The sequence below is a fragment of the Ovis aries genome, chromosome 21, assembly GCF_016772045.2.
Source record: "Ovis aries strain OAR_USU_Benz2616 breed Rambouillet chromosome 21, ARS-UI_Ramb_v3.0, whole genome shotgun sequence".
Classification (NCBI taxonomy): Eukaryota; Metazoa; Chordata; class Mammalia; order Artiodactyla; family Bovidae; genus Ovis; species Ovis aries.
The window spans coordinates 35,969,117-36,041,205 of NC_056074.1; the positions used below are offsets into that span (position 1 = coordinate 35,969,117).

A 72,089-nucleotide genomic window follows, 5' to 3' on the forward strand; every position below is an offset into this window, starting at 1 on the left:
CAATGGCTGGTCAGTGCTTACAAGGTCCCCAGTCTGTGGGAGAGAAGAGTGTTCCACTAACAGATACGTGAAGTGGGGCTAGGACTGGGCTGGGGTGCATTGCCATTAGATCCTCAGAGAAGAAATGAGGCTGGACTGTATCTTTGGTGGACCTCAGATGGTTAGACCAAGCTGGGAGGGGAATTGGGGTTCCATTTGTGAGAGGCTGTGAATTTTAAAACATCTGCCCTTCTGAAAAACACCACCTGAGTGAGTCAAAAAGCAAGAGGGTTCCAGAAAAACATCTATTTCTGCTTTATTGACTATGCCAAAGCCTTTGACTGTGTAGATCACAATAAACTGTGGACAATTCTGAAAGAGATGGGAATACCAGACCACCTGACCTACCTCTTGAGAAATCTGTATGCAGGTCAGGAAGCAACAGTTAGAACTGGACATGGAACAACAGACTGGTTCCAAATAGGAAAAGGAGTACGTCAAGGCTGTATATTGTCACCCTGCTTATTTAACTTCTATGCAGAGTACATCATGAGAAACGCTGGGCTGGAAGAAACACAAGCTGGAATCAAGATTTCCGGGAGAAATATCAATCACCCCAGATATGCAGATGACACCACCCTTATGGCAGAAAGGGAAGAGGAGCTAAAAAGCCTCTTGATGAAAGTGAAAGAGGAGAGTGAAAAAGTTGGCTTAAAGCTCAACATTCAGAAAACGAAGATCATGGCATCTGGTCCCATCACTTCATGGGAAATAGATGGAGAAACAGTAGAAACAGTGTCAGACTTTATTTTGGGGGGCTCCAAAATCACTGCAGATGGTGGCTGCAGCCATGAAATTAAAAGACGCTTACTCCTTGGAAGAAAAGTTATGACCAACCTAGACAGTATATTCAAAAGCAGAGACATTACTTTGCCGACTAAGGTCCACCTAGTCAAGGCTATGGTTTTTCCTGTGGTCATGTATGGATGTGAGAGTTGGACTGTGAGGAAGGCTGAGCACCGAAGAATTGATGGTTTTGAACTTTGGTGTTGGAGAAGACTCTTGAGAGTCCCTTGGACTGCAAGGAGATCCAACCAGTCCATTCTGAAGGAGATCAGCCCTGGGATTTCTTTGGAAGGAATGATGTTAAAGCTGAAGCTCAAGTGTTTTGGCCACCTCATGTGAAGAGTTGACTCATTGGAAAAGACTCTGATGCTGGGAGGGATTGGGGGCAGGAGGAGAAGGGGACGACAGAGGATGAGATGGCTGGATGGCATCACCGACTCGAAGGACGTGAGTCTGAGTGAACTCCAGGAGATGGTGATGGACAGGGAGTCCTGGTGTGCTGCAATTCATGGGGTCACAAAGAGTCAGACACGACTGAGCGACTGAACTGAACTGAGTGAGTCAATTTGGCCTTGTGGCTTCTGTCCAGGTGGAGCAACCAAGAGTCAGGCCAGGACCCATTGGTGCCACCTTGTGGACGAAATGATCGAGAGCAACATAACCTTCTCTTTGGCATCCCTATCACCTAATGACAGGAATGGACTGCATTCTCTGTAATGTACTGAGGATTCTGCATCTGTCCGGGAAGACAGAAGCCGAAAACATAATCATGCTTGCTGGAATCTATGAAATTACTGCCTGGGGAATTCACTTTTGGGGATATGTATGTTTCTTTGAGTGTGTATGAGACAGAAAGAGAGAGGGTAACTATTCAAGTACTTTGGGGTGGCAGGCCATAGGTTTATTAGATTCTCAAGGGTCCTTTAGAGTGAGAACTCATTCATCAGGCCCCCTGACAATTCTGACTTCCAGTTTCCCACTCTGGATACCTGAAGCCTTTGACTGCCCCCCTGGGTTCCCAGATCAGCTTTATCCTGTCCCCAAACACCCCACAGCAACTTCAGTCCTGAAAAGCCAGCTAAGTTTTACCGCTTACCACAGGCATAACCTCAGCAAGGCCCTTGCTGTCTGCACCTCAGTTTCCTCATATGTCTCATGAGCTAATCAGACCACCTGCTGTGTGAGGTTGTTGCAGGATTAAACCAGTTATTACATGAAAGTGCCTGGAACAGTCTGTGAATATAAAAGTGGGTGTTTTTCCCCTTTTCTTGCTCCCAGCAAAATTAACCTTGAACTGCTCATGGGCAGAGGAGCTGCAAGTCCACACTTCAAGCTATTCTCTGGGTTAGCTAATCTGTTTGCTCAGGTGTAACCACAGGCACTGCCTCCCCAGGGACAGGATTCTGTGTGTAAGATGGTCAATATCTATGGGAGTTAGGCTAGGAAGGGTCCTGCCAGATGGTCCTGCATCTGTTTTGCAAGCCATGGTCACTCCTTAGAGAGTCCTGACTCAGCTTCTGTTTACACGTTACCCAAATGGTATCATAAGCAAGAAATCCCTTCATCCTTCCAGAACCATAGGCAATGTTGAAGGTCTTTTGGGTAGTCCAGAAGGTGGAAGACTCAAGATGTCTGAACATAACGTGTGTAGCTGTGGACACAAGAGACAAGTGTCATCAGGTCTCAAGTGTGGAAACCAAGGCAGCAGGGCAAGTGAAGGATGGTCCGGGTATGAGGTGTCTGTACTCACAACAGACTGGACTGGGGCAAAAGACGGAGGGCACTCACAAGTCTGATGAGCCTGTGTAAAAGACAACCTGGAATTCCTGAGGGGTTGTTCCAATGGTGATGTTACCCACATAGAGCATCTACAGGGAGAAGGAAGGAGTGGGTTAGTGCAGAACTGGCTACCCTCTATTCCCACACTGATGCCTCCTTCTGGGTGTCACATATCTCTTGAGATCACATTCTAACCACCGTGCACCTCACAGCCTTTTGTCACAGAGGTGCCTGCATTTGATTTTTTTTCTGTGCTACATGGTATGCAGGATATTTAGTCTTACCAAGCATTGAAGTGGTACCTCCTGCACTGGAAGCCCAGAGTCACAACCCCTGAAACTCCAGGACCACTGGACACCCAGGGAAATCCTGGGGCCTTCATTTGAGAAGCTCCGTAGTCTCTTCAAATCCAGCCTTAGCACCCCCTTCTCCAGGAGTCCTTCTTGATCAACCTCAGCTACTCCCTCTAAACTCAGACTACATCCAATCAACACCACATGTGACCCTCTCATGACATGTATTTACTCTTTGCCTATCTCTCAGGCTGGCATGGGAATTCTTGAAGACAAAATAAGTCCTTTTTCTAATCTAAAAACAGTAACCACTGTGTTAGATTCTGATGGCCTTACACAGAATACAGGTTCTGTAACTTTTTACTGCTATGGTTCTTGCATCTGTGGAAACTGAATTCCTTTGCCTCGGGATTCACAATTGCTTTGCAGTTGGTTCTACCTTTTGATCAGTGATGGTTCACTCCTTATCTGTAACTGAGTGGCTCACTTAGTTCAGAAGGAAGAATTGCCCTCAAACTAATGACACATCTTTGACACAGAAATGGATGTTTACCTGCCACCTGGTAATTGCTGGGCCCAGTCACCACAGACCAAGAGTTGAAGATGAGAGTGCCTTCTCCTCTGGTTGGGGTCCCTGATTTCCAAGGTGTCTGCCTCCTGTAGGAACCCCAACCCCAGCATCCACCAAGCACCTCCAGATGAGCCCTGGTGCTAGGCTAAAGCACCAGGGGGCACTGTGAAGCACCTTCTTCCCAAAATACTCACATCCATGGTGTTCCTCAGGGGGTGAGTAGTTATATTTGAGCCACGAGAAGAAATCTGGTACAGTCTATAAGTACATTCCTTCAGAAAACTGTTCAGCAATTTTTTTTAAACTGAGGGTTTTTTGCATGGTCTTCACTTTTGTTAGAGGTATTCTTTCACAGAGCATTTGACAAAGAAAACAAAGAAGCTACAATTATCTGTCAGTGTTAAGGTATAACTGTCATTACGTATAACTGTCATTGTAATGGCACAGTGTGTTTTCCAGTCATTTTTATGAGTCGCCTTGTTATCAGAAGTTTATGCATATCCCATGGCAAAGACATAGGTTTGAATACAGGTTCTGTTCTGTAATGTTGGATAAGCCATGTGCCCATGTGGGGTCTGTCTCCCCCTCGGTAAAATGGTGGAATGTAATAATTCCCACCCTCCAAATATAGTGAAGTGATGGATATAAGGTGCCTGATAAATAGGAAGTCTCAACAATGACAGCCACTAGCACTGCTGTTGTGACCCCACTGTATCCTTCTCACAGAAGCTCAGGGAAGGAGGTAGAAGGGGGATTATTATACTCTTTTTCCAGGGGAGGAATTTGAAATACAGGAAGTTTGTGAGTTGGCTGTAGTCACACTTCTTGTCAGATGTAAAACCATGTATAAGTAGCTCTCCCAATCTTTCTCCATGTTGAAAGAGAAGAGAGGGTTGAAAGAAGAATCCAGGAGATAGGGAAAATATTAGGAACATTAAGAGGTTCAAGAGCAAGGAAGAGTTAAAATTGAAAAATTAAAAGTAAGGAAAAACAACAGAGTTATCTGCAGGCACAGAGACTTCCAAAGAGATGGGGAGATAAATGAGAGAGATACAGAGATGCAGACACACAAATACACACTGAAATAGAGAGAGAACAGAGAAGAGATCTAGAAAAAACTGCAGAAAAGTGCTATTCCACAGGACCACACCTACATCTGCATAGGCTGTGCACTGAACAATTGCAAGGAGTTCCATTTTCAATAGGTTACATGTCTGGGCCCCAAGAGTTGTGCAACCATGCAACTCTACGCCATGACCCTTGGGACCCACAGTCCCTATAGCAAGGTATTTATCAATAAGTAAGAGTTAAACTTTAAAACTGTCAGGGAAATATTCTTTTTCCATCTAACCCTGATGGGTGGAAGAATAATCAGATGAAAAGAAACATCCCAGAAAGGAAGATGATACCACTTAGAGTCCCTATACATGACTATGCACTCTGAGAGGGACACCAATACGATGAGCCCAAGCCACTTCATGCTTCTTTCCTGGCTCCAAGTACTCAGGGAAAATTCGGTTCTTAGCATGTAGTGAAGACCAAAAATGTCTAGTTATATATGCTCTGAATGACTAATCATTCCCTAAGCCATTGATTGATCTAATAAAAATGCAAACCTCTCGAAAATGTTTACCTCCATTAGTGTCCCTGGGGAGTAGACGTTGAAAATTCTCAGAATACAGAGAATTCTACTGTAATCTCTTCCTTGAGGCTTGGTTGGAAAACCAAAGTGAATGGCATGGACATTTAAGAGCATGGGAAACTTGCCAAATTGGAGAAAAAACTGCTAAGAACTTTATAAAAATGAATATTAGAGACCATGCTAGACTTTCATGATATCATGTGATCTTCCAGTCACTTCATGAGATGTGCATTGCTGTCCTCATTGGAGAGCTGATTGCTAGGAGGAAAAGCAGGCAAATGGCAAAGTAAAGCCTTCAAGGGCAGCCCAGGGACATACAACTGGCATTAGGTAGTGGGTCAGATGGCAGATATTAGGTGCATCTATGATGCCACCCTGAATCAAAAGTTTAGAGCAGAATGGTATTTCAATTGCATGGTTTCAGAACTGGAAGAAATATCAAATGTATCCACAAGATATTTCATATCATTCAACAAACCTACAAGGAAGACCTGTGTGCTGGGATCTGGATTAGATGCTTCAAAGTCAAAGTTGATCAAGACACAAGTGGTCTTTATCTCAGGCAAGCTAACAGTCTAGTTCTCACAAACTCATGGCTACGGAGGTGAGAGAAATGATTCAAGAATTAGGCAGCCATGCTGGACCATGGACAGTACCGGCCTTACCACTGGGAGAAGCCTTTCCTCCACTTCACCCATGCTGGAATGCAGGCCAGTTGGCCATGTTTTCAAGAGAATCAGAAGTTTGGATATTTATATACAACCTACTGATTTTAATGTTAGCCACTATTCTTTTCTTCCAGAAAAAATATAATGGGAGCCAAATCTCCACCACAGAGTATATGGCTGTGGCTATCTCCACCATAGCCTTCAGTCTATGCCTGTTTTTATTTCTGGCCTAGAGTTGGGAGTGCAGTGGGGACGGAGAGGGATTTAATTCAAGTTGATTGATATAAAGTGACTGAATGCATACTAAATATGTTATTTTTCTTTCTGTTTATAAAGGAAGATCACCAGGGACATATAAACCAACTAGTTTAATAATGTCAATTTGCTGAAGATAAATGGATATATTTCTTATGTAATCCCCCAGTAGGGTCGATGCCTTAAAGTTTTTGTCCGCCAAACCAAACATACAAAAAAATAATTTTGAAGTATCTTTTCAATCAAAGAAGACAAAACCACTCAAATCTCCTGCTCAGCCTGAGATGAATAGGGCTACCTGCAAACTGTTACTGCGGCCAAAGTAATGATGACAGTGTTTTATGACTCCTTCCAAGACTCCCAGGGTCCATTCCTGCATGAGATCTATCCAGGCCTGTCCCTTGGGTCCAACGAAAGGAGCCTGGCCTGATCACCAGGTGTGTATAGATGGGGCACTGTGTCTTAATCCTCATTTTTGCATATTGTTTAATTTAAGTTTTGATGTTAAATTACAACAGGGGGAATACAACAGCATCTAATAAATGACACACATTTATACCCTTTAACTCAGCAGTTGTTTTTTTTTTTAATTTTTATTTTTACTTTATTTTACTTTACAATACTGTATTGGTTTTGCCATACATTGACATGAATCCACCACAGGTGTACATGCATTCCCAAACATGAAACCCCCTCCCACCTCCCTCCCCATAACATCTCTCTGGGTCATCCCTGTGCACCAGCCCCAAGCATCCTGTATCCTGCATTGGACATAGGCTATCAATTTGTTTCTTACATGATAGTATGCATGTTTCAATGCCATTCTCCCAAATCATCCCACCCTCTCCCTCTCCCTCAGAGTCCAAATGTCCACTCTATACATCTGTGTCTCTTTTGCTGTCTCGCATACAGGGTCATCATTGCCATCTTTCTAAATTCCATATATATGTGTTAGTATACTGTATTGGTGTTTTTCTTTCTGGCTTACTTCACTCTGTATAATTGGCTCATTTCATCCACCTCATTAGAACTGATTCAAATGTATTCTTTTTAATGGGTGAGTAATACTCCATTGTGTATATGTACCACAGCTTTCTTATCCATTCATCTGCTGATGGACATCTAGGTTGTTTCCATGTCCTGGCTATTATAAACAGTGCTGCGATGAACATTGGGGTACATGTGTCTCTTTCAATTCTGGTTTCCTCAGTGTGTATGCCCAGCAGTGGGATTGGTGGGTCATAAGGCAGTTCTATTTGCAATTTTTAAGGAATCTCCACACTGTTCTCCATAGTGGCTGTACTAGTTTGCATTCCCACCAACATTGTAGGAGGATTCCCTTTTCTCCACACCCTCTCCAGCATTTATTGCTTGCAGATTTTTGGATCGCAGACATTCTGACTGGTGTGAAGTGGTACCTCATTGTGGTTATGATTTGCATTTCTCTCATAATGTAACACAGCAGTTTTACTTCTATGGATCTATAAAACAATACACTGATGAAAATATAAAAAGCCAACTGCACAAGCTATCTACTGCACATTGTTTTTATTTTTTTATTTATTTGTTTTTTATACTTTACAATATTTTATTGGTTATGCCACACATCAACATGAATCTGCCAAGGGTGTATACACGTCCCCCTTTTTGAACCCCCCTCCCACCTCCGTCCCCATACCATCCCTCTGGGTCATCCCAGTGCACCAGCCCCAAGCATTCTGTATCGAACCTGGACTGGCGATTCGTTTCTTATATGATATTATACATGTTTCAGTGCACATTATTTTTAAAAATAGAATATCTTTAGGCCAATTTATTCCTAACTATTTTCTCTTCATTGCAATGGTGAATGGGTTTGTTTCTTTAATTTCTGTTTCTGATTTTTCATTGTTGGTGTATAGGAATGCAAGCGATTTCTGTTTATTCATTTTACATCCTGCTGCTGCTGCTAAGTCTCTTCAGTCGTGTCCGACTCTGCACAATCCCAGGGACAGTAGCCCACCAGGCTCCCCCATTGCTGGGATTCTCCAGGCAAGAACACTGGAGTGGGTTTCCATTTCCTTCTCCAATGCATGAAAGTGAAAAGGGAAAGTGAAGTCGCTCAGTAGTGTGCGACTCTTAGCGACCCCATGGACTGCAGCCTAGCAGGCTCCTCCATTCATAGGATTTTCCAGGCAAGAGTACTGGAGTGGGTTGCCATTTCCTTCTCCCTTTACCATATTCATTGATTAGCTCTAGTAATTTTCTGGTGGTGTCTTTAAGGTTTTCTATGGAGAGGATCATGTCATCTGCAGTCAGAGTTTCACTTCTTTTCCAATCTGGATTCCTTTTCTTTCTTTTTATTCTCTGATTGCTGTGGCTAGGACTTCCAAAACTATGCTGAATAGTAGTAGTGATGTGGGCACCCAAATATTTAGCAATAAATTTACCTAAAGAAACAAGAAATAACAATAAATTTAATAAATAACATAACAATAAATTTACCTAAAGAAAACCATAAAACATTGATGAAAGAAATCAAAGATGACACAAATAAATGGAGAAACATACCATGTTTATGGACTGGAAGAATCAGTATAGTGAAAACGAGTGAAAATGAGTATACTACCCAAAGCAATCTATAGATTCAACACAATCCCTATCGAACTACCAGTGGTATTTCCCACAGAACTAGAAAAAATAATTTGACAATTTGTATGAAAATGCAAAAAAAAAAAAAATCCAAGTAGCCAAAGCTATCTTGAGAAAGAAGAATGGAACTGGAAGAATCAACCTGCCTGACTTCAGGCTCTACTACAAAGCTACAGTCATCAAGACCGTATTGTACTGTCACAAGGACAGAAATATAGATCAATGGAACAAAATAGAAAGCCCAGAGATAAATCTGAGCACCCATGGACACCTTATCTTTGACAAAGGAGGCAAGAATATACAATGGAGAAAAGACAAACTCTTCAACAAGTGGTGCTGGGAAAACTGGTCAACCATGAGTAAAAGAATGAAACTAGATCACTATCTAACACCATACACAAAAATAAACTTAAAATGGATTAAAGATCTAAATGTAAGACCAGAACAATAAAACTCTTAGAGGAAAATATAGGCAGAACACTCTCTGACATAAGTCACAGCAAGATCCTCTATAATCCATCTCCCAGAGTAATGGAAATAAAAACAAAGATAAACAAATGGGACCTAATTAAACTTAAAAGCTTTTGCACAATGAAGGAAACTATAAGCAAGATGAAAAGACAGCCTTCAGAATGGGAGAAAATAATAGCAACTTAAACAACTAACAAAGAATTAATCTCCAAAATATACAAGCAGCTCATGCAGCTCAATATCAGAAAAATGAACAACCCAATCAAAAAGTGGGCAAAAGAACTAAACAGACACTTCTCCAAAGAACTCATACAGATGGCTAATAAACACATGAAAAGATACTCAACATCACTCATTATTAGAGAAATGCAAATCAAAACCACAATGAGGTATCATCTCACTCCATTCAGAATGGCTGTCATCAAAAAGTCTACAAGCAATAAATGCTGGAGAGGGTGTGGAGAAAAGGGAACCCTTATATGCTGTTGGTGGGAATGCAAGCTGGTACCACCACTATGGAGAACAGGGTGGAGATTCCTTTAAAAACTGGAAATAGAACTGCCATACAACCCAGCAATCCCATTGCTCGGCAGAAACTCCAAGGAAACCAGAATTGAAAGAGACACATGAACCTCAGTGTTCACTGCGGCATTATTTACAATAGCTAGGATACAGAAGCCACCTAGACTTCCATTAGCAGATGAATGGATAAGGAAGTTGTAGTATATATACACAATGGAATATGACTCAACTTAAAAAAAATGGAATGCATTTGAGTCAATTCTAATGAGGTGGATGAAACTGCAGCCTATTATACAGAGCGAAGTAAGTCAGAAAGAGAAACACAAATACTATTTACTAACGCATATATACGTAATTTAGAATGATGGTAACAACCATCCTACTTGCAGGTCAGTAAAAGAGACACAGATGTAAAGAACAGACTTTTGGATTCTGTGAGAGAAGGTGAAGGTGGGATGATTTGAGAGAATAGCACTGAAGCGTGTGTATTACCATAATGTAAAAGAGATGACAAGTACAAGTCCAGTGCATAAAGCGGGGCACCCAAAGCAGTGCTCTGCAACAATCCAGAGGGATAGAGTGGAGAGGAAGGAGGGAGGGTGTTTCAGGGTAGGGGGACACATGCGTTCCTGTGACAGATTCATGTCTATGTATGGCATAAACCATCACAAAATTGTAAAGAAATTATCCTCAAATTAAAATAAATAAAATAATTTTTTAAAGCAAAATATCAGCAAGATACCAGAAGTGATCATCCACAGGGGCACGTGAAATAAGGCACAGGGCATCCCAACACGTGGGTATAATGTGGATGGAGGGAGGAGTGCAATGGGTGACTTCAAGGTACACTGTGTATTTACTTTTAAAAAGAAGAAGATCCAAAAAAATTCTTATAGTTTGTTGCTTCTACATACACATCTATGTTTATTTTCATTTTTCAAAAGTACAAGAATAAGCCATAAGCTACTGAAATATAATTTACAGATGAGGGGCAGGAAAGTGAGATTTTTCTTGTTTTATACTTTGATTTGCAACCATGCAAATGTGTTGCAGAATCAAAAAATAGGTAATTATATGTGTCAAAATTGAGAGCAAAGACTAATAAGTCTTAATTGTATAAAGTTGGTGACGAGTTGCACATAACAAAGCATTACTTAAGTGGCTTTAAAATTCAGAATTATGACTGTACATTCAGAGTGGAATATCTTCTAAGGACAAAGACAAACAAAAATACTGCCCATCCAAAACAAAAGTGAAAGAAACCCAAAAGCAGAAAAGGAAAGAAATCTGAAACTATATTCAACAACTTTTTGTTGCTGATATTGCTTCTGTTACTGTGACAGTGTCGTATGTATTTTACAGGTAAAAGCAAGTCAGTAACTAAAGCTAATATTGTTCTGAAGTAAAATTTTCAATGGTTAGAGAAGAGAGATTCACACATAAAATGAAGAAGCTTAAGTAAAACCCTGCTGTCTTAAATCTTGAACTGAAAGCATAAGTTTGTACAGCCAGTCATATTCCTTTTTTGTTTTTTTAAGGAAAATCTATATTTCCTGACTCTGACCATTGAAAAGCCTAGAAGCAATGACAACTTGATTTAATGGTGACTATCCTGAAGCCTAACACATAGCCTCTAAATGTATTTCACACCAGACAATCCATGGATTCTTAAAGACATGACTGATTTCAGGACTGGTAAAGAAATGCAGCATCATCTTGGGAATCTTCAAAGACCAGAAAGTTGAGGGACTTCAAAGACCAGTGAGGACTGGACATAAAGTGTAGGAATCCATTTGAAGAGGCCAAAATTGGGACAATTTTAGCATTGCATCCAATCCATTGAAACAAATTAAATGTATAAATGTCATAAATTCCAAATACTATGCTGTTGTTCAGTCACGTAGTTGTGTCTAACTCTTTGCAATCCCCATGGAATGCAGCATGCAAGGCCTCCCTGTCCCTCACCATCTCCAGGAGTTTGCTCAAGTTCATGTCCATTGCATTGGCGATACCACCCAGTCATGTCATCCTCTGACACCCTCTCCTCCTTCTGCCCTCCATCTTTCCCAACATCAGGGACTTTTCCTATGAGTCAATTGTTTGCCTCAGGTGACCAAAATAGTGGAGCTTCAGCTTCAGCATCAGTCCTTTCAATGACTATTCAGGGTTAATTCCTTTCAGATTGACTGGTTTGATCTCCTTGCTGACCAAGGGACTCTAAGGAGCCTTCTCCAGCACCACAGTTCAAAGGCATCAATTCTTTGGTGCTCCCCCCTCTTTACGGTCAGGCTGTCACAACTGTACATGACCACTGGGAAGGCCATCAGTTCAGTTCAGTTCAGTTCAGTTCAGTTCAGTTCAGTCGCTCAGTCATGTCCAACTCTCTGCGACCCCATGAAGGCCATAATCTTGACTATATAGACCTTTGTTGGCAGAGTGATGTCTCTGCTTTTCAACACTCTTTCTACGTTTGTCATAGCTTTCCTGTCAAGGAGCAAACGTCTTCTGATTTCATGGCTGCAGTCCACATCCACAGTGATTTTAGAGGCCAAGATGAGGAAATCTGTCACTACTTCCACCTTTTCCCCTTCTATTTGCCATGGAGTAACGGGGGTGGATCCCATGATCTTAGTGTTTTAATATCTAGTTATAAGCCCACTGAAGGTGTCCAAATGTTAATAGGCAATATCTAATTTGTCACTGTGACAGATTGCTAAGGCATCAATTCTCATCATTCTAAGCACTGAGAAAGGAAAATGATCAGCTATATTTATGCTATTTTTGTTTGTATGAGGCATAGTTAATGTACTATAAACAGTAAAAGGAAGCTTATTTTTATTGAAGAATTTCAAGAGTTAAATTAGAAGGAATGGTAGAAACAAGAACCTCTATTTTGAAATATCCTCATAAAATGATTCTAGGCAAGTGTCATCAATGAATGCTGAAACTGTAAGTGAAAGATAGAAGGGGAGGTATATAAAGTGTACCTGAGGATGGCAACACCAGAATCCACTGCATTTCAGCATCTCTCAAAGTGAGGCAGAAGGAAATTATGAGCCTCTTGTAGCGGAACCATAAGAAATATATATCTGCATATGAAATATTCCAATAAAAATTCTGAACTCAAGTATAGATCTAACTACCAGTTTCCAGGAAAAAAAAAAAAAAACCAGATAAAGGAATGGAGAAAAAATCCTCTAAACAGGTGGTCCCACAACTTTTTGGCACCCAGGGCTGGTTTCTCAGAAGAAAATTTTTCCACAAACCTGGGTGGTGGGATGTTTTCTGGATGATTCATGGTTATTTCATTTATCGTGCACTTTATTTCTATTACTATTACATTGTGATATAAAAAGAAATTGTTATACAACTGTCTACAATGCAGAATCAGTGGGAGCCCAGAACTGGATTTCCTGCAACTAGACAGTCCCATCTAGGGGTGATGGGAGAGTGACGGGGAGCAGCTGTAAATACAAATAAAGCCTCATTCACTGGCCTGCTGCTCACCTCCTGCTATGCTGCCTGGTTCCTAAAAGGCCAAAGATGGGTACTGGTCCTGGTACCAGTGTTGTGGATCCCTGCTCTAAACCCAATATTGGGACATTGTATAAGACAAACCACCCCGGTTCCTATCAGTTTTTAAACAAATAAATGGCATTAAAATTTCAAGAGAAAAATTATTTCATCTTAAAAGAGAATAACCAAGTACAAAATATGAGTACAATCTTTCAAAAAACTGTGAAAAGCCATCTGTCTTTAGAGAATCAGGGAAATTTGAACATGGACCAGATAGAAGACGTTTATTTTCCTTGGAACAAAATAGTATTTTTTGCACATAATATCATTTTCTCCCAAATATTTATTATATGTAACTTGTGAAATGGTCATCTCTTCCCTAAAATACTTCAGAAAAATGAATAAAGAGTGAAAAGGGAAATTAAATTAGGGTCTGTCTTGATTTAAAAACAGATCTGCATAGCTGCTATGGATTGAATTTTTTGTGTCCACACCCCAATTCTGATGTTGAATCCTTGACTCCCCATGTGATGGTATTAGGTGGTAGGGCCTTTGGGCAGTAATTAAGTTGATATGGGGTTTCAATGGTAGGGCCCATATGATGGGGTTAGCCTCCCCTTCTTTTTCTCTTTTATTCTCCCTCTTCCTCCCTTCCTATCCCTACCACATGTGAGAACACAGCAAGAAGAGAACTGAAGAAAGTCAAAAAGAGTGTCTTCACCAGGGAGCCAATTGTTCACCTTGATCTTGGCTTCCAGTCTCCAGTCTATGACAACCTGTGAGACTAAGAGAGTAGTTTTGTAGTTATTGACGCCAAATGGTGAAATACAGCATTCACGATACTATTCTCTCTTACTTTTGTTATGTTTGAAATCACTTCATTATAAGAAGTTTACAAAATGTCCATTCTTAAGTTTCTGTCTTTAGTGATACCCTGCAGAGCCCAAGAAAACAGATTCAGGAAGGCCCCCAGGGAGTGAGTGGTTGGAAACCCACCTGCTCTCTATCCCCCTCTTCTGTCATCTGATCACCATCCTCGACACCCAACAACCCACCCCCAAACCTATCTGCATCTCCACTCCCTTGCTAATCTGCTTGTTCATCCAGCTGGAGACTTTGATGAGACAGATCAGAGCCTGGAAGTAGAAGGAATGTGGACATTATTAGAAAGAATGATTTGGACCACCCCCTCCCTGGCTTTATCTTCTTTAGTGCCATCTGCTGGTGAAAGGCAGGGCCTGGGTAGGGAGGGAGCCACAAGTGGGGCTGCGGGGATATTTCCAAGGGAAGGGTGAAGTTCACATCCCAGTAACCAAGAAGTGGGCAGCTTGCTCATGACACGGGAGGGAAGGAAGAAGCACTAGGAAAAGAATGATGCCTACCAGAGGGCCAGACGCATCAGGGGTTTCCAGTTAACCTTGCTGGAGATCGTGTTCTTCTGGCTGGAGTTCCTCCTCCAGACATGGAATGTCTGGAGTGGAACTTGCTGCTAATGATCCACGGAGAGAGGGACAGTCTCATCCAGGGGCCTTTTGAGTCCACTATAACAGTTGGCATCATCCCAAGCTAGAAACAATATGGCAGGTCATCAGAGAGATGACCTATTCAAAATACTACAAAATTTAACCAAGAGTCTTGGCATGTCTTGTGCCCAAAGTTCTTTTCAGTTCAGTTCAGTTCAGTCACTCAATCGTGTCTGACTGCGATCCCATGAATTGCAGCATGCCAGGCCTCCCTGTCCATCACCAACTCCCGGAGTTCACTCAAACTCACATCCATTGGTCGGTGATGCCATCCAGCCATCTCATCCTCTGTCATCCCCTTCTCCTCCTGCCCCCAATCCCTCCCAGCATGAGAGTCTTTTCCAATGAGTCAGCTCTTCGCATGGGGTGGCCAAAGTATTGGAGTTTCAGCTTTAGCATCAGTCCTTCCAAAGTACACCCAGGGCTGATCTCCTTCAGAATGGACTGGTTGGATCTCCTTGCAGTCCAAGGGACTCTCAATAGTCTTCTCCTATACCACAGTTCAAAAGCATCAATTCTTCAGCGCTCAGCTTTCTTCACAGTCCAACTCTCATATGCATACAAGACTACTGGAAAAACCATAGCCTTGACTAGATGGACCTTTGTTGGCAAAGTAATTTCTCTGCTTTTGAATATGCTATCTAGAATTCTTTTAGTAGAACTGATTCATCATCCCACCTTGGGTTTCTGCTGAGAAACCTACAACCTCCCAGTTAGTAACTTCTGACTTATTATTACCTGATCTCATTCCTCAGAAACCAAGTGGTGGAAAATTCCAGCGGGCAAGGGATCTAAGGTCCTCCATCTCACAGCAGCTGTTTGCCAACTGGTCTGCCCTCTCCACCCTGTTCTGAGCCCAGGATCCATGGACATCACCAGGAAGTCACAGCTCCCTACCTATCAGATGCAGTCTCAGCATTCTCAGCAATATGTACCTCTGAGCCACTTGTCCATTGATTGACATTGAGCTTCAGTCTGGAGCAAATGCACTGGAGCAAATCCAGTTTCCTTCATCTAACAGATGGGAAACTGAACCCTGGGGTGTATGACTCACTCTAAAGCTGCAGGTGGGGTGGAGAAGTGCTGAGTCCCAGGGTTCCTGGTTCTCAGGCTGGGAGAGCTCCAGAAAGGGAAATATCATAGAAAGCTCAATTGCATCCACTGCTGAGCAGCTCTCAGAGGTCTGCTGATGACAGAGTTGAAGTATTTTCCCCTTACTCCTTAGTCTGGCTCTGATTCTATCAGCAAACCTGCCTTCTTGTAGCAGCAGGAAAGGAATACTGGTAGCTGGGTCTTCTGGGTTCCAGGCATAGTGAGGGCAACCCCCTCCTGGAATGGCCCCAGGAGACATTGGTACAAATGGTGTCTGACTCACTCCCAGCTCAGCAACCCCAGAGCTCCCTCTCCTCATCCACACAACACAGACCATTGGGAGGCTGGGTTACATGGATCTGCATTCACAGTAAGGAGTGTTTTCTGCTCAGCCTTCTGACAACTTCGATGCTGTGTCTTATTGTTTCATCAGGGAACCCCTGGCTGAGAAAGGTAGGGGGTGCTGAGACTAGCCTGGATTCAAGGGCTGTGTTCCCTCTTTGACACTCAAAAAAGACCGTGGAACTTTTAAGGCCTTGAGAGGGGGTGAAATAGTCATGTTCTTTCAGGACTTTGCTTTATGGACCAGGTTGGAGAAAAAGAACAGACACCAGGACAAGGCTAGATATCTCTGGGTCCCAGATAGTTGCAACTTGAGTTCCAGCCACCAGGCTTCACAGTCAGGTGCTGATGTTAGTTACAAATCACCTTTGGAGAAGGAATAGAGAGGAAAGAGTTTTTGCCCAGAGAGCAGTGTGGTCAGGGGACCATGGGATCACACAGGTAAAGATGAGACAAGGGTGATTGCTTGTTCTTTTGCTCTATCAGTTCCCTGGAAGTTCCACCCCTGAGGACAATCTCTCTGACAGAGATTGTCAGAGTCACTGGTGGTGCCCCTGGCACCTGATGCCCTTGGTAATAACTGTTTTTGTACACAATCCTGAGCCCAGAGCTGACTCAGCCCTGCGACAGCCCCAGTCTCCCTTCTGAGGGAGGTGAGATGGCTCATTTGTCACATTGTACAGGAGGCAGACACCTAAAACATCCCTAAGAAACAGAAATGTGAAAAGGTAAAGTGATTGTGTGAGGAGGCCTTACAAAGAGCTGAGAAAAGAAGAGAAGCCAAAGGCAAATGAGAAAGGGAAAGATATACCCAATGAAAGGCAGACTTAAATAGCAAGGAGAGATAAGAAAGTCTTCTTAAGTGAACAGTGCAAGAAATATAGGAAAACAATAGGATTGCAAAGACTGGATATCTCTTCAAGAAAACTGGAGATACCATAGGAACATTTCATACAAAGATAGGCACAATAAAGGAGAGAAAAGGCCAGACCTAACAGAAGCAGAAGAGATTAAGAGGAGGTGATAAGAATACACAGAACTATACAAAAAGTCTGAATGACCCAGATAGGCATGATGGTGGGGTCACTCATGTAAAGCCAGATTGCGGAGTATGAAGTCAAGTGGGGCTTAGGAAGCAGCACTCCAAACAAAGCTAGTGGAGGTGATAGAATTCCAGCTGAGCTGTTTAAAATCCTAAGAGATGATGCTGTGAAAGTGCTGTTTTCAATATGTCAGCAAATTTGGAAAACTCAGCAGTGGTCACAGGACTGGAAGAGGTCAATTTTCATTCCAATCCAAAAGAAAGGCAATTCCAAAGAATGTTCAAACTACCATACAATTGTGTTCATCTTACATGCTAGCAAGGTAATGCTCAAAATCCTTCAAGCTAAGCTTCAACAGTACATGAACTGAGAAATTCCAGAGGTACAAGCTGGATTTAGAAAAGGCAGAGGAACCAGAGATCAAATTGCCAACATTCATTGGATCATACAGAGAGCAGGGGATTTCCAGAAAAACATTTACATCTGCTTCACTGACTATGCTAAAGCCTTTCACTGTGTGTACCAAAACAAACTATGGGATATTCTTAAATAAATGCAAGTACGAGGTCACTGTACCTGTCTCCTGATAAATCTGTATGCAGGCCAGAAAGTGACTGTTAGAACCAGACATGGGACAGTTGAATGATTCAAATTGGGAAAGGAGCATGACAAGCACTCTGGCTATTTAACTTGTGTGTAGGATACATCATTCGAAATGCTGGGCTGGATAAATCTCAAGCTGGAATCAAGACTGCTGGGAAAAATATCAACAACCACAGATATGAAGGTGTTACCACCCTTATGGTAGGAAAGGAAAAGTAACTAAAGAGCCTCTTGATGAGGGTGAAAGAGGAGAGTGAAAAAGCTGGCTTAAAACTCAACATTCAAAAAACTAAGATCATGACATCCAGTCCCATCACTTCATGGCAGATAGATGGGAGGCAAGTGGAAACAGTGGCAGATTTTATTTTCCTGGGCTCCAAAGTCAATATGGACCTTGACTGCAGCCACAAAATTAAAAGACACTTGCTCCCTGGATGGAAGAAAAACTATGACATACCTGAACAGTGTATGAAAAAGCAGAGAATCGCTCTGCTGACAGAGGTTTGTAGTATCAAAACTATGGTTTTTCCAGTAGTCATGTATAAATGTGAGATTTGGACCATAAAGAAAGGTGAGTGCCAAAGAACTGATGCTTTCAAATTGCAGTGCTTGACAATTTGCAGTGCTTGAGAGTCCCCTTATACCACAAGGAGATCAAACCAGTCGATCTGAAAGGAGATCAACATCTGACCCCTGCTGTCCCAGCTTTGGCCTCTACCAAGGGTATCCGGGTGGAAAGAACTGATGCTTTCACTCCAAAAGTGCCTAACCATGGCAGCTCCAACCAAATGTTTTGCAGTTCTTCCACTGGAGGAAGCTCAGAAAGGCTGAAGACTCTATATATCCTGGGTCCCCCGCTGCATGAATGTCAACCTCCCCAGCAGCACTGGAGGCCAAGAAAGGGGTGTGCTGAGCCCTAGAGGACGGAAATGGATCAGGCATCCACAGAGGCTGTCACTTGCCAAGTGGGACTGGAAATGACCCAGCAGGCATGTGTGGCAGAGAGCTGGTGACTGGATTGGGGTGGGAGATGGACATAAGGGAACCAGCCCAGTATAAAGGACCTCACCCAGAACTCCCTGGAGCAGAAATCCACTGACAAAGTTCATCTGAGATGGGACAAATAGAGTTTATTTTCATTACTCCTTATAATCCCTCTGAATGAGGAGGTTGTGGAGTTGGTGGTGCCATCATAAACTCTTTCATGGACTAAACCATCCACCAGTCACTATCTTTGGGGCTCCCTCTCTCCAGCTCCAGTCATGCGTTTTTTTTAAGAAACTGACAATCATGTTTGCTACAGGAACAGGGCCATGTGACTTTGTAAAGCCAGTCATAGGACCCCATGGCTCTGCCAGGATAGTTGGTCCAGGGCTGGACTTGTGATCTGAGATGGGCCATTCAGAGCACTCCCTTGAACCTTGATAGCTCTAAGCTTCTTCCTTCATGGTTAGATGCCTTCAGGATATAAAACCCTATGGCAGGTAGCTTTGGATTCCTTCACTAGGTGTAGAAGCCTTAAGAAAGAAAGCTGTCAGACTAAGACAATCAAAGAAGAGAGAAGGGAAAGAGCGAGGAGGAGAAAGAGAACTGATGACTTCTGATTTCTTGGGTCCAGTCACTGAGATCTTTGAATCTGCTCTAGTTCCTGTGTCCTGGATCCCCAGAATTCTTCCAATAAGTTCTCCCTTTCCTGGAAGCCATTTGGAGTTAGGCTTCTCTCACTTGTGATTCAGAATTGGTCCTAGATTCTCCCCGATCATTATGTACCTCCCAGATACAAACAGAGGCATCCATTTGTTTTAGAACCATTAAGAGTAAAACCTTTTATTCTTTAGTGAGAATATGACTTGCAGAGCACCAAACACAGTTTACCAGCATCCTGGGCAGCAGTGCCCTAAGTATGAGCAAGAGTGTGTTAGAACTGGCCTGACTGATTCCTGAACAAGTCCAAGCATTTACACAGCAGGAGCCAAGCCAATCCTGTTATTTCCTCGGTCATAAACTGAGAAATACAGCCTCAAGAAGACGTCACCCAGGATCCATTTGTCTGTGTTGTCCCCATGAAAGCTGCTAAGGCATAAGCTATTGGAAATCTGAGGGAGACAGAAATATATACCAGTTAGCCTGAGCCCTTGTCTGCAACCCTCCTCAACATCCAGACCTGGCATACTTCTTGGTTTTATTTCCTTCTTTTGATAAGTATCAAGTGGTTTCCTTAGAAGCTGGGGATGTGAGAGTGCATGTAAAAAGTTAAAGGGCCAAGACATGTGGTTGCCATGAGGAAGGGTGTTGGGGAGGTGAGGATTGGGAGTTGGGATTATCAAGTGAAACTAATATATACAGGATGAATAAATAGCATAGTCCTACTATATAGCACAGGGAACTATATTCAATATCCAGCAATATACTGTAAGGGAAAAGATTAAGAAAAAAAGTATATATACTTGTTTTTGTGTAACGGAGTCACTGTGCTGTATAGGAGAACTTAATGCAACACTGAAGATCAGCTACACTAAAATAATTTTTTTTTTTTTTAATGAGCAAGAATGGTCACAGTTCCCCCTCAGTTTCTGTTTCTTTCAGTCCACTGTTCACTGCTTTCTCTGCACAGAATGCCTTTTCTTTTCCCCACTTTTCCCCGACCTGTTTTTTGTTTAAAAAAAAAAAAACTTAATTTTGTATTGAAGTATAGCTGATTAACAATATTGTGAGTTTTAGGTAGACGGTTAAGGGACTCAGTCATATATATACACATATCCATTCTCCCCCAAACTCTCTTCCCATCCAGACTGCCACATAGCATTGAGCAGAGTTCCCTGTGCTACACAGTAGGTCCTTGTTAGTTATCTATTTCAAATAGATTTATAGCAGTGCCTACAATGCATTGTTTAAGACTGCTCTCAGGCCCTCTAGGCAGCCTTCCAGGACCCACAGTCACCATCCCTGAAGACTTCAGACTGGGTCAATGACTTACCCTGGCTCTGCCATAGTCTGTGGCCCTCATCACTCCTGATCTGTTCCCAGCACACCTTTGCATAGCTACCGGGGTACCATTTGCATGGAATCCAGTATAGATTTGCCTCAACCCAAGCATCTCCTCATTCCTCCATGAGGCTTCGTTTTAGAATTACTGAAATTCCCTCTTCCTCAAAGCCTTCTTTGAGCCCATCAGCCTGCTCTGAACTCCCACAGGGAGCTGATAGGAAGCCTCCACCCTATACCAGGGCTATGCAGTCACTGTGCACCTTTTATTCACCTTAGCATCCAACCTCCCCACAGAAGGGGCTGGTACCCCAACTCAGAGAGAGAGCACTGAGGCTTAGCAAGGGGAAGTTGCAGCCAAGTATTAAGGTAATCATGCTGTTTATCACCCTAATCTGGACATTTTTGAGATGGGATGGGAGACTGCTAATCACTATGGTGGGACAGTACACTGCCAACCCCGCTTGTCACATGGTCTATTTCAGGGATTGCTAGAGCTGACTTTCCATGTTCATGCTCCTGAGGGCTCTGGTTGAACTGAAGCTCTGTGAGGACTGAGACCTTTAGTATTCCCTTCTCCTTGTGACTCCCGCCATGCCAGCATGGAGTGCTGTCTCAACATTTATTTCTGGATGATGGGTGTCCCAGACTGCCCTTTACTCAAGTGGTTGGTTTTGTGGGAGGCACTGGCCCAGCCAAAGGAGCTCAGCAGCTTCTGCAATGGTGTGAACTGGCCTGCAGAGGGACCCGTCGTCCCAGCAGCAGCCCAAGGGTTCTCGCCTGTGTGTGTGCTAAGTCACTTCAGTCGTGTCTGACTCTGTGCAGCCCTATAGACTGCAGCTTGTCAGGCTCCTCTATCCATGGGATTCTCCAGGCACGACTAATGGAGTCAATTGCCATGCCCTTCTCTAGGGGATCTCCTGATCCAGGGATCAAACCCATGTCTCTTACATCTCCTGCATTGGCAGGCAGGTTCTTCACCACTAACACCATCTGGGAGTCCCAGAATTGAGAAGCAGCTCTCAGGATTGGCCCCTCACCTTTTGGATGTAGGCTTCAGCAGGCACTGAGTAATCGATGCTGTTGATGGTGAAGATGACAGGAGGCAGGATACTGATGACAGGACATGAAACCATGTACTGTTGGGGAAAAAGGGAGAGAGATTGGCCCAGGAGATCCTTGTTGTGTGGGGGAACTGGGAGAAACCTGTGTCATGACCCTTCACCTCGGAATCATAGGGCACGGCATGGATGAACTTCTGGATGTTGGTGACCGGTCCTGCTGGGCCATGGATCAGTGATGTCCCAGTATCCACAAGAGCCTCACAGCCATGTTCACAGCCAATCACTTTCCCATTCATGGAGATGCTGAGAAACAGTGGGACAAAGTGGGGATCAAGATTACTCAGAAGTCTCCCTCACAGTTGCCCCCTCCACAGCTGACTCCCAGACAGTCCTTCAGCTCCTTCAGCTCTTGCCCTGACTCTGTTTTTCTTTGCTCTCATCATGTCACCTTCTTTGATATCCTTAAATGCAGTACTTGATAGGCGGTCCTAAGATGGCAGAGGAATAGGACAGGGAGATCACTTTCTCCCCCACAAATTCATCAAAAGAACATCTGAACGCTGAGCAAATTCCACAAAACAACTTCTGAATGCTGGCAGAGGACATCAGGCACCCAGAAAAGCAGCCCATTGTCTTCAAAAGGAGGTAGGAAAAAATATAAAAGACAAAAAGAGAGACAAAAGAGGTAGGAATGGAGCTCTGTCCTGGGAAGGAAGTCTTAAAAAAGAGAGAAGTTTTCCAGCACCAGGAAACACTCTCACTGCCGAGTCTGTGGCGAGCCTCAGAACCACAGAGGGCAACATAACTGGGAGGGAAAATAAATGAATAAATCAAACCCACAGATTATGTGCCCAACAGTAATACCCCCAGCGGAGAAGCAGCGCAGACGTCTGCATCTGCCACTAGCAAGCAGGGTCTGGGCAGGGAGGCGCAGGCGAAAAGCCCTAACCTAAGACACCATCAGGCCCACTCACAGAACAAAGGACTGAACAGAGCTTGCCGGCTGCAGACAATCCCCCTCCGGTGACAGGCAACCAGAGTTGTAAGGGGGAAATCGCGGCCCCAGAGAGGCATCATCTACCAAACCTCAAGCAGGCTTCATTGTTAACTAAGACTTCATGGGATTCTGCATGGTCAACATCCGCCTGAGAAGGTGCACCAGTTGTACAACCCAGAAAACTGAGTGGCAGGGACGGGGGAGGTGCTAACTCACAGCGACCACTCTTGCCAAACACCTGGTCACCTGAGCTGCTCGGACCTGAGAAGGGCACAAAACACAGGCCCAACCAAGTCTGCACCTCTGAGGACGACCCGAGTTCCTGAACCTGAGCAGCTTAGACCTGGGAAGTGAATGCAACTCAGGGCCTACCTCAGATAGTTCCCAGCAGAGCAACCTAGAGCCTAAGCAGTGTTGACAAGGAAAGCACACACACCGTGAGCAGGAGCAAACCCAGTGTGGCCAAGTCACTGTGAGCACATGCCAGTGTTATCTGTTGGCAGCGTCTCTCCCTCCCCACAGCACGACTGAACAAGTGAGCCTGAACAAGTGAGCCTAAGCAAGTGTCCACCACCCTCCCCCCTTGTGTCAGGGCAGAAATTAGATACTGGAGAGACCAGCAAACAGAAGAAGCTAAAACAGAAGGAACCTCCTTGGAAGTGACAGGTGCAATAGATTGAAACCCTGTAGTTAGTACCAACTACATAGGAAGGGGCCTATAGATCTTCAGAAATATAAGCCGGATCAAGGAACTATCCGAAAATGAACTGACCCCAACCTGCCCACTACAACATAAGAAATAGTCCTAGATATATTTTTACTATTTTTACTATCATTCTTTATTTTTTTAATTTTTTTTAATTTTTAAGTCCTCTATTACTCCTTTAATTTTCATATTTATAACCTACTATTACTTTGCAAAAAAAGAAAAAGAGAGAGAGTGAGACCCTATTTTTTAAAGCAAACTTCATATATATATATTTTATAATTTTTGTGACTTTATTTTATTTCTTTAATATTGTATTTTTGAAAATCCAACCTCTACTCTAGACATTTAATCTTTGCTTTTTGGTATTTGTTATCAATTTTGTACCTTTAAGAACCCAATCTTCAGTACCCATTTTTACTGGGGAGCAAGATTACTGGCTTGACTGCTCTCTCCCCCTTTGGACTCACCTTTTTCTCCACCAGGTCGCCTCTATCTCCTCCCTCCTCCTTCTCTTCTCTACCCAACTCTGTGAATCTCTTTGTGTGTTCCAGGCTGTGGAAAACACTTAGGGAACTGATTATTGGCTGTATCTGTCTCTCTCCTTTTGATTCCCCCTTTTTTCCTCCTGGCCACCTCTATCTCCTTTCTCCCGCTTCTCTTCTCTGTATAACCCCATGAGCATCTCTGAGCAGTCCAGACTGCGGAGTGCACATAAATAAGTGATTACTGGCTAGATTGCTCTCTCCTTTGATTCCACCTCATCTCATTTGGGTCACCTCTAACTCCCTCTTCCCTCTTCATTCTCCATGTAACTCTGTGAACATATCTGAGTGTGCCTCAATGTGGAGAAACTTTTCATCTTTAACCTAGATGTTTTGTCAACAGTGCTGTATAGATGGAGAAGTCTTGAGGCTACTGTAAAAATAAGACTGAAAACCAGAAGCAGAAGCCTTAAGTGCAAATCCTCAAAACACCAGAGAACTGACTCCAGGGAATATTAATCAACAGGAGCTCAACAAACGCCTCCATACCTACACTGAAACCAAGCATCAGCCAAGGGCCAACAAGTTCCAGAGAAAGACATACCATGAAAATTCTCCACCAACACAGGAACACAGCCCTGAGCTTCAATATGCAGGCTACCCAAAGTCACTCCAAACCCACTGACATCTCATAACTCATTACTAGACACTTCATTGCACTCCAGACAGAAGAAATCCAGCTCCACCCACCAGAACAAGCACACAAGCTTCCCTAACCAGGAAACCTTGAGAAACCACCTGTACAACCCCACCCACAGCAAGGAAACTCCATAATAAAGAGAACTCCACAAACTGCCAAAATACAGAAAGGCCACCTCAAACACAGCAATATAAACAAGATGAAGAGACAGAGGAATACCCAGCAGGTAAAGGAACAGGATAAATGCCCACCAAACCAACCAAAAGAGGAAGAGATAGGGAATCTACCTGATGAAGAATTCTGAATAATGATAGTAAAAATGATCCAAATCTTGAAAACAAAATGGAGTTACAGATAAATAGCCTGGAGACAAGGATTGAGAAGATGAAGAAAAGTTTCAACAAGGACCTAGAAGAAATAAAAAAAGAGTCAATATATAATGAATAATGCAACAAATGAGATCAAAACATCTGGAGGGAACCAACAGTAGAATAACAGAGGCAGAAGATAGGATAAGTGAGGTAGAAGACAGAACAGTGGAAATAAATGAAACAGAGGGGAAACAGAAAAACAAATTAAAAGAAATGAGGACAATCTCAGAGATGTCTGGGACAATGTTAAACACCACAACATTTGAATCAGAGAAGTCCCAGAAGAAGAAGACAAAAGAAAGACCATGAGAAAACACTTGAGGAGATGATAGTTGAAAACTTCCCTAAAATGGGGAAGGAAATAATCACCCACATCCGAGAAAGCCAGAGAGTCCTAAACAGGAAAAACAAAAGGCAAAACACCTCAAGACACATATTAATCAAATTAACAAAGATCAAACACAAAGAACAAATATTAAAAGCAGCAGGGGAAAACAACAAATAACACACAAGGGGATTCCCATAAGGATAACAGCTGATCTTTCAATAGAAACTCTTCAGGCCAGGAGGGAGTGGCAAGACATACTTAAAGTGATGAAAGAAAATAACCTACAGCCCAGATTACTGTACCCAGAAAGGATCTCATTCAAATATGAAGGAGAAATCAAAAGCTTTACAGACAAGCAAAAGCTGAGAGAATTCAGCACCACCAAACCAGCTCTCCAACAAATGCTAAAGGATCTTCTCTAGACCAGAAACACAGAAAGCGTGTATAAACTCGAACCCAAAACAATAAAGTAAATGGCAAGGGGATCATACTTATCAATAATTACCTTAACGTAACTCGGTTGAATGCCCCAACCAAAAGACAAAGACTGGCTGACTAGATACAAAAACAAGACCCCTATATATGTTGTCTACAAGAGACCTACCTCAAAACAAAGGACACATTCAGACTGAAAGTGAAGGGCTGGAAAAATATTTTCCATGAAAATAGAGACCAAAAGAAAGCAGGAGTAGCAATACTCATATCAGATTAAATAGACTTTAAAACAGGCTGTGAAAAGAGACAAAGAGGGACACTGCATAATGATCAAAGGATCAATCCAAGAAGAAGATATAACAATTATAAATATATATGCACCCAACATAGAAGCATCACAATATGTAAGACAAATGCTAACAAGTCTGAAAGGGGAAATTAACAATAACACAATAATAGTGGGAGACTTTAATACCCCACTCACACCTATGGATAGATCAACTAACCAGAAAATTAACAAGGAAACACAAACTGTAAATGATACAATAGACCAGTTAGAGCTAATTGGTATCTATAGAGCATTTCACCCCAAAACAATGATTTCACCTTTATCTCAAGTGCACACAGGACCATCACCAGGATAGATCGCATCCTGGGCCATAAATCTACCCTTGGTAAACTCAAAAAAACAAAAACAAAAAACAAAAAAGAAATCATTCAAAGCATCTTTTCTGACCACAAGGCAGTAAGATTAGATCTCAATTACAGGAGAAAAACTATTAAAAATTGCAACATATGGAGGCTGAACAACATGCTGATGAATAACCAACAAATCACAGAAGAAATCAAAAAGAAATAAAAATATGCATAGAAATGAATGAAAATAAAGTCACAACAACCCAAAACCTGTGAGACACTATAAAAGCCAAGCTAAGGGGAAGGTTCATAGCAGTACAGGCATACCTAAAGAAACAAGAAAACAGTCAAATAAATACCGCACACTACAACTAAAGCAACTAGAAAAGGAAAAAAATTAAGAACCCCAGGGTTAGTAGAAGGAAAGAAATCTTTAAAATACGGCAGAAATAAATGCAAAAGAAACAAAAGAGACCATAGCAAAAATCAACAAAGCCAAAAGCTGGTTCTTTGAAAGGATAAATAAAATTGACAAACCATTAGCCAGACTCATCAAGAAACAAAGGGAAAAAAATCAAATCAATAAAATTAGAAATGAAAATGGGGAGATCACATCAGACAAAACAGAAATGCAAAGGATCATAAGACAGCACTATCAGCAATTATATGCCAACAAAATAGACAACTGGAAGAAAAGGACAAATTCTTAGAAAAGTACAACTTTCCAAAACTGAACCAGGAAGAAATAGAAAATCTTAACACACCCATCACAAGCATAGAGATTGAAACTGTAATCAGAAATCTTCCAGCAAACAAAAGCCCAGGTCCAGATGGCTTCACAGCTGAATTCTACCAAAAATTTAGAGAAGAGCTAACACCTATCTTACTCAAACTCTTCCAGAAAATAACAGAAAAAGGTAAACTTCCAAACTCATACTATGAGGCAAACATCACCCTAATACCAACACCTGACAAAGATGCCACAAAAAAAGAAAACTACAGGCCAATATCACTGATGAACATAGATGCAAAAATCCTCAACAAAATTCTAGCAATCAGAATCCAATAACACATTAAAAAGATCATACACCATGACCAAGTGGGCTTTATCCCAGGGATGCAAGGATTCTTCAATATCCACAAATCGATCAATGTTATACACTGCATTAGCAAACTTAAAAGTAAAAGCCATATGATTATCTCAATAGATGCAGAGAAAGCCTTTGACAAAATTCAAGATCCTTTTATGATAAAAATAAAACCTCCAGAAAGCAGGAATAGAAGGAATATACCTCAACAAAATAAAAGCTATATGTGACAAACCCATAGCAAACATTATCCTCAGCAGTGAAAAAATGAAAGCATTTCCCCAAAAGTCAGGAACAAGACAAGGGTGCCCACTTACAACACTACTATTCAACATAGTTCTGGAAGTTTTGGCCACAGCAATCAGAGCAGATAAAGAAATAAAAGGAATCCAAATTGGAAAAGAAGAAGTAAAACTCACTGTTTGCAGATGACATGATCCTCTACATAGAAAACTCTAGAGATTCCACCAGTAAATTACTAGAGCTAATCAATGAATATAATAAAATTGCAGGATATAAAATCAACCCACATAAATCCCTTGCATTCCTTTACACTAATAATGAGAAAATAGAAAGAGAAATTAAGGAAACAATTCCATTCATCATTGCAATGAAAAGAATAAAATACTTAGGAATATATCTACCTAAAGAAACTAAAGACCTACATATAGAAAACTATAAAACACTGGTGAATGAAATTGAAGATGACACTAATAGATGGAGAAATATACAGTGTTCGTGGATCAGAAGAATCAATATAGTGAAAACGAGTATACCACCCAAAACAATCTATAGATTCAATGCAATCCCTATCAAGCTACCAACAGTATTTTTCACAGAACTAGAACAAATTATTTCAGAATTTGTATGGAAATACAAAAAACATCAAATAGCCAAAGCAATCTTGAGAAAGAAGAATGGAGCTGGAGGAATCAACCTGCCTGACTTCAGGCTCTACTACAAAGTCACAGTCATCAAGACAGTATGGTACTGCCACAAGGACAGAAATATGAATCAATGGAATGAAATAGAAAGCCCAGAGATAAATCCACACACCTATGGACACCTTATCTTTGACAAAGGAGGCAAGAATATACAATGGAGAAAAGGCAAACTCTTTAACAAGTTGTGCTGGGAAAACTGGTCAACCGCAAGTGAAAGAATGAAACTAGAACACTTTCTAACACCATACACAAAAATAAACTCAAAATGGATTAAAAACCTAAATGTACAACCAGAAACTATACAACTCCTAGAGGAGAACATAGGCAAAACACTCTTTGACATAAACCACAGCAGGATCCTCTATGACCCACCTCCCAGAATATTGGAAATAAAAGCAAAAAGAAAACAAATGGGCCTAATTAAAATTGAAAGTCTGCACAACAAAGGAAACTATAAGCAAGGTGAAAAGGCAGCCTTCAAAATGGCAGAAAATAATAACAAATGAAGCAACTGACAAACAACTAATCTCAAAGATATAAAAGCAACTCCTACAGCTCAACTCCAGAAAAATAAATGACCTAATCAAAAAACGGGCCAAAGAACCAAACAGATATTTCTCCAAAGAAGACATACAGATGGCTAACAAACACATGAAAAGATGCTCAATATCACTCATTATCAGAGAAATGCAAATCAAAACCACAATGAGGTACCATTTCATGCCAGTAAGAATGCCTGTTATCCAAAAGTTTACAAGCAATAAATGCTGGAGAGGATGTGGAGAAAAGGGAACCCTCTTACACTGTTGGTGGGAATGCAAACTAGTACAGCCACTATGGAGAACAGTGTGGAGATTCCTCAAAATCTGGAAATAGAACTGCCTTATGACCCAGCAATCCCACTGCTGGGCATACACATCGAGGAAACCAGAACTGAAAGAAACACGTATACCCCAGTGTTCATCGCAACACTGTTTATAATAGCCAGGACATGGAAGCAACCTAGCTGTCCATCAGCAGACTAATGGATAATAAAGCTTTGGTACATATACACAATGGAGTATTACTCAGCCATTAAAAAGAATACATTTGAATCAGTTCTAATGAGGTGGATGAAACTGGAGCCTATTATACAGAGTGAAGTAAGCCAGAAAGAAAAACACCAATACAGTATACTAATGCATATATATGGAATTTAGAAAGATGGTAATGATAACCTTGTATGCGAGACAGCAAAAGAGACACAGATGTATAGAAGTCTTCTGGACTCTGTGGGAGAGAGTGAGGGTGGGATGATTTGGGAGAATGGCATTGAAACATGTATAATATCATATAAGAAATGAATCGCCAGTCCAGGTTTGATGCATGATACAGGATGCTCAGGGCTGGTGCACTGGGATGACCCAGAGGGATGGTATGGGGAGGGATGTGGGAGGGGGGTTCAGGATGGGGAACACATGTACACCCGTGGCGGATGCATGTTGATGTATGGAAAAACCAATACAATAATATAAAGTATAAACAATAAATAAATAAATAAAATGTAAAAAACTAAAATAAAATGCAGTACTTGAATAGGCTCTTTCCTACCTCAGGACCATGACACAAGCTGGTCTTCCTTCCTAGAAGACCCCACTCCCCTTTGACTAGTGAATTTCTCCTTGTCTTTCAAATTCCAACTTAATTGTCATGGTTTCAGTGAAGTCTTTCCCCCAGTGTATATCAAACTCCTGTCTTGGTCATTCTCTGTAGACCCTTCCTCATGTCTAGCATATACCAAAGTGACAATTCACTATGTGTGTGAGTCATTCTCCTATGTGAGGGCAAGTTTTATTCTCATTGCCTTGCTAAAGTGCCTGACACACAGTGGATGAACAATGAATGAATGAATGTGAAAATAATAAATGAGGAACATCCAAAGAGCTATATCCAGTGTCTCAATGATAATGAGTCAAACACACAGTGAAGATGGAGGTTCCCTGGGGCAGCAGATTCTCATAGTGGGAGACAAGCTGCCCTGGGAGAGGGTGTCTCCCATTACTGCTCATTCACCCAGCTCAGACACTGAGGCCCTGGTCATATGATACCTGATAGCCCACGGATTCTCCAAAGGACAGGGCAAATTTGTCTGATGGTATCACAGAGATTCCCATCAATTACTATGTTAGTTATCAGGCCACTCCTGGATCCCACCTTCCTGATTCTGTCAATCACAGTGCCTACTCCACTGTGGGCTCAGGATGGAGGTCGGGGGATGGGTAGCTATGGTTACATGGAGCGTCTCTTTTTATGAGTGCTTTCGGGTCTCAAGACGGTAGCCAACCTCTCTACATAGCTGAGTAGCTTCTCCCTAAGGGGACCAGATTTTCCCATTTGTTCAGAACTTTCTGTTTTAAACTGACATTTATATGTACTGAGAACTTCCTCAGTCCTGGATTCAGTTCAGTTCAGTCACTCAGTCATGTCCAACTCTTTGTGACCCCATGAACTGCAGCACACCAGGTCTCTTTATCCATCACCAACTCCTGGAGCCTACCCAAACTCATGTCCATTGGGTCGGTGATGCCATCCAACCATCTCATCCTCTATCGTCCCCTTCTCCTCCTGCCCTCAATCTTTCCCAGCATCAGGGTCTTTTCAAAGGAGTCAGCCCTTTGCATCAGGTGGCCAAAGTATTGGAGTTTCAGCTTCAATATTAGTCCTTCCAATGAACACCTAGGACTGATCTCCTGGGTGGACTGAAGAGGATGGACTGGTTGGATCTCTTTGCAGTCCAAGGGACTCTCAAGAGTCTTCTCCAACACCACAGTTCAAAAGCATCAATTCTTCAGCCTTCAGCTTTCTTTATAGTCCAAATCTCACATCCATACATGACTACTGGAAAAACCATACCCTTGACTAGACGGACCTTTGTTGGCAAAGTAATGTCTTTGCTTTTTAATATGCTGTCTAGGTTGGTCATAACTCTCCTTAACCTGGACAGTTGATCATCTTATCACAACTCTGTTCAGGCTGAGGAAATTCTCCCTGATCCTCTGTTCACCACACTGTAGGGTCCTCTAACCATGCTTCCCACATCACAGGGCAGTGGGTGCAGCCCTCCCCCAGCTGCACAGACCTCTCTGGACCCTGTGAAGGACCCTGGTCAGAGCCCTGGTCAGAAGGCCTGGGATGATTATGAACCAAGGGGAATTTGTGTATCTATGTGTTTGTGTGTTTGTTTGTGTGTGTGTATATATGGCTCTGTGTGTCTGTCTGTCTGTGTGCTTGTGTGTATCTGTCTGCCTAAGTGTGTTTATATGTGTGCCTGCATGTGTGTTTATATGTGTCTGTGTGTGTGCTTATATGTGTGGCTTTATGGGTGGAGCATATCTCTGTGTGTGATCATGTGTCTGTGCATGCGTTTGTGTGCCTGCATATGTCTATGTATAGATGTGGGAGCATCATTTGGGGTGGCATTCAGAGGAAGAGGCTTACCGGTCCACAGTTATCAGCCAGCTTTTGGTTTGAGACACTGGTATCCAGTTGAGCTTTCCTTTGTGGTAGGAGTGGTCGACTCCACCTAACATCAACACACTGCCATTCTCCTTGTGGCTGTCGAGAGAATAAAAGAGGGGGACTCCTTGGAGGACTGTTATGCTGGGCAGTCTGAGGGCTGTGCTTGTCCACCCAACAAGGCCCTAATAGGGTCCCCATTTTACAGATGCAGAAATTGAGGGATTGAGAACCCAACCAAGATTAGTCACTGGCTAGAGTGGCACAGAGCAGATTAGAAGCTGAGTCACTTGGCCAGGTTCCACCCACCCAGGCTTCTTAAGAGGCCCTGTACCTCCTGCAACCTGAATACCCTCAGAGGACAGTGTGCTGAAGGGTTTGGGCTTCCCCCTTGTCCAGCCTGTAATTTTTTCAGAAAAATCAAGGCCTGAGAGTGCTAGGGGTGTGGCCTCAGGTCACCCAGGGTTGGTTTTACCTGCCTGTGACCTGTGCTGTCCATGGGGCCCCACATTTAGCAGGGCCCCCCACCTCTGTTATCTCTGTCTGGAAATTCCTAAGACTAGTTGGATAAGGTGTCCCACACTTCCATTTTGCACTGTCTCCTGAAAGTTATGTAGTTGGTCCCGGTGAAATGTTAGTGAGGAAGGAAAGACTTCCCATCACTCTCTTTCCTTCCATTGCAAACTCGCCAGCAAACTGTGTTACATTTTTCCTCCAACTTTTATCCTGACACCTTCCATTGCCCTCCCACTCCCCTCACCCCAGAGACCAAGCCACTGCCCTTGAGCCCATGAGCTAGGTTGTGTTCCAATAAAACTTCATTTACAAAAGCCAGTGGTGAAGCCCTGGGGCCATAGTTATCCTGGGCTGCACAGTCTTTCAGGATACTTCTGTAACAAGTGTTCTATAATATTCAACAACTGAAAGCATCTCACAGCTAATTTGGAAAGAGGGCTCGTCCAGCTCAGACTTACGTGCTCAAGTAGAAGGCAAAGATAGGCTCAGAAATGGCACCTTGTTGCTTCAGCTTGTCAAAGATGGGGATGGTTCCTGGGACAGCGAGGCTGGGGTAGGACAAGCCCAGGACACCATCAAAGGGTGCATTATCAAATCCGAATTGTTGCAGGCTTAGGCCAAATGGCTGGTCAGTGCTGACAAGGTTCCCGATCTGTGGGAGAGAAGAGTGTTCACACATAGAGGATTGGAAGTGGGACTGGTCTAGGGGGGTTCAGATGCCATTAGAACCTCAGAGAAGAACTGAGTCCTGGCTGTGCCCTAGGTAGACTTCAGATGGTTAAAACAAGCTGGGACAGGAATTCAGGTTCCACTGGTGTGCGGACATAAATTTTAACCAGCACCAGCTATTTCTGCAAACACCATCTGAGTCAAATAGGCCTCATGCCTTCTGTACAGGTGGGGAAACCAAGTCAGGACTGGACCCAATGGTGCCCCCTTGAGGACAAAATGAGTACCGAGCAAGGTAGTCCTCTCTTCGGCATCACTATGATCTGATGACAGAAATGGACTGAATTTATTACAATGTATTATGGATTCTGTGCTTGCCAAGGAAGGCAGGAGCCCATTTTACAATGTCACTGGCAGAGTTCTTATGAATATGCTACCTGGGAAATACACATTTAGGGGTGTGTGTGTGTGAGAGAGAGAGAGAGAGAGAGAGAGAGAGAGAGAGAGAGAAATAGAGAGACAGGGAAAATCCTCAGGCACTTTGGGGAGGGAGGCCATTGATTTTACTAGACTTTCAGTGGCCCCCTAGAGTGAAAACCCATTTATCAAGTCCCTCCCATATGTGTGGGCCCCTGCTTTTGCTGCCTGGGTATCTGAAGCCCTGGGCTGCCCCAGGGTCCCCCAATCAGTTTTATTCTCTCTCAAATAACCCCACACCTGCTTGAGTCCTGACAAACCAGCCCAGCTACCACTTCCCAGATGTATGACTGTGACAAGGCCCTTGCTCTCTACACCTCAGTTCCCTCATGTGTATCATGTAACTAATCAGAGTAACTTCTGTGTGAGGTTGTTACAGGATTAAACAAGTTATTGCTATGAAAGTACCCAGCACAGTCTGAGAATATAAAAGTGGGTGCTTTTTTCCCTGTCGCTGTTCCCAACAAAAGGAACCTTGAGCTGCTCATGGGCAAAGGAGCTGCAAGCCCACACCCCAAGCCACTCTTGGGGTTAGCCACTCTTGGAGTTTGTGTGTCAGCAGAGGCCCCATCTCCCCAGGAACAGGATTTTGCAGGTAAGGCGGCTAGTCACAAGGGGAGTTAGGGAAGGACAGGCCCTGCCAGCTGGTCCTGCATCTGTTATGTAAGCAGTGGTCACTCCATAGCCAGTTCTGACCTAACATAGGCCATCTATGGGGACCAGGAGGGGTTGGTTAGTGCAGATCTGATTCAGCTTCTGTTTCCATGTTACCCGAACAGTGTCATAGGCAAGAACTCCATTCATCATCCCAGATCCGTAGAGGATGCGGAAGGGCCTGCGCGTAAGCCGGAAGGTGGAAGATTTGTGATGGTCAAAGGTAATGTGTGTATCTGCAGACACGAGAGATGAGTGTCAGTGAGGTCATAGGGTGGAGGGGATGAGTCAAGATGGGGAAGGCGGTACTCACAACAGGCAGGACTGATGCACTTGATGGAGGGCACCCACAAGTCAGATGAGCCTGTGTCAAAGACAACCCGGAACTCCTTAGGCGGTGTTCCAATGGTGACGTTACCCACATAGGCCATCTAGAAGGACCAGGAAGAAGTGGATTAGTGCAGATATGGCTCCCTCGATTCCCAGACTGCTGCCTCCCTCTGGGTGTCACATGTCTCTTGAAATCACTTTCCAAACACCATTCAGCTCACAACCTTTGCTCACAGAGTTCTTGCATTCAATATTTTTTCCTGTGCTATGTGGTATGCAGGATTTTAACTCTATGACCAGGCATTGAAGCAGTACCTCCTGTATTCGAAGCCCAGAGTCATAATCACTGAACCCCCAAGGAAATCCAGTGACTTCATCTGAGAAGCTCTCTAGTCTCCTCTTCAAACCCAGCCTGAGTGCCTCCTTTTCCAGGAGGTCCTCCTTAATCAATCCCAGCCACTCCTTCTAAACTCAGACCATGTTTGATCAACACCACACAACTGGCCCTTTCACTAAACATATATTTACTCTTTGCATATCTCTCAGGGTAGCTTGGCCATTCTTGAATAACAGATGAGACCTTTTTCAAATCAATAATAGCTATAGTGTTAAATTCTTATGGCATCAAGTGCCTTAGGGTTTCAGTAAATTTTTGCTGCTGTGATTCTTGGCTCTCTGGAAGTTGAATTCCTCTACCTGGGGATTCAGACTTGATTTCCAGTTGGTTTTATTTCTATTAGAGATGGCTTACCACTTCACCTGTAACTGAGTGGCTCACTTAGTTCAGAAAGAACAATCTCCCTCAAACTAATGCCACATCTTTGGCACAGAAATTGATGTTTGCCTGCCACATGGTCATTGCTGGGCCCAGTCACCACAGACCAGGAGTTAAGGATGAGAATGTCTTCTCCTCTGCGAATGGGGCCCCTGTTCTCCACTGTTTTTGCCTCCTGCAGGAGCCCCACTGACCTGGCACCTCTAGATGAGCCCCACTGCTAGGCCAGAGCACAAAGGGGTGCTGTGGAGCACCAGCCTCCCAACCCACTCACATCCAGGGCATTCCTCAGGGGGTGAGTAGATAATTTGGGGTCACTAGCAGAATCATCGGACATTCTATTGGCTTGTTCCTCCAGGAAATTGTTCAGCAAGTTTTTTTCCCTCAGGATTTCTCGCATTGTCTTCGTTTTAGTTAGAGGCATTCTTTCACCAAGCATGAGGAAAAGGAAACAAAGAAGGAACAGCAGTCAACTGTCTGTGTTATAGTATAACAGTCATACCTGGCCTTTTAACAGCACTGTGTATTTTCCAAGCTTTTTTTTTTTTTTTTTTTTTTTGAGTGCCATCTATTATCAGAATGCTGTGCAAACACAGGGCAAAGACATAGGTTTGAATACAGATTCTGTTGTGTTATCTTGGGTCAGCCATATGAACATTTGGAGTCTCAGTTTCCCTATCGGTAAAAAGGTAGAAGGGATAATTTCCACCCACCCCCCCATATAGAATGCTTTGGCTGTTAAATAACATTATGGATATAATGTACCTGATATATAGGGAGTCTCAACAAAGACAGCCATTACCGTTGCTGTTGCCACCCCACTATATCTTTCTCATAGAAGCTCAGGGAGGGAGGAAGAAGGGGGATTCTCATCCTCTCTTTACAGGGAGAAATTTGAAGTGCAGTGAGTTTGTGAAGTGACTGTGATCACATTGCTTGTTTGAGGTAAAAACAGTCTAGATGTAGCCTTCCTAATCATTCTTCAGAGTTGAAGCAAAAGAGAGGGGTGAGAGAAGAATCCAGGAGAGGGGAACAAATTAGAGAAATTAAGAGGCTAGAGAAACAAGAGTCAAAATTGAAAAGAGAAAAGGAAAAAAAAACACAGAGAGATCTACATGAACAGAGACATCAAAGAGATGGAGAAATAAATAGATGAAGAGATAAATGAGAGAGAGAGAGAGAGATGCAGACGTGGACACATACACACAGAAGTAAAGAGAGAACAGAGAGGACACCTAGAATAAAATGTGGAAAATGCTACTCAACAAGACCACACGTACATTTGCATAGGATGTGCACTGAACAATTGCAAAGTGCTCCATTTTCACATAGATCATGACCACACCCCCAGAGTCGTAAAACCCTGAAGATCTACCTCAAGACCCTTGGAACCCACATTTCCCATGTCAAAGTACTTGCCAATAAGTGAGAGTTGAACTTTAAGACCGTCATGGAGTGATTATATTCCCTTCTAACCCTGACAGGTAGAAGAATATGAGGAAAATAAGAAAAAAAAACAGAAAGGAAGTTGATTCCACTTACAGTCCCTGTACTTACATGACTATGCACTCTGAGAGGGCCACCAGCCAGAGGAGCACAAGCCACTTCATGCTTCTTTCCTGGCGCCAAGTGCTCGCAGAAGATCGGGTTCTAGTCTGCAGCGGTGATCAGGCCCTTCTAGTTATATATGTTCAGAACTACCTTAAGTGTTCCCTTTAGGCCATTATTAGATTTGATAAAAATAGAAACCTCCCGATAAAATCTTTACCTCAATCAGTGTCCTTGGGGAGTGGACTTTGAAAATTCTCAGAATACAAAGAGTCTACTATAATCTCTTCCTTGAGGCTTGGCTAGAAAGCCAAACTGAAGTGCATGGATTATCTGAGAGTGTGGAAAAATTTGCCAACCTAGAGACAAAACACTGTTGTTAACGTGATTAAAGTGAACACTAGGGACCAGGCTAGACATTTGTGATCTCATGTGGTCTTCCTAGCCACTTCATGAGATGTGCATTGATGTCCTCAGTTGGGCAGGAGATTGCAAGAAGGAAAAGCCATCAAAAAGACTTTAGGGGCAGCCCAGGGACATAGGAGTCACTTTAGGTAGTGAGAGGGATGGCACAGATTAGGAGCACCTGTGATGCAAGTCTGCATCAAAGAGCTAGACTAGCTCAGTATTTCAATTGCATGGTTTCAATATTGAAATAAATGTCATGCATCCACAAGATACTTTATATAATCGAACAAGCTTATACAGAAAACCTTGTGTGCTTGTGTCTGGGTTAGATGCTAGCAAAAGTCAAAGAGGATCAAGACACAAGTGGTCCTTATCTTCAGCAAGCTAGCAGTCTAGGGCAATTCTCACAAATTCATGGCCCAGGAGGCAAGAAAATGAATACAAGGACTAGGTGGCTATGCTAAGCACTGGGCAACACAAGCCTTACCACTGAGGGCAGCCTCTCCTCCACTCCAACCATGCTGGAAAGCGGGCCAGTAGGCCAAGTTTTCAAGAGAAGTCAGAAGTCTGGATACTTGTGTACAATCTCCTGATTTTAAAGTTAGCAACATTTTTTTCTTTTTTCAGAAAAAAATAGTGAGAGTAAAATCTCCACAACAGAGTGCTGGATTCAGCCTTCAGTCTATGTAGGTTTTTATTTCTGGACTAGAGGTGAGAGTGCAGTGGGGACAGAGAGGGGTTTAATTCAAGTTGGTTGGTGTAAAGTGATTGAATCCATATTAAACATATTAGTTTTCTTTCTATTTATAAAGAAAGTCACCAGGGACATATAAACCAATGAATTTAATACTACCCATTTGCTGAAGATAAATGGATATATCTCTGACATAATATCCCAGTAGGGCCCATGCCATGAAAAATTTTTCTGCCCAACCAAACATATAAAGAAATAATTTTGGAATGTCTTATCAGTCGAAGAAGACAAAGAAAACCACTCAGAGCTTCTGTTCAGCCTGAGATGAACAGCGAAAGTCATTCAGTCATGTCCAACTCTTTGCAACCCCATGGACTATACAGTCCATGGAATTCTCCAGGCCAGAATGCTGGAGTGGGTAGCCTTCCCCTTCTCCAGGGGATCTTCCCAACCCAGGTTTCCCACACTGCAGGTGGATTCTTCACCAGCTGAGCCACAAGAGAAGCCCAAGAATACTGAAGTGGGTAGCCTATCCCTTCTCCAGAGGATCGTCCTGACCCAGGAATCAAACAGGGGTCTCCTGCATTGCAGGCAGATTCTTTACCAACTGAGCTATCAGGGAAGCCTGAGATGAACAGGGCTAACTGTTAAATTCTTACTTCAGCCAAAGTAAAGATAATAATGTTTTATGGTTGCTTGCAGGACTCCTAGGACCTATTTCAGAATGAGATCTATCCCGATCTGTCCCTTGGATACAACAATGAGAACCTGGCGTGCTCACCAGGTATGGATAGATAGGACGTTATGTCTAAACCCTCATTTTTACACATTGTCTAAATTCAATTTTGGTGGTTCAGTACCAACAGAGGGAATATCTAACAAATGACATATACATACACCATTTAACTCAGCAATTCTCCTTCTAGGAATGAATCCCAACTATACACACTGCCAAGAATATAAAAAAAAAAAACATCTGCACAAGCTGTCTACTGCACATTGTTTTTAAAAACAAAATATCAGCAAGATACCGGAAGTGACCATCCACAGGGGTGTTTGGAATAAGGCACAGAGCATCCCAACAACTGGGTAAAATGTGGATGGAATAAGGAGTGGAGTGGGTGAGATGTTCAGGGTGTACTTTGTATTTATTTTTTAAAAGAAGATCCAAAAAAGTTCTTATAGTTTGTTGCTTCTATGTACACATATATGTCTATTTTCATTTAGAAACAGTAGAATTAGCCAAAAACAAGAAAAATATAATTTATGGGTGAGGGACAGGAAAGTGAGATCTTTCTTGTTTTATACTTTGATATGCAATGGAAATGTGTTACAGAATCAAAAAATAGATAATCACATCTGTCAAACTGAGAACAAAGACTAATATATCTAATTGTATCAAGTTGATTACAAGTTGCACATAACAAACCATTACTTCAGTGGCTTTAAATTTCAGCTTTATGACTCAACATTCAGACTAGAGTGTCTTCTAAAGACAAAGACAAATAAATATACCCCCCTCATTCAAAACAAAAGCAAAAAATCTGAAACTATATTCAACAACTTATTGTTGCTGATATAGCTTCTGTTATTGTGACAGTATCATATGTATGTTACAGGTTAAAGCAAGTCAGTAATAAATGCTAACATTGTTCTAAAGTAAAGCTTACAGTGGTTAGAGAAAAGAGGTTCACACATAAAATAAAAAAGCTTAAGTAAAACCCTGCTATCTTAAAACTTCTATTGAAAGCATACGTCTGTAACAATCAAATTTTGCATTTTTTTATTTTGTAAAGACTATCTGACTTCCTAGCTCTGACCACTGAAAAGCCTAGAAGCAAAGATAACTCGATAAAAGTAGCTATCCTGAGGTCTAACTTGTAATTTCTAAATGCATTTCCCACCAGAGGATCCATGGATTCTTAAAGAGATGACTGATTTCAGAATTGGATAAAGAAATGCACAAAATAATCTTAGGAATCTTGAAGAACCAGAAAGTTGAAAGACGTCAAAGACCAGAGGGGACTGGACAGAAAGTTTAGAAATCCGCATTAAAAAAAAAAAAAGGAAATCCAGAAAAAGAGGCCAAAAGTGGGGCTATTTTAGCATAACATCCAATCAATTGGAACAAATTAAATGCATAAAAAGTCAAATATTCTACATGCTAATAGACAATATCTAATTTGTCACTGTGACAATTGCTAGAGAACCAACTCACCATTCTGAGCCCTGAGAAAGGAAAATAATCATCAATATATATGCTTTTTCTTTCTATGAGACATATTTCATGTAATTACAGTTAAAGGAATTTTCTTTCTAATTGAAAATTTTCAAGATTTAAATCCAGAAAGAGTGGTGGAAACAGGAAAGCACTGTTTTGCAACATCTTCATGAAAAAACAGATCTAGGCAAAGGGTATCAATAGATGCTAAAACAATGAATGAAAGGTAGAGAGGGAGTACATAATGCATGTATGAGGTTGGCAACATCAGGACCTAGTGCGTATGAGCATCTATCAGAGTGAGGCAACTAGAAATTATGAACCTCTTGAAGTGGTGCCATTAGAAATATCTATCTGCATATGAAATTTTCCAATAAAAAAGCTTGAACTCAAGTGTAGATCTAACTACCAGTTTTCAGGGAAATAACACATAGAAAGGAAGAGAGGGGCAATCCTCTAAACCAGCAGTCTCTAACCTTTTTAGCACCAGGGGCTGCTTTCCTTGAAGACAATTTTCCATAGACCAGGGTGGCGGGTGGGGGGGGGGGGGGGGGGGGGGGGGGGGGGGTTCGGGAGGATTCAAGGGCATTACATTTATTGTGCACTTTATTTCTATTATTATTACATTGTGATATACAATGAAATAATTATACAACAGTCCATAATACAGACTCAGTGGGAGCCCTGAGCTTGTTTTCCTGGAACTAGACTGTTCCATCTAGGGGTGATGGCAGAGTGATGGGGAGCAGCTATAAATACAGATGAAGCCTCACTCACTGGCCTGCTGCTCACCTCCTGCTGTGTGGCCTGGTTCCTAATAGACCAAGGACTGGTACTGGTCCTGGTACCAGTGTTGTGGACCCCTCTTCTAAATCCAATACTTGGGACATTCTTCAAACCAGCCTACCTCCTCCCACTTTTTGAACAAATAAATGGCATAAAAATTGGGAGAGAGACAGTTAATTTAGTTTCAAAAGAGAACAATCAAGTGCAACATATGAACACATTCTCTAAATAAACTGTGAAAAGACATCTGTTTTTTGAGAATCAGGGAAATTTGAACATGGGCTGGATATTAGATGTTAATATTTTGGAAACAAAATACATTGTGGTTATGTATATTTTGTGAAATGTAATTTCTTCCTTAAAATATTTCAGGAAAAAGTAATAAATAGTAAAAAAAAAAAAAAAAGAAAGAAAGAAAGAAATGAGAGTGTCTTAAAACAGGTCTGCATGGCTGCTATGGATTGAATTGTGTCCACCCCCCAATTCAGATGTTGAATCCTTAAATTCTGATATGATGGTTAAGGGGTAGGACCATTGGGAGGTAAGTAAGTTGATATCAGGTCCTGATGGTTGTCCCTTATGATGGGACTAGCCTTTCCCTCTTTCTATCTCTTATTCTCCCTCTTCCTCCTTCCCCCTCCCTATGACATGTGAAAACATAGCAAGAAGGGAATTGAAGCAAGTCAAGAAGGGTCCTCACCAGGAACCCAATTGTCCACCACTTTGATCTTGCACTTCTAGCTTCTGGTATGACAACTTGTGGGACTAAGAGAGTAGTTTTGTACTTATTGATGAGAGGGAATTTCAGAAAAACATCCACTTGCTTTCTTTATGATCTACTGGATGTTGGCAGCACTTTAACAGCATCATCTTTTAGGATTTTTAATAACTCACCTCCACTAGCTTTGTTCCTAGTAATGCTTCCTAAGGGCCATTTGACTTTATACTCCAGGATGTCTGGCTCTATGTGAGTGTCCCCAGCATCAAGCTCATCCAGGTCATTAAGACCTTTTTTTTATCTAGTTCTTCTATGTATTCTTGCCATCTCCTCTTAATCTCTTCTGCTTCTGTTAGATCCTTGACTTTTCTGTCCTTTATTGTGCCCAACTCTGGAAATATTACTTTGGTATCTTCAGTTTTCTTGAAGATATCTCTAGTCTTTCTCATGCTATTTTTTCCTCTATTTCTTGTTCACTTAAGGAGGCTTTCTTATTTCTCCTTGCTATTCTCTGGGACTATGCATTCAGTTGAGTATATTATATATATATTTATATATATATATATATATATATATATATATATATATATATCTTTCTCATTTGCCTTTCTCTTCTCTTCTTTTTCAGCTATTTGTAAATCTCCTCAGACAGCCACTTTCCCTTCTTGCATTTTTTCCCCTCTGGGATGGTTGGTCACCTTCCCTGTACAATGTTACCAACATCTATCCATAGTTCTTCAGGCACTCTGTATTGGATCTTCAGCTTCAGCATCAAATCAATATTGTTCTACTACTTCCCAAAACAAAACACATGCTTTCAATCACGTGACAAATAGTCAACTTTGGGAAAGATTAATACCACTGGGGTCCTGTCCTCAATACTATCTCTACTCCAGGTGGAGAGAACTTATATCCAGCTTCACCAACAGCAAGGTAGCATGCCAGTCTGAGTGTAGAGTCAAAATTCTGAATTTTAAAGCCAATTAAGTAATGTTTTGTTATGTACAGATCCCCTGAAGGAGGAAGTGGCATTCAACTCCAATATTCTTGCCTGGGAAATTCCATGAACAGAGAAGCCTGGAGGTCCATGGGGGTCACAAAAGATTCAGACACAACTGAGCGACTAAAGAACAACAACAACAAATGGCAGGCAACACTTTTCATTCACACTAGTCAGTGCATGAATTAGCACATGCTCTTCACCCTGCCATGGCAACTGGTGACACTGCAGATGGTGAAGCATTCATCAGTCTGTATTCCAGGAAGACAATGTCCCAGGTCAGAGCCCCAGACAATAGTGAGATGCTTTCTCAGTGTCTCCCTCCATGCCCCACCCTCTTGTCTTCTCTGCATTGCTTCCAAGTTCCCTAAGCCCAGGACTAAGGAGCAACTGGATTGACCATCAGACAGATCTGAATTCAAATCTTGGCTGTACTACTTAAGGCCCTATATCCTTCAGGAAGAGGCTTAGTTCCTCTCAACCTCAATTTCCTCATCTGTAAATTAATGACAATTTCACGCTTTCAAGGTGCCCATGAAAAGCACACAGGTAAATGCAGTCAGTGTCTATGGGCTTTTCAAAAGGATCAGGCTCTGTGCTTGTGAGACTGGAGTGGGCAGAGAAGGCCTGCCTGAGGAAGACACATTTGAGATGGTGCTGAATGTGGAGAAGGAACCAGCCATGCAAAAAGATGGGAGAAGAACATTCTACATGTGGGAAATAGCCATTGCAAAGGCCCAAGGTAACCAAGCTTAATAAATCGATACTTTTTCACCTCCAATCTTCCTTCCACTCTTGGAACTTGGCTACAGGTCACCCACTGAGACTTCATCAAATACTTCACTCATGAGATACCAGCAGGGAATCATCTCAACCTTCCAGAAGGGAAACCCTGGGGCTGTCACAGGGCTGAGTCAGCTCTGAGCCCGGGGTCCAGTACACAAGGTGGTTATTGCCAGGGGCACCACAAGTGACTCTTAGCTTTTCCATGTGCTTGTCCTCTCCCCTAAATCCCCAGGGAACTGATTGAACTAAGAGACAAGTAATAGCTCCTGACTCATCTTCCCTTGTGTGATGATCCCGTGGTTCCCTGATCATACTGCTCTCTGGACACAATCTGTTTCCTCTATTCCTTCTCTGAAGGTGGCTTGTGAACAACATCAGCACCTGACCCTGAAGAATGGTATCTGGAACTTAACTGACAGTCAGCTAGGACTCAGGGATGCCTAGCCGTGTCCTGTGCATCTGTCCTTTTCTCCAACCAGATGAATAAACCAAATCCTCAAAGAACATCACAATTCACTCCCTCTCAAGGCCTTCACAGTTCCAAGGGCTATTTTGAGCATCGAAAAGGAACATATCCCTTGAATTTAGGCTAGTCTCAGCCTCCAACCTCACTCCACCAGGGGTTTCTTGAGGAAATAGTAAGTTACCGCATCGAATTTGCCAGAGGGTTGAACAGAAAATGCTCCTCACTGTGAACACAGGTCTATGTGACCCAGTCTCCCAAGGATCTGTGTTGTGTGAATGAGGAGCGGGAGCTCTGGGCCTGCTGAGCTGGGAGTGAATCAGCTACCACCTGTATGACTGCTTCCTGGGGCCACTCCAGCTGGGGCTGCCTCCACTGTGTCTGGAACCCAGCAGAATCAGCTCCCAGTATTGCTTTTCTGCTGCTACTGGAAGGCAAGTCAGCTGATAGAATTGCAGCCAGACTTGAGGGACAAGGAGAAAGGACTTTGTCACCCTGGCGCTTACAGACCTCTGAGAGCTGCCCAGCATTGGATGCAATTGAGTTTCCTCAGTTCTTTGCTTTCCCAGAGGTCTCCAGCCCAAGAACCAGAGGTTTTGGGTCCCAAGTCTTCACTAAGTTACCTGCAGCCTTAGAGTGAGTCACACACCCCAGGGTTCAGTTTCCCATCTCTTGGATGAGGGAGACTGGACTTTCTCCAGAAAGCTTGTTCCAGACTGAAGCTCAATGTCAATCAGTGGACAAGTGGCTCAGAGGTGCATGTTGCCAAGGATGCTGAGGCTGCATCTGGTGGGCAGGGGGCCATGACTGCCTGGTGATGCTCATGGATCCTGAGCTCATGACTGGGAGTGGTAGACCACTTGGCACACAGCTGTGTGAGGCCTTGCCTACTGACACTTTCCGTCACTTGGATTCTGTGCAATGAGGTTCTTTGTGATGAGTTGACTCATTGGAGAAGACTTTGATGCTGGGAGGGATTGAGGGCAGGAGGAGAAGGGGACAACCGAGGATGAGATGGCTGGATGGCATCACTGACTCAGTGGATGCAACTCTGAGTGAACTCCGGGAGTTGGTGATGGACAGGGAGGCCTGGCGTGCTGCGATTCATGGGGCCGCAAAGAGTCGGACACGACTGAGCAACTGAACTGAACTGAACTGAAATCAGAAGTTGCCAACTGGAAGGCTGTAGATTCCTCTGCAGAAACCTGAGTTGGGCTGATGAATTAGCTCTCCGAAAGGAATTCTGGGAACAGGAAATGCCAGGACTCTTAGATAAATTAGGAAGTATTTTAAATGCTTTAGATGACCTGTCATTTTGCTGTCTAGCTTGGGATGATGCCCACAGTTAGAGTGGAATCAAAGGGCCCCTGGAGGGTCCCTCTCCCTATGGCTCATTAGCAGTGAGTACGGCTCTATCCCTTCATGTCCAGAGCAGGAATTCCAGCAAGAAGGAAGTGACCTTCAGTAAGGTTAACCAAAAAACAGTAGGCCTGGTCCTCTCATAGGCACCATTCTTTTCCCAGTGCTTCTTCCTTCCTGGATCCTGAGCAATCTGCCCACCTTTTGGTAACTGGGTTATGAACTCCTCTTCCTTTCCAAATGTCCCCACAGCCCCACTAGTGGTCCCCTCCCTACCCAAGCCCTCTCCCTCACTTGAAGATGGCACTAAAGAAGAGAAAATCAGGAAGCAGCTGCCCAGTTCATTCTTTTTAAAAAATGTCCCCATTCCTTCCACCTCCAGGCCATGACCTGGCTCATCAAAGTCTCCAGCTGGATGAACAAGCAAGTTAGCAGGGGGGTGCAGGTGGGGGTGAGGGTGGGGTTGTTGGCTGTGGGTGATGGTGATCAGATAACAGAAGAGCTGGATAGAGAGCACGTGGGTCTCCAACCACTCAGTCTTTTGGGGGCCTGCCTGAATCTGCTTTTCTTGGGCCCCTCAGGGTACCACTAAGACAGAGACTTTAAAATAGACATTTTGTAAACTTCTGACTACAAAATGATTTCAAACATAACAAAAATAATAAAGAATAGTGTCATGAACCCTGTATTTCATCACTCAGCATCAATAACTGCAAAACTACTCTCTTAGTCCCACAGGTTGTAGTAAACTGGAGACTAGAAGTGCAAAATCAAGGCAGTGGACAATTGGGTTCCTGGTGAAGACACTCTTGTTGACTTGCATCAGTTCTTTTCTGGCTGTGTTCTCATATGTGGTAGGAGAGGGGACAGAAGAAGAGGGAGAATAAGAGAGAAAAAGAGGGAGAGGCTAATGCCATCATGACGACCCTACTATCATAACCCCATGTCAACTTAATTACCTTGCAAAGGCCCTACCCCCTAATACCATCACATCAGGATTTAAGGGTTCAACATTAGAATTGGGGGATGGACACAATTCAATCCATAGCAACTACACAGATCTGTTTTTAAATCAAGACAGATCCTCACTTATTAAATTTCCTGAAATACATTAAGGAAGAGATTCAGTTCAGTTCAGTTCAGTTCAGTTCAGTTGCTCAGTCGTGTCTGACTCTTTGCGACCCCATGAATCGCAGAACACCAGGACTCCCTGTCCATCACCAACTCCCGGAGTTCACTCAGACTCACGTCCATTGAGTCAGTGATGCCATCCAGCCATCTCATCCTCTGTCGTCCCCTTCTCCTCCTGCCTCCAATCCCTCCCAGCGTCAGAATCCTTTCTAATGAGTCAACTCTTCTCATTAGGTGGCCAAAGTACTGGAGTTTCAGCTTTAGCATCATTCCTTCCAAAGAAACCCCAGGGCTGATCTCCTTCAGAATGGACTGGTTGGTTGCAGTCCAAGGGACTCTCAAGGGTCTTCTCCTACACCACAGTTCAAAAGCATCAATTCTTTGGCACTCAGCTTTCTTCACAGTCCAACTCTCACATCCATACATGACCACTTGAAAAACCATAGCCTTGACTAGACGGACCTTTGTTAGCAAAGTATGTCTCTGCTTTTGAATATGCTATCTAGGTTGGTCATAACTTTCCTTCCAAGGAGTAAGTGTGTTTTAATTTCATGGCTGCAGTCACCATCTGCAGTGATTTTGGAGCAGGAAGAGATTACCATTTCACAAAATGTACATAACCACAGTGTGCTTTGTTTCAAAACAATTAACATCTAATATCCAGCCCATGTTCAAATTTCCCTGATTCTCAAAAAACAGATGTCTTTTCACAGTTTATTTAGAGAATGTGTTCATATGTTGCACTTGATTGTTCTCTTTTGAAACTAAATTAACTGTCTCTCTCCCAATTTTTATACCATTTATTTGTTCAAAAAGTGGGAGGAGATAGGCTAGTTTGAAGAATGTCCCAAGTATTGGATTTAGAAGAGGGTCCACAACACTGGTACCAGGACCAGTACCAGTCCTTGGTCTATTAGGAACCAGGCCACACAGCAGGAGGTGAGCAGCAGGCCAGTGAGTGAGGCTTCATCTGTATTTATAGCTGCTTCCCATCACTCTGCCATGACCCCTAGATGAAACAGTCTAGTTCCAGGAAAACAAGCTCAGGGCTCCCACTGAGTCTGTATTATGGACAGTTGTATAATTATTTCATTGTATATCACAATGTAATAATAATAGAAATAAAGTGCACAATAAATGTAATGCCCTTGAATCATCCCGAAACCATCCCCCCCCCCCCCCCCCCCGCCACCTTGGTCTATGGAAAATTGTCTTTAAGGAAAGCAGCCCCTGGTGCTAAAAAGGTTAGAGACTGCTGGTTTAGAGGATTGCCCCTCTCTTCCTTTCTATGTGTTATTTCCCTGAAAACTGGCAGTTAGATCTACACTTGAGTTCAAGCTTTTTTATTGGAAAATTTCATATGCAGATACGTATTTCTAATGGCACCACTTCAAGAGGTTCATAATTTCTAGTTGCCTCACTCTGATAGATGCTCATACGCACTAGGTCCTGATGTTGCCAACCTCATACATGCATTATGTACTCCCTCTCTACCTTTCATTCATTGTTTTAGCATCCATTGATACCCTTTGCCTAGATCTGTTTTTTCATGAAGATGTTGCAGAACAGTGCTTTCCTGTTTCTACCACTCTTTCTGAATTTAATTACTGAAATTCTTCAATTTCAAAGGAGATTCTTTGGAGAGATTGGCCAATACCCTCCAATATTCTTGCCTGGACATGGGGAGAGGGGAGGAGAAGGTGAGATGTATAGAAAGAGTAACATGGAAACTTACATTACCATATGTAAAATAGATAGCCAATGGGAATTTGCTGTATGGCTCAAGAAACTCAAAAAGAGGCTCTGTATCAACCTAGAAGAGTGGAATGGGGAGGGATATGGGAAGGAGCTTTGAAAAAGAAGGCATATATGTACACCTATGGCTGATTCATGTTGAGGTTTGACAGAAAACAGCAAAGTTCTGTAAAGCAATTATCCTTCAGTAAAAAATAAATTAATTTTTTAAAAGGCTTCTTTAACTGCAGTTACATGAAATATGCTTCATATAAACAAAAGCAGCATAAATATTGATAATTATTTTCCTTTCTCAGTGCTCAGAATGGTGAGTTGATGCCCTAGCAATCTGTCACAGTAACCGATTAGATGTTGTCTCTTAACTTTTAAAATACCTGACTTTTTAATCCATTTAATTTGTTCCAAAATATTGGATATTATGGCAAATTTTTCTCACTTTTGGCCTCTTACTATGAAATTCTAAACTTTCTGTCCAGTCCCCTCTGGTCTTTGACACCTCTCAACTTTCTGGACCTTCAAGATTCCCAAGATTATTTGGTGCATTTCTTTACCCAATTCTGAAATCAGTCATCTCTTTAAGAATCCATGGATCCTCTGGTGGGAAATGCATTTAGAAAGCACAAGTTTGAACTCAGGATAGCTATAGTTATCAAGTTGTCATTGCTTCTAGGCTTTTCAGTGTTGAGAGCCAGATTTTCCTTAAATAAATAAAAAGGAATTAATTGGTTGGTACAAACTAATGCTTTCAACAGAAATTTTAAGATAGCAGGGTTTTACTTAAGCTCCCTTATGTGTGGACCTCTTTTCCCTAACCACTGAAAGTCTTACTTCAGAACATTAGCTTTAATTACTGAATTGCTTTAACCTGTAAAATACACACAATACTGTCACAATAACAGAAGCGATATCAGCAACAATAAGTTATTGAATATAGTTTCAGATTTCTTTCCTTTTCTGCTTTTGGGTTTCTTTTGCTTTTGTTTTGGATGGGCAGTATTTTTGTTTGTCTTTGTCCTTAGAAGATATTCCACTCTGAATGTTGAGTCATAATTCTGAATTTTAAAGCCAATTAAGTAATGTTTTGTTATGTGTAGCTAGTCACCAACTTGATGCAGTTAGACTTTTGTTCTCAATTTTAACAGATGTGATTTATCTATTTTTTGGTGCTGTAACACACTTTCATGGTTGCAAATCAAAGTATAAAACAAGAAAAATCTCACTTCCCTGCCCCTCACCCATAAATTACATTTCAGTAGTTTTTGGCTTATTCTTCTACTCTTTCTTAATGAAAATAGACATCTGTGCTTACATAAAAACAACAAAATATAATAACTATTTTGGACCCTCCTTTCTTTCTTTTTTTTTTTTACTACAAAACAAGTTATAAAAAGTTCTTTAATTATGAATTGCCCTTGTCCACACTTTTCTCTTTCAATCATTCAAATTACAAATCTAGTTGAAAAAAATCAATAAAACATGATGAATAAGCCAATGATTTTCCTCTAGTGCTAGTCTTTAGGTTAAAATAGGGACAGCAACTTTACATACCATTGGTATGAGACATTTTAGTGCTAATACTATGAAATAGGTATTATTTTTATCGAAACTTCTAGATAAATTGTACTTATTAAAATTTTTTCCCTTTCATTTTCTTTTTTTAATTTTTATTTTTTATTTTATTTTATTTTTTGCTTTACAATACTGTATTGATTTTGCCATACATTGACATGAATCCGCCACAGGTGTACATGAGTTTCCAACCCTGAACCCCCCTCCCACCACCCTCCCCATATCATCTCTCTGGGTCATCCCAGTGCACCAGCCCCAAACATCCTGTATCCTGTATCAAACCTAGACTAGCGATTCATTTCTTACATGATAGTATACATGTTTCAATGCCATTCTCCCAAATCATCCCACTCTCTCCCTCTCCCACAGAATCCAAAAGTCTGTTCTTTACATTTGTGTCTCTTTTGCTGTTTTGCATACAGGGTTATCATTATCATCTTTCTAAATTCCCTATATATGTGTTAGTATACTGTTTTGGTGTTTTTCTTTCTGGCTTACTTCACTCTTATAATCGGCTCCAGTTTCATCCACCACATTAGAACTGATTCAAATGTATTCTTTTTAATGGCTGAATAATACTCCATTGTGTATATGTATCACAGCTTTATTATCCATTCATCTGCTGATGGACATCTAGGTTGCTTCCATGCCCTGGCTATTATAAACAGTGCTGCAATGAACATTGGGGTATACGTGTTTCTTTCAATTCTGGTTTCCTCAGTGTGTATGCCCAGCAGTGGGATTGCTGGGTCATAAGGCAGTTCTATTTCCAGATTTTTAAGGAATTTCCACACTGTTCTCCATAGTGGCTGTACTAGTTTGTATTCCCACCAACAGTGTAAGAGGGTTCCCTTTTCTCCACACCCTCTCCAGCATTTATTGCTTGTAGACTTTTGGATCACGGTCATTCTGACTGGTGTGAAATGGTACCTCATTGTGGTTTTGATTTGCATTTCTCTGATAATGAGGGATGTTGAGCAGTTTTCATGTGTTTGTTAGCCATCTGAATGTCTTCTTTGGAGAAATGTCTATTTAGTTCTTTGGCCCATTTTTTGATTGGGTCATGTATTTTTCTGGAATTGAGGTACAGGAGTTGCTTGAGTATCTTTGAGATTAGTTGTTTGTCAGTTGATTCATTTGCTATTATTTTCTCCCAATCTGAAGGTTGTCTTTTCACCTTGCTTATAGTTTCCTTTGTTGTGCAGAAGCTTTTAAGTTTAATTAGATCCCATTTGTTTCTTTTTGCTTTTATTTCCAGAATTCTGGGAGGTGGATCATAGAGGATCCTGCTGTGATTTATGTCAAAGAGTGTTTTGCCTATGTTCTCCTCTAGAAGTTTTATAGTTTCTGGTCTTACGTTTAGATCTTTAATTCATTTTGGGTTTATTTTTGTGTATGGTGTTAGAAAGTGTTCTAGTTTCATTCTTTTACTCGTGGTTGACCAGTTTTCCCAGCACCACTTGTTAAAGAGATTGTCTTTAATCCATTGTATATTCTTGCCTCCTTTGTCAAAGATAAGGTGTCCATAGGTGTGTGGATTTATCTCTGGGCTTTCTATTTTGTTCCATTGATCTATATTTCTGTTTGTGCCAGTACAATACTGACTGTGGCTTTGTAGTAGAGCCTGAAGTCAGGCAGGTTGATTCCTCCAGTTCCATTCTTCTTTCTCAAGATTGCTTTGGCTATTCGAGGTTTTTTGTATTTCCATACAAATTTGGAAAGTATTTGTTCTAGCTCTGTGAAAAATACTGTTGGTAGCTTGATAAGGATTGCATTGAATCTGCAGATTGCTTTGGGTAGTATACTCATTTTCACACTATTAATTCTTCCGATCCACGAACACAGTATATTTCTCCATCTATTAGTGTCCTCTTTGATTTCTTTCATCATTGTTTTATAGTTAGTTTTATATATATAGGTCTTTAGTTTCTTTAGGTAGATATATTCCCAAGTATTTTATTCTTTTCATTGCAATGGTGAATGGAATTGTTTCCTTAATTTCTTTTTCTACTTTCTCATTATTAGTGTATAGGAATGCAAGGGATTTCTATGTGTTGATTTTATATCCCACAACTTTACTATATTCATTGATTAGCTCTAATAATTTTCTGATGTGCTCTTTAAGGTTTTCTATGTAGAGGATCATGTCATCTGCAAACAGTGAGAGTTTACTTCTTCTTTTCTAATTTGGATTCCTTTTACCTCTTTTCCTGTGGACCCACCTCTCTAAAAAAAACTAAATACACAGTGCACCCTGAAGATGTCACCCATTCCACTTCTCCCACATCCAAATAATGCCCAGGTGTCAGGATGCCCTGTGCCCTTATTCCACGCTCTCCTGTGGATGGTCACTTCAGGTAAGTTTCTAATCTTTTGCTTTAAAAACAATATGTAGTAAATAGCTTGTACAGATGGCATTTTATATTCTCACCAGAGTATCAGTTGGATAGATTCCTGGAAGCAGAATTGCTGAGTTAAAGGGCATATGTTTGTGTCATTTATTAGATGCTGTCATATTCCCACTGTTGGGATTGAACCACCAAAACTGAATCTAAACGAAGGGCAAAAATGAGAGTTAAGGCATGGTGCACCATCTTATACACACCTGGTGACCAAGCCAGGCTCCTCTTGTTGTACCCAAGGGACAGGCCTGGATAGATCTAATGCAGGAATAGGCCCTGGGAGTCCTGGAAGGAGTCATAAAATACTATCATCTTTACTTTAACTGAAGTAACAGTTTAACAGGTAGCCCTGTTCATCTCAGGCTGGGTTGGAGCTTTGAGTGGTTTCTTTGTCTTCTTTGATTGATAAGATACTTCAAAATAATTCCTTTGTAGTTTGGTTTGGCAGGCAAAATGTTTCAAGGCAATGACACTACTGGAGAATTGTATCAGAAATATATCCATTTATCTTCAGCAAATGAACCTCATTAAATGCCCTCCAACGAGGCAGTGTGAACATTGACTGGACTCCGGGGACTGTCAGTTATTTTACAAGCTTAGCCATGAGGATATATCAGTCAGTCTGGGCAGTATGGGCAATACAAGCCCTAATGAATATCAAAATATGAGACTTCAGATCCCTGGTGGTCCAGTGGTTAAGATTTTGTACTTCCACTGCAGGAGGCAGAGCTTCAAACCCTGCAAGGGGAACTAAGATCCTACATGCCATGTGGTGGGAATTAAAAAATATATATATCTCTGTCCATCACAAGTTGTCAGGAGCTCTGGTTAAAGAAATCATCTCCTGGGGATGCAAACTGATGGAGGCTTCACCGTCTGCAGTGGCACTTGTTGTGGCAGGAGGAATGGCATGTACTAATTCATGTACTAACTATTGTGAATGAAAAATGTTGCCTCACATATCAGTAAACAAAGGATGTTACAGTCATCCAGCTATCACATTATATCCGCCCCCAATGGTCCACCCAGAAGGAATTCAGAATGGCAAAGGATGCCCTCCAACAAGCCCTCAGCTACTGAAGTCACTTATTCCTCAAAATTGGGTACCTAAAAGGGACTCAGGATGAGAAAAATTGGATACTTGCCCTAGATAGCTATGGTTCATATCAAAATAATGATTTCAATAAGCCCAGATACTTGCATCTTCCCAAACATTGAAAAAAATATCTAAAATTTACTTTAGATATTTAATGTCTTTAATGAAGTTGTCTTTTGATGCTCTGATATCTGGTTTTTGTTGCAAAACCTCCGATCTACCCTGCCTCCTCCTTTACCTCTTCAGGGTGGTCCCTTAGAGCTATGAGAGGCTGCCCCCAGGCTTGAAGTTCTCAGAAAGTCTGCCAGATAAAACATAATTGTTGGCGGTCCTAAGATGGCAGAGGAATAAGACAGGGAGACCACTTTCTCCCCTACAAATTCATCAAAAGAACATTTAAACGCTAAGTAAATTCCAAAAACAACTTCTGAATGCTAGCAGAGGACATCAGGCACCCAGAAAGGCAGCCCATTGTCTTCGAAAGGAGGTAGGAAAAAACATAAAAGACAAAAAAAAAAAAAGAGAGAGAGAGAGAGAGAGACAAAAGAGGTAGGATTGGAGCTCCATCCTGGAAAGGGAGTCTTAAAAAGTGAGAAGTTTCCAAACACCAGAAAACACTCTCACTGCCGAGTCTGTGGTGAGCCTTGGAAGCAAAGAGGGCAACATAACAGGGAAGAAAAATAAATAAATAATTAAAACCCACAGATTACGAGCCCAATGGTAACTCCCCCAGTGGAGAAGCAACACAGACTGCCTGCACCCGCCACTAGCAAGCGGGGGCTGGGCAGGGAGGTGCGGGCTGCATTGCTTAGAGTAAGGATCTGGCCTGAATGCCCTGAAGGCAGTCTGAGAGAACTAACTTGGGGTAGCAAACCAGACTGTAGGATAGCTACCACTCGAAAAGCCCTGAGACACTGCCAGGCCCACACACAGAACAAAGGACTGAACAGAACTAGCCAGCTGCAGACCATCCCCCTCCAGTGACAGGCAGCCAGAGCCAGAAGAGGGGAATTGCAGCCGCAGAAAGACATTTACTATCAAACTGCAAGCAGGCTTCTTTGCTAACTAAGACTTCTTGGGGTTCTGGACAGTCAACATCTGCCTGAGAAAGTGTGCCAGTTGTGCACCCAGAAAACAGAGCAGCAGGGACAGGGAAGGCAATAAGTCGCAGCGACCATGCTCACCAAACACCTCATCACCTGAGCTGCTTGGACCTGGGAAGGGCGCAAAACACAGGCCCAACCGAGTGTGTGCCTCTGAAGACTACCCAAGTGCCTGAACCTGAGCGGCCTAGACCTGGGAGGTACATGCAGCCCAGGGTCAGCCTTGGACGGTTCTCGGCAGAGCAACCTAGAGCCTGAGCAGTGTGAGCATGGAGGGTACACACTTCATGAGCGGGGGCAGGCCCAGTGTGGCTGAGGCACTGCGAGCACACGTCAGTGTTATTTGTTTGCAGCGTCCCTCTCTCCCCACAGCATGACTGAGCAAGTGAGACTAAAAAAAGTGTCCACCACTGCCCCCTTTGTGTCAGGGAGGAAATCAGATACTGAAGAGACCAGCAAGCAGAAGAAGCTAAAAGAGAGGGAACCACTTGGAAGTGACAGGTGCAATAGATTAAAACCCTGTCATTAGTACCGACTACATAGGAAGGGGCCTATAGATCTTGAGAAATATAAGCTGGACCAAGGAACTATCCAAAAATGAACTAACCCCACAATACCCACAACACCACCAGAGAAAGTCCTAGATATATTTTTTACTATTTTTACTATCATTCGTCTTTTTTGATGTTTTTTTAATTATTAAGTCCTCTATTGCTCCTTTAATTTTCACTTTTATAATCTACTATTACTTTGCAAAAAAAACAAAAACACTTTTTTAAAGGAAAATTCATATATATTTTTTTAAAAATTTTGTGACTTTGTTTTTTTTCTTTTCTATATTTTTTTTAATTTTTAAGTCCTCTGTTACTCCTTTAATTTTCATTTTTATAACGTATTATTACTTTGCAAGAAAAAAGTGAGACCCTATTTTTTTAAAGCAAACTTCATAGATATATATTTTATAATTTTTGTGACTTTATTTTTTTCTTTAATATTGTATTTTTGAAATTCCACACTTTACTCTACATTTTTAATATTTGCTTTTGGTATTTCATATCAATTTTGTACCTTTAAGAACCCAATCTTCAGTACCCATTTCACTTGGTAGAGAGATCACTGACTTAACTGCTCTCTCCCCCTTTGGACTCTCCTTTTTCTCCTCCAGGTCGCCTCTGTCTCCTCCCTACCCCCTCTCTTCTCTACCCAACTCTGTGAACCTCTGTGTGTTCCAGACGGTGGAGAACACTTAGGGAACTGATTACTGGCTGGATCTGTCTCCCTCATTTTGATTCCCCCCTTTTGTCGTCCTGGCCACCTCTGTCTCCTTCCTCCCTCTTCTCTTCTCTGTATAACTCCGAGAACATCTCTGAGTGGTCCAGTTGTGGAGTGCACATAAGGAAGTGACTACTAGCTAGCTTGCTCTCTCCTCTATTGATTCCACCTCATCTCATTCAGGTCACCTCTAACTCCTCTTCCCTCTTCTCTTCTCCATGTAACTCTGTGAACCTCTCTGGGTGTCCCTAACTGTGGAGAATTTTTTCATCTTTAAACTAGATGTTTTGTCAATGGTGCTGGATAGAAGGAAAAGTCTTGAGACTACTGCAAAAATAAGACTGAAAACCAGAAGCAGGAGGCTTAAGTCAAAATCCTGAGAACACCAGAGAACTCCTGACTCCTGGGAACATTAATTGACAGGAGCTCATCAAACACCTCCATACCTACACTGAAACCAAGCACCAGCCAAGGGCAAACAAGTTCCAGAGCAAGACATACCATGCAAATTCTCCACCAACACGGGAACACATCCCTGAGCTCCAATATACGGGCTGCCCAGTTACTCCAAACCCATTGACATCTCATAACTCGTTACTGGATACTTCATTGCACTTCAGACAGAAGAAATCCAGCTCCACCCACCAGAACACCAACACAAGCTTCCCTAACGAGGAAACCTTGACAAGCCACCTGTACAACCCCACCCACAGTGAGGAAACTCCACAATAAAGAGAACTCCACTAACTGCCAAAATACAGAAAAGCCACCCCAAACGCAGCAATATAAACAAGATGAAGACAGAGAGGAGTAACCAGCAGGTAAAGGAACAGGATAAATGCCCACCAAACCAACCAAAAGAGGAAGAGATAAGGAATCTACCTGATAAAGAATTCCGAATAATGATAGTGAAAATGATCCAAAATCTTGAAAACAAAATGGAATCACAGATAAATAGCCTGGAGACAGGATTGAGAAGATGCAAGAAAGGTTTAACAAGGACCTAGAAGAAACAAAAAGGAGTCAATATATAATGAATAATGCAATAAATGAGATCAAAAACACTCTGGAGAAAACAAATAGAATAACAGAGAAGAAGATAGGATTAGTGAAGTAGAAGATAGAATGGTAGAAATAAATGAATCAGAGAGGAAAAAAGAAAAACGAATTAACAGAAATGAGGACAATCTCAGAGACCTCCAGGACAGTGGTAAATGCCCCAACATTCAAATCATAGGAATCCTAGAAGAAGAAGACAAAAAGAAAGACCATGAGAAAACACTTGAGGAAATAATAGTTGAAAACTTCCCTAAAATGGGGAAGGAAATAATCACCCACATCCGAGAAAGCCAGAGAGTCCCAAACAGGAAAAACAAAAGGCAAAACACCTCAAGACACATATTAATCAAATTAACAAAGATCAAACACAAAGAACAAATATTAAAAGCAGCAGGGGGAAAACAACAAATAACACACAAGGGGATTCCCATAAGGATAACAGCTGATCTTTCAATAGAAACTCTTCAGGCCAGGAGGGAATGGCAAGACATACTTAAAGTGATGAAAGAAAATAACCTACATCCCAGATTACTGTACCCAGAAAGGATCTCATTCAAATATGAAGGAGAAATCAAAAGCTTTACAGACAAGCAAAAGCTGAAAGAATTCAGCACCACCAAACCAGCTCTCCAACAAATGCTAAAGGATCTTCTCTAGATGAGAAACACAGAAAGCGTGTATAAACTCAAACCCAAAACAATAAAGTAAATGGCAACAGGATCATACTTATCAATAATTACCTTAACGTAACTTGGTTGAATGCCCCAACCAAAAGACAAAGACTGGCTGACTAGATACAAAAACAAGACTCCTATATATGTTGTCTACAAGAGACACACCTCAAAACAAGGGACACATTCAGACTGAAACTGAAGGGCTGGAAAAGAAATTCCACGCAAATAGAGACCAAAAGAAAGCAGGAGTAGCAATACTCATATCAGATTAAATAGACTTTAAAACAAAGGCTGTGAAAAGAGACAAAGAAGGACACTACACAATGATCAAAGGATCAATCCAAGAAGAAGATATAACAATTATAAATATATATGCACCCAACATAGGAGCACCACAGTATGTAAGACAAATGCTAACAAGTCTGAAAGGGGAAATTAATGATAACACAATAATAGTGGGAGACTTTAATACCCCACTCACACCTATGGATAGATCAACTAAACAGAAAGTTAATAAGGAAACACAAACTTTAAACTATACAATAGACCAGTTAGATCTAATTGATATCTATAGAGCATTTCACCCCCAAAAAATGAATTTCACCTTTTTTCTCATGCACACACAGAAACTTCTCCAAGATAGATCACATCCTGGGCCATAAATCTAGCCTTGATGAAGTAAAAAAATAATTGAAATCATTCCAAGCATCTTTTCTGACAAAATGCAGTAAGATTAGATCTCAATTACAGGAGAAAAACTATTAAAAATTCCAACATATGGAGGCTGAACAACACACTTCTGAATAACCAACAAATCACAGAAGAAATTTAAAAAATTGAAATATGCTTAGAAACGAATGAAAATGAAAACACAACAACCCAAAACCTGTGGGATACTGTAAAAGCAGTGCTAAGGGGAAAGTTCATAGCAATACAGGAATACCTCAAGAAACAAGAAAATAGTCAAATAAATAACCTAACTCTACAACTAAAGCAATAGAAAAGGAAGAACTGAAGAACCCCAGGGTTAGTAGAAGGAAAGAAATCTTAAAATTTAGGGCAGAAATAAATGCAAAAGAAACAAAAGAGACCATAGCAAAAATCAACAAAGCCAAAAGCTGGTTCTTTGAACGGATAAATAAAATTGACAAACTATTAGCCAGACTCATCAAGAAACAAAGGGAAAAAAATCAAATCAATAACATTAGAAATGAAAATGGAGAGATCACAACAGACAACACAGAAATGCAAAGGATCATAAGAGAATACTATCAGCAACTATATGCCAATAAAATGGACAACTGGAAGAAAAGGACGAATTCTTAGAAAAGTACAACTTTCCAAAACTGAACCAGGAAGAAATAGAAAATCTTAACACACCCATCACAAGCACAGAAATTGAAACTGTAATCAGAAATCTTCCAGCAAACAAAAGCCCAGGACCAGATGGCTTCACAGCTGAATTCTACCAAAAATTTAGAGAAGAGCTAACACCTATTCTACTCAAACTCTTCCAGAAAATTACAGAAAAAGGTAAACTTCCAAACTCATACTATGAGGCCACCCTCACCCTAATACCAACACCTGACAAAGATGCCACAAAAAAAGAAAACTACAGGCCAATATCACTGAAGAACATAGATGCAAAAATGCTTAACAAAATTCTAGCAATCAGAATCCAATAACACATTAAAAAGATCATACACCATGACCAAGTGGGCTTTATCCCAGGGATGCAAGGATTCTTCAATATCTGCAAATCAATCAATGTAATTCACCACATTAACAAATTGAAAAATAAAAGCCATATGATTATCTCAATAGATGCAGAGAAAGCCTCTGACAAATTCAACATCCATTTATGACAAAAACTCTCCAGAAAGCAGGAATAGAAGGAACATACCTCAACATAATCAAAGCTATATATGACAAACCCACAGCAAACATTATCCTCAATGGTGAAAAATTGAAAGCATTTCCCCTAAAGTCAGGAACAAGACAAGGGTGCCCACTTTCACCACTACTATTCAACATAGTTCTGGAAGTTTTGGCCACAGCAATCAGAGCTAAAAAGAAAAATAAGGTGTCCAAATTGGAAAAGAAGAAGCAAAACTCTCAGTGTTTGCAGATGGTTCTACATAGAAAACCCTAAAGACTCCACCAGAAAATTACTAGAGCTAATCAATGTATACAGTAAAGTTGTAGGATATAAAATCAACATGCAGAAATCCCTTGCATTCCTATACACTAATAATGAGAAAATAGAAAGAGAAATTAAGGAAACAATTCCATTCACCATTGCAATGAAAAGAATAAAATACTTAGGACTGTATCTACCTAAAGAAACTAAAGACCTATATATAGAAAACTATAAAACACTGGTGAAAGAAATCAAAGAGGACACTAATAGGTGGAGAAATATACCATGTTCATGGATCACAAGAATCAATAGTGTGAAAATGAGTATACTACCCAAAGCAATCTATAGATTCAATGCAATCCCTATCAAGCTACCAACAGTATTTTTCACAGAGCTAGAACAAATAATTTCCGAATTTGTATGGAAATACAAAAAATCCTCGAATAGCCAAAGCAATCTTGAGAAAGAAGAATGGAACTGGAGGAATCAACCTGCCTGACTTCAGGCTCTACTACAAAGCCACAGTCATCAAGACAGTATGGTACTGGCACAAACAGAAATATAGATCAATGGAACAAAATAGAAAGCCCAGAGATAAATCCACACACCTATGGACACCTTATCTTTGACAAAGGAGGCAAGAATATACAATGGATTAAAGACAATCTCTTTAACAAGTGGTGCTGGGAAAACTGGTCAACCACGAGTAAAAGAATGAAACTAGAACACTTTCTAACACCATACACAAAAATAAACTCAAAATGGATTAAAGATCTAAATGTAAGACCAGAAACTATAAAACTTCTAGAGGAGAACATAGGCAAAACACTCTGACATAAATCACAGCAGGATCCTCTATGACCCACCTCCCAGAATACTGGAGATAAAAGCAAAAAGAAACAAATGGTATCTAATTAAACTTAAAAGCTTCTGCAAAACAAAGGAAACTATAAGCAAGGTGAAAAGACAGACTTCAGATTGGGAGAAAATAATAGCAAATGAATCAACTGACAAACAACTAATCTCAAAGATACTCAAGCAACTCCTGTACCTCAATTCCAGAAAAATACATGACCCAATCAAAAAATGCTCCAAAGAACTAAATAGACATTTCCCCAAAGAAGACATTCAGATGGCTAACAAACACATGAAAAAATGCTCAACATCATTCATTATCAGAGAAATGCAAATCAAAACCACAATGAGGTACCATTTCATGCCAGTCAGAATGGCTGTGATCCAAAAGTCTACAAGCAATAAATGCTGGAGAGGGTGTGGAGAAAAGGGAGCCCTCTTACACTGTTGGTGGGAATGCAAACTAGTACAGTCACTATGGAGAACAGTGTGGAGATTCCTTAAAAATCTGGAAATAGAACTGCCTTATGACCCAGCAATCCCGCTGCTGGGCATACACACCAAGTAAACCAGAATTTAAAGAGACATGTGTACCCCAATGTTCATTGCAGCACTGTTTATAATAGCCAGGACATGGAAGCAACCTAGATATCCATCAGCAGATAAATGGATAAGAAAGCTGTGGTACATATACACAGTGGAGTACTACTCAGCCATTAAATAGAATACATCTGAATCAGTTCTAACGAGGTGGATGAAACTGGAGCCTATTATACAGAGTGAAGTAAGCCAGAAAGAAAAACACTGATACAGTATACTAATGCATATATATGGAATTTAGAAAGATGGTAATGATAACCCTGTTTGAGAGACAGCAAAAGAGACACAGATGTATAGAACAGTCTTTCGGACTCTGTGGGGGCAGGGGGATGATTTGGGAGAATGGCATTGATACATGCATAATATCATATATGAGACAAATCGCCAGTCCAGGTTCGATGCATGATACTGGATACTTGGGGCTGGTGCACTGGGACCACCTAGAGGGATGGTATGGGGAGGGAGGGTGTTCAGGATGGGGAACATGTGTATACCTGTGGCGGATACATGTTGATGTATGGCAACACCAATACAATATTGTAAAGTAATTAACCTCCAGTTAAAATAAATAAATTTATATTTTAAAAAACATAATTGTCAACTTAGGTTGTGCTTTTTTTTTCAGTCAACACTATCAAAGCATTTGCAGGGAGTAAGCCATGTCACTGCTCCCTGCATTATGTTGGTGTAAACAAGCCATAGGACCACAGTGAAATATGAGGAATTATGGAAGTATAATCCAGGGTGAGTTTAGGATGAAGACTTGAAAACTTGGACAACAGCACCAATGATACACAGGACAGTATAGAAAAGGGGAACCAAGACCAGGTCCCAGGGTTGGAGGTGGAAGACTTGCTTTTCAAGCCAACATTCAAGATCATGGGATTTATCCTGTGGGCAGTGGATATCTTTGAGTAGGTGTGTAAGATGTTAAAACTATGGAGAATGGAGGAGAAAAGTGGAAAGAGAGGATAAAACATAAGAAGGAGATAAAGGATGTTAAAAAGAAAGAGTTACATTAAGACAACCCAGAAGCTGTAGAAACAGGGTGGGGAAGTCTTTGGATACTTAGAAAAGGTCATGGCCACTAGCTTCCATTTCACTGAGAAGTGGGAGTGTGGACAGATATTTTGAAGGATTGTTTACATTGCAGGATCAAGACTTTGGTGGGAGCATAATGACCAACTTCAAGTCTCCAAGAGTTTTTCACATATATGAAATAAGCTTCATTTATACTCTACATGAAACTTCAGAGTAGAACAATGAAAAGGTTAAATGGGATATAGGCAGATTGCACTTAATTTGATAGGAGCTTCTATTATTAACTTACCCTTGTTCTTTGCTGTTTGCCAGCACCTTGCAAAGACTGTGTGATATTTGGGAATGTTAATTTCTTTCCAGTTCTCAGAGCCTAGGGAAGAAAGAATGAAAAGGTAATACTCAAGGCTAGGAGGGGGTCATAGTCAAAAGCGTTGTGGCATTCTACACTGAAGAAAGCTCCCATCTCCCTGATTATGTTTTGAAGGCAAAATTAAATGAAGTTAAAAGGGGAAGTGGGCAAAGGAGTAAGAGCCTGGATGGAAAGAAGGAAGCTCTCTCTGGGTTAAGACAGGTGGTCCACACTGAGGCTGGCTCTCCTCCTGTCATGTCTGCAGGAAGGAGCAGAACTTCTGACCAGAGACTGGTGGGTGTTATAATCTGATTGCTGAGCACGTGGTCTTTATAGGAGTTGGTGAGGCCCCCTAGAACTGTCCCTCGTTCCACCCGGGCCTTGGGAGGGGAACCTCTGTGACTTGCCCAGAGACAGAGAGCAATGGCATGTCACCATGTGACTGGGGGAGCTGGAATATGATGGTGACACCACAGTGTCTGCATAAACATCACTTCCCTTCATTTTCCTCTTGACACCACAAGAGTCTGGAAATCTCAAAAGATTCTACAGAGGAGGAAAAAGAGCGAGGTATATGTACTGTCTGGCCTGGAGGGGAGAGACTGAACTTGAGTTAAAGATAAATGCATATGACACTACTTACAAAATGCGAGTGGGCAGAGAGCACAGCATATGAAAACACAATGCTAGAGCCAGATAGCTTGGGTTCAAATCCCAGCTTGGCCATCCACTAGCTGTGTGACCTTAGACAAGTTACTTCCTCTGTCTGTGCCTCACATTCCCCACCTTTAAATAGGGGATAATAACAGAACCCAATGAGTTAATATGTGTAGGGTGTTTTGATTCATTGTAAGTGCTATATGAGTTTTATATATAAAGTTGTCAAATTTTTTTTAAAAAGCACAATGTGAGTGTTCTGAGTTAAGTTTTGTTTGGGACAAAAGGTGGTATATAGAAGACAGCCTGTCACATAGATCTGAGGAACATTGCCTAAGAGGTGTGTGGGGGGAGGTCGGTAAGCATGTGATTTGGGGGAAAGGGGCATGTGAGTCAAGCATACATTTAGAAGAGGCTTGCTGCTGGTCATGAGGAGTGGATATCTCTGTTCACGATGTTAGTGCTTTTCTAGATATGCAAAGGGACAAGATATTAGACTCATAAAGTTTTCTTATGAAGATATTTCTTTGAAGGAATGTTCTGTCAGTTTCTCCAGAGTGCAGCATGACTCATTCCTGACATCTGCCTTGTCCTCCTTGCATCATATGTTGCAAGTCAGTGACATCAGTGGGTAGTGACTCCATCCTGGTAGTGTTAGGTGGTGAGGGACAGTGTGTAGATGGCAAAGATGATCAGATATTTTGGGTTCAAGTTCATGCCTGTTCCACCTGCTGTATGTGAGGAGCTTGTTCAGTACTTGGGAGCTGCCTCAGGGTTATGTCATGATTTGAAGGACCATCTGGTTCCATCTCTGTAATCAAGGCCAGAAGGGACTAGGGACTAGGCTGAGGTTGCTATAGACAAAGGGATGTTAGTGACAAAAGAGAAACTTGAATTCAGGCAAGTCTGAGCCCTGAGTCAGCCTCTTGAAAGCTGTGGGATTGCTGTATGGGGCTGTCCAGCTGTGAAATGAAGGTGCTGCTTTGTGGGACTCCATGCCTAAGCAGGGTGAGTGGAGACTGTCTGATCTCCAGCTTCTCTGGGGGCTGCCTCAGGATTGCTGCCTGGAGAAGAGGCACGTTTGTGCCCTCTGACATCTAGCTCACCATAGGGTTTGGGGAGTTGTGTTTGACCACCTGGAGCCTTATCACAGCAGATGCCAAGGTCAGTGGAGATTAAAGTATGGGGGCTGCAGTGTAACACCAAAGTGGTCCAACCTAGAGACTGAGCCTCGCCTGTTATAATGAGCCCTTTATCAGTTACTGGCTTCCCTTGTGGCTCAGCTGGTAAAGAATCTGCCTGCAATGCACAAAACATAGGTTCGATCCCTGGGTTGGGAAGATCCCCTGGAGAAGGGAAAGGCTACCCACTCCTGCATTCTGGCCTGGAGAATTCCAAGACTGTATAGTCCGTGGCACAAAGAGTTGGACACAACAGAGCAACTTTCACTTATCAATCACACCAGTCCCTGTTCCTGCTCTTAAAAAGTGTGTGTGTGTGTGTGTGTGTGTGTGTGTTTTAGGGGAATGAGGACTTAAATGCAATGTTAAAATGTTTTCCACTGGGGTGAAAGTACTCCTTCCTCTGGCTGGTGGCTCATTCCACCTTATGAAAAATGATTTCTTAAAACAAACATGGAAACTCATGTACACCCATGGCGGATTCATGTCAATGTATGGCAAAACCAATACAGTATTGTAAAGTAAAATAAAGTAAAAATAAAAATTTTTTAAGTTAAAAATAAAATAAAAGGCAAATGTAGTTGGGAAAACAAACAAACAAACATGGTGAGTTAGAGTCCAACCTGGGCCTGGGTGCCAGGCCTAAGCTGATAGTGCCAGGTGGAGAGTTCAGAAGACCATCTCCTGGCATGGGGTGCTGCAAGGGCACTGCCTGCCTGGAAGCTGTGGTACCTCCAGATTTTCCACGGCTCTGTAAGAAGTAGCACCTTGGGAGCTGGGAGCTGGAATGGGACCTGATTTGAGATCAGTTCTTGGAGAACAAAAATTGTGGTGGCTTGAACCAGTTGCCCTTTGACCCTGTCAGCAACAACAAGCCCCTGCAGTTTGGTAGTGCCAGTGGCCCTCTGGTCACAGAAGGCCTCACTGAGAATGGAAGGGAGTCAAACAAGAAAAGAAAGAGAACAAATGCTCCTTCAGAAATCAAGCCCTGAGCCTTTGGAATGGGAGCACTGACTCCAAGACCATAGACTGCCAGAGAAATAACCCTAGGGAGTATCCAGTAGTGAGAATTCACATGAAAGAAACCACTTGAATGCAAAGACCCGGCATCCCCCAACTACCAGTCACACCCTGTTCAGGATGCCTCATCTAAACAATAAACAAAACAAAAATACAAACCCAACCATCAGCAGACAGGATTATCACCTCACTCAGCCGTGCCCATCAGAGGAAAAAATAAACAAAGACTCAGCACAAGTCTCACCCTATATGAAGCTTACACAAACCACTGTACCAACCTTAGGAAGACAGAAACAAAAAGGAAGAAAGAATTCAACCTTGAAGCCTGGGAAAGGAGACCTCAAACACAATGAGTTAAAAATAAATAATGAAAAAACAGAGAAATACTACACAAATGAAGGAACAAAGTAAAAATACAGAAGTCCAAATAAATGAAGAGAAAATAGGCAAACTACCTGAAAAAGAATTCAGAATAATGATAGTAAAGATGATCAAAAACATTGAAAACAAAATGGAGAAAATGCAAGAATCAATTAACAAAAACATAGGAGAATTAAAGAACAAATATACAAACAACACAATTACTGAAATTAAAAATACTCTAGAAAGAATCAATAGCAGAATATCTGAAGCAGAAGAATGAATTGGTGAGTTAAAATGGTGGAAATAACTTCTGAAGAGCAGAATAAAGTAAAAGAATGAAAAGAACTGAGGATAGTCTCAGAAACCTCTGGGACAATATCAAACACACCAATGTTTGAATTATAGGGGATTCACAGAATTCAGTACCACCAAACCAACTTTACAACAAATGTCAAAGGGACTTAGATAGTCAAGAAATACAAGAGAAGAAAAAAAGATCTACAAAATCAACCCCAAACAATTAAGAAAATGAAAATAGCATATATATCAATAATTATTTTAAATGCACCAACCAAAAGACACAGACTGGCTGAATAGATACAAAAACAATACCTATATATATGCTGTCTACAAGAAAGCCATTTCAAACCTCAAGACACTTATAGACTGAAAGTGAGAGGATGGAAAAATATATTCCATGCAAATGGGAAGCAAAAGAAAGCTGGAGTAGCAATCCTTATATCAGACAAAATAAACCTTAGAATAAACAAGATTATAAGAGATAAGGAAGGACACTACATAATGATCAAGGGATCAATTCAAGAGGAAGACACAACAATTGTAAATATCTATGCACCCAACATAGGAGCACCTCAATACATAAGACAAACACTAACAGGAATAAAAGGAGAAATTGGCAGTAACACAATAATAGTGGGAGACTTTAACACCCCTCTCACACCAATGGACAGATCATCAAAACAGAAAATTAATAAGGAAACACAAGTCTTAAAGGAAACATTAGATGAGATGGATCTCATTGACATCTTCAGGACATTCCATCCAAATGCAGAAGAATACACCTTTTATCAAGTGCACATGGAACATTCTTTAGGATAGACCACATCTTAGGCCACAAGTCAAACCTCAGTAAATTTAATAAAATTGAAATCATACAAGCATCTTCTCTGACCACAACATTATGAAACTAGATATCAATCACAAGAAAAAAAAACTGTAAGAAACACAAACACATGGAGAGTAAACAACATGTTTCTGAATAATCAACAGGTTATTGAAGAAATCAAAAGGGAAATCAAAAATTTCTAGAAACAAATGACAATGAAAACACAACAACTCAAAACCTATGGGATGTGGCAGAAGCAATTCTAAGAGAGAAGTTTACAGCAATACAATCCTACCTCACAAGAAAAAGAGCAAATAGACAATCTAATTTTACACCTAAAGCAACTGGAAAAGAAGAACAAAAAGAAACTCAAGATTAGTAGAAGGAAAGAAATCATAAAGATCTGAGCAGAAATAATGAAAAAGAAATGAAAGAAACAATGGTAAAGATTAATAAAACTAAAAGCTGGTTCTTTGAGAAGATAAACAAAATTGACAAGCCTTTAGCCAGACTCATCAAGAAGAAAAAGAGAGAAGAATCAAATTAACAAAATTAGAAATGAAAAAGGAGAGGTTAAAACAGACAATGCAGAAATACAAAGGACTATAAGAGACTATTATGAACAACTACCAAACAATTGCACTCATCTCACATGCTACTAAAGTAATGCTCAAAATTCTCCAAGCCAGGCTTCAACAATATGTGAACTGTGAACTTCCTGATGTTCAAGCTGGTTTTAGAAAAGGCAGAGGAACCAGAGATCAAATTGCCAACATCCACTGGATCATGGAAAAAGCAAGAAAGTTCCAGAAAAACATCTATTTCTGCTTTATTGACTATGCCAAAGCCTTTGACTGTGTAGATCACAATAAACTGTGGAAAATTCTGAGAGAGATGGGAATACCAGACCACCTGACCTGCCTCTTGAGAAATCTGTATGCAGGTCAGGAAGCAACAGTTAGAACTGAACATGGAACAACAGACTGGTTCCAAATAGGAAAGGGAGTGCATCATGGCTGTATATTGTCACCCTGCTTATTTAACATATATACAGAGTACATCAGGAGAAACGCTGGAATGGAAGAAACACAAGCTGGAATCAAGATTGCCGGGAGAAATATCAGTCACCTCAGATATGCAGATGACACCACCCTTATGGCAGAAAGTGAAGAGGAACTAAAAAGCCTCTTTATGAAAGTGAAAAAGGAGAGTGGGAAAAGTTGGCTTAAAGCTCAACATTCAGAAAACGAAGATCATGGCATCCAGTTCCATCACTTCATGGGAAATAGATGGGGAAAGAGTGGAAACAGTGTCAGACTTTATTTTGGGGGGCTCCAAAATCACTGCAGATGGTGACTGCAGCCACGAAATCAAAAGACACTTACTCCTTGGAGGAAAAGTTATGACCAACCTAGACAGTATATTCAAAAGAAGAGACATTACTTTGCCGACTAAGGTCCGTCTAGTCAAGGCTATGGTTTTTCCTGTGGTCATGTATGGATATGAGAATTGGACTGTGAAGAAGGCTGAGCGCCATTGATGCTTTTGAACTGTGGTGTAGGAGAAGACTCTTGAGAGTCCCTTGGACTGCAAGGAGATCCAACCAGTCCATTCTGAAGGAGATCAGCCCTGGGGTTTCTTTGGAAGGAATGATGCTAATGTTGAAATTCCAGTACTTTGGCCACCTCATGTGAAGAGTTGACTCATTGGAAAAGACTCTGATGCTGGGAGGGATTGGGGGCAGGAGGAGAAGGGGATGACCCAGGATGAGATGGCTGGATGGCATCACTGACTCGATGGACGTGAGTCTGAGTGAACTCCAGGACATGGTGATGGACAGGGAGGCCTGGCATGCTGCGATTCATGGGGTCACAAAGAGTCGGACATGACTGAGCAACTGAACTGAACTGAGCTGAACTGATGAACAACTAAATGGCAATAAAATGAATAACCTGGAAGAAATGGACAGATTCTTAGAAAAGTTCAATCTTCCAAGACTGAACCAGGAAGAAATAGAAATCATGAACAACCCAATTACAAGCACTGAAATTGAAGCTGTGATCAAAAATCTCCCAAAACACAAAAGCCCAGGACCAGATGCATTCACAGGAGAATTCTATCAAACATTTAGAGAAAAGCTAATGCTTATCCTTCTATAGCTCTTCAAAAAATTGCAGAGGAAGGAACACTTCCAAACTCATTCTACAAGGCCACATCACCTTGATACCAAAACCAAAGACAACACAAAAAAGAAAACTACAGGCCAATATCACTGATGAACATAGATGCAAAAATCCTCAACCCAATTACAAAATTTTAGCAAAATTTTAGCAAACAAGATTCAGCAACACCAAAATGCTCACACACCATGATCAATTTGGGTTCATTCCAGGGATGCAAGGAATCTTCATTATACTCAACTCAATCAATGTGATACACCATATTAACAAATTAAAAGATAAAAACCATATGATATCTCAATAGATGCATAAAAAGCCTTTGACAAAATTCAGCACCCATTTATGATTAAAACTCTTCAAAACATGGGCATAGAAGGAAACTACCTCAACATAGTAAAGGCCATTTTTGATAAGCCTACAGCAAACATTATTCTCAATGGTGCAAAACTGAAAGCACTCCCCCTAAGATCAGGAATAAGATAAACCTGTCCACTTTCACCACTGCTATTCAACATTGTTTTGCAAGTCCTAGATAAAGCAATCAGAGAAGGAAAAGAAATTGAAGGAATCCAGATCAGAAAAGCAGAAGTAAAGCTCTCAGTGTTTGCAGATGACATGATACTGTACATAGTAAACCCTGAAGATAGTATCAGAAAATTACTAGAGCTAATCAGTGAATTTAGCAAAGTTGCAGGATACAAAATCAGTACACAGAAATCACTTGCATTTCTATATGCTAACAATGAAAAAATCAGAAAGAGAAATTAAGGAATCAATCCCATTCACCACTGCAACAAAAAGAATTAAATATCAAGGAATAAACTTACCTAAGGAGACAGAAGAACTACACACAGAAAATTACAAGACACTGATGAAAGAAATCAAAGATGACATAAACAGATGGAGAGATATTCCATGTTCCTGAGTAGGAAGAACCAATATTGTGAAAATAACTATACTACCAAATGCAATCTACAGATTCAATGCAATCTCTATCAAATTACCAATGGCATTTTTCACAGAACTAGAATAAAAATTTCACAATTCATATAGAAATTCAAAAGACCCTGAATAGCCAAAGCAGTCTTGAGAATGAAGAATGGAGCTGAAGGAATCAACCTTCCTGACTTTAGGTTGTACTACAAAGCTACAGTCATCAAGACAATATGGTACTGGCACAGAAACATAAATATAGACCAATGGAACAAGACAGAAAGCCCAGAAATAAACCCATGCACCTATGGGTAACTTATTGTTGGCAAAGGAGGCAAGAATATACAATGGGGCAAAGACGGCCTCTTCAGTAAATGGTTCTGGGAAAACTGGACAGCTACATGTAAAGAATGCAATTAGAACACTTCCTAACACCATACACAAAGATAAATTCAAAATGGATTAAAGACCTAAATGTAAGACCAGAAACATAAAACTCTTAGAGGAAAACATAGGCAGAACACTCAATGACATAAATTAAAGCAAGATCCTCTTTGTCCAGCCTCCTAGAGTAATGGAAATAAAATAAAAGAGTGGGACCTGATTAAACTTCAAGCTTTTGCACAGCAAAGGAAACTATAAGCGAGGTGAAAAGACAACCCTCAGAATGGGATAAAATAATAGCAAAGGAAACAGCTGACAAAGGATTGATTTATAAAATACACAAGCATCTCATACAACTCAATGCCAGAAAAACAAACAATCCAATCAAAAAGTGAGAAAAAGACCTAAACATACATTTCTCCAAAGACATACAGATGGCTAACAAACACATGAAAAGATGCTCAACATCACTCATTATTAGAGAAATGCAAATCAAAACTACAATGAGGTATCACCTCACACCAGTCAGAATGGCCATCATCAAAAAGTCTACAAACAGTAAATGCTGGAGAGGGTGTGGAGAAAAGGGAATGCCCTTGCACTGTTGGTGGGAATGTAAATTGATACAGCCAATATGGAAGATGGCATGGAGATTCCTTTAAAAATGAAGAATAAAATCACTGTATGACCCAGCAATCCCACTCCCAGGCATATACCCTGAGGAAACCAAAATTGAAAAACACTCATGTATCCCATTGTTCATTAAAGTACTATTTACAATAGCTAGAACATGGAAGCAACCTAGATGTCCATCAACAGATGAATGGATAAAGAAGCTGCGGCACATATATACAATGGAATATTACTCAGCCATAAAAAGGAACGCATCTGAGTCAGTAGTGATGAGGTGGATGAACCTAGAATCTGTCATACAGAGTGAAGTGAGTCAGAAAGAGAAAGATAAATATTGTATTCTAACACATATATAATAAAGAATTTATTTACAGAGCAGCAATGGAGAAACAGACATACAAAATAGACTTATGGACCTGGGAAGAGGGGAGGAGAGTGTGAGATGTATGGAAAGAGTAACATGGAAACTTACATTACCATATGTAAAATAGACAGACAATAGGAATTTACCATCTCAGGAAACTCAAACAGAGGTTCTGTATCAATCCAGAGGGATGAGATGGGGTGGGAGATGGGAGGAAGGTTCAAAAGGGAAGGGATATATGTATACCTATGACGGATTCATGTTGAGGTTTGACAGAAAACATCAAAATTCTGTAAAGCAATTATCCTTCAATAAAAAAAGTTTTTAAAAAATTCCCAGTCTTCCATATGGTTACCAATGGAAAGGTAGGAGGAGAGTGATAAACCAAGAGTTTGGGATTAACATACACACTGCTGTTGCTGCTGCTAAGTCACTTCAGTCATGTCTGACTCAGTGTGGCTCCATATACGGCAGCCCACCAGGCTCCCCCATTCCCAGGATTCTCCAGGCAAGAATACTGGAGTGGGTTGCCATTTCCTTCTCCAATGCATGAAAGTGAAAAGTGAAAGTGAAGTCGCTCAGTCATGTCTGACTCCTAGAGACCCCATGGACTGCAGCCTACAAGGCTCCTCCATCCATGGGATTTTCCAGGCAAGAGTACAGGAGTGGGTTGCCATTGCCTTCTCCACATATACACACTACTAAATATAAAATAAAGAATCAAGGAGGACCTACTGTACAGCACAGGGAACTCTACTCTTTAATAACCTGTAAGGGAAAAGAATATA

At 41.4% G+C, this 72,089-nt stretch overlaps 1 protein-coding gene and 1 pseudogene across 1 annotated transcript; both read right to left on the reverse strand.

The window, feature by feature from the left end:
- LOC114110130 (pregnancy-associated glycoprotein 1-like) overlaps nucleotides 1-4,948 on the reverse strand; it is a 14,782-nt pseudogene extending 9,834 nt beyond the window's left edge.
- A 14,642-nt stretch (nucleotides 4,949-19,590) lies between these two features.
- On the reverse strand, nucleotides 19,591-37,109 carry LOC443348 (pregnancy-specific antigen; the record flags this gene model as incomplete). Its single annotated transcript, NM_001009782.1, is given in 10 exon segments — nucleotides 19,591-19,872; nucleotides 21,802-21,900; nucleotides 21,987-22,128; nucleotides 31,993-32,109; nucleotides 32,985-33,178; nucleotides 34,444-34,562; nucleotides 34,640-34,757; nucleotides 35,706-35,856; nucleotides 36,989-37,096; nucleotides 37,098-37,109. Coding segments are annotated over 10 exon segments (1,191 nt in total). The 3' UTR covers nucleotides 19,591-19,734.
- Nucleotides 37,110-72,089: the final 34,980 nt, after the last annotated feature.